The sequence below is a fragment of the Mercenaria mercenaria genome, chromosome 5 (genome assembly GCF_021730395.1).
Source record: "Mercenaria mercenaria strain notata chromosome 5, MADL_Memer_1, whole genome shotgun sequence".
NCBI classification, from domain to species: domain Eukaryota; kingdom Metazoa; phylum Mollusca; class Bivalvia; order Venerida; family Veneridae; genus Mercenaria; species Mercenaria mercenaria.
The window spans coordinates 29414805-29486893 of NC_069365.1; the positions used below are offsets into that span (position 1 = coordinate 29414805).

Below are 72089 nucleotides of genomic sequence, written 5' to 3' on the forward strand. Positions count from 1 at the left end.
TAAAAATAATAAATAAAAAAACCTTTAATTGATTTTTTTCTCATGTATTCTAATCAAACTTGATTTGTACCATCTTTATTAGGCCCGCAGCCAACTTTGTTCAGCTGGGACATTTGACCCCTTTTAGGGGCTGCTAGAGCTAAAACTAGAAATGCCTTTATACAGCGTCTCATTAACAGCTTGGTGGATCTTTGTCATACTTGGTCTGGAGCATCATTATAAGGTCCTCTTCCAAATTTATTTATATAGGAACTTGGACCCTATTAGGGACCACTATAGCTAAAAGTAGATATGCCTTTCTTCGCATTAACCACTAAAATGTAATGGATTTTTATCAAACTCGATGTATAACAATATCGTAAGGTCTCCTGCTATTTTGTTACAAATGGGGATAGGGACCAATTTAGCTAAAAATATAAACACGTTTAATGACCTCTTCTCATGAACCGCTTCATGAATTACGAAAGACCCGTGGTGACATTTCAACTTCATTATTTCACGATTTCTGCTTCATGATTTCACGATTTCCACTTCATGAATTCACGATTTCTGCTTCCTGATTTCACGATTTCCACTTCATGAATTCACGATTTCACAATTTCCACTTCATGAATTCACGATTTCACGAATTCACGATTTCACGAAAAAACTTCACCATTTCTTGATTTCACGATTTAAGGATTTCACGATTTCTTGATTTCACGATTTCCACTTCATGAATTCACGATTTCACGATTTCTGCTTCCTGAATTCACGATTTCCACTTCTTGAATTCACGATTTCACGATTTCCACTTCATGAATTCACGATTTCACGATTTCACGAAAAAACTTCACGATTTCTTGATTTCACGATTTCCACTTCATGAATTCACGATTTCACGATTTCTGCTTCCTGAATTCACGATTTCCACTTCACGAATTCACAATTTCACGATTTTCACTTCATGAATTCACGATTTCCACTTCACGAATTCACGATTTCCACTTCATGAATTCACGATTTCGACTTCACGAATTCACGATTTCACAATTTCCACTTCATGAATTCATGATTTCACGATTTCCACTTCACGAATTCACGATTTCCACCTCACGAGTTCACGACTTCACAATTTCAACTTCATGAATTCACGATTTCATCATTGTGAATTCGTGAAGTGGAAATCATGAAATCGTGAATTCATGAAGTGGAAATTGTGAAATCGAGAATTCGTGAAGTGGAAATCGTGAAATCATGAAGTGGAAATCGTGAATTCAGGAAGCAGAAATCGTGAAATTGTGAATTCATGAAGTGGAAATCGTGAAATCATGAAATCGTGAAATCAAGAAATCGTGAAGTTTTTTCGTGAAATCGTGAATTCATGAAGTGGAAATCGTGAAATCGTGAATTCACGAAGTGGAAATCGTGAAATCAAGAAATCATGAAATCGTGAAATCAAGAAATCGTGAAGTTTTTTCGTGAAATCGTGAATTCGTGAAATCGTGAATTCATGAAGTGGAAATCGTGAAATCGTGAATTCACGAAGTGGAAGTCGTGAAATCAGGAAGCAGAAATCGTGAATTCGTGAATTCATGAAGTGGAAATCGTGGAATCAGGAAGCAGAAATCGTGAAATAATGAAGTTGAAATGTCACCACGAGTCTTTCGTATGAATCTTCATCAAACTACTGCTGTAATTATTCGTCTAAGGAAAAACGAAACAAAATTGCAACCCTACGAAACCTTTGCGAAAAATTAAAAGAGACCCATTTAAATTGTTAAAGTGCGGTGTTTAGTTTTGCAATTTGAAAAATGTTAGATGAAAGATGAATGTTACATGAAAAATTCATAAACTTCTTCCTTATTACAATTCGCCGATCATCATTTTTAAAGATATTTCTTGTTAATCCTATATTAACTTGGGTTTATTTTTTTAGGCAAGTAAAATTCTACAATAGTTTACAAATAAATTTTGTCATAGCAACTGAAATTCCAAAGCACCCATGCACCATGTGAATATAGAGGTGTATAGATTAAAGGCCTGTGAGGAAACTTAAAATGCAGGGTTAACTTATTTCTCAGTAAAGTCATTTTAAACTGTTTCTAAATATTCAAATATATGATGTTTAGTTTGTGATACGCATAATTTGTCGCATAAATGACAAAAAAAATACACGCAATGCAGGACGACGTCATATTGCTTTCATGGCGTTCTTAACATAACGTCTCCAAATGCCTCCGATGACTTAGTTTAAAGCAGTGTGCGTCTTGAAATAGTGAAGAGAATATCTTCAAATATGAGATTTGAAAGGTAAAAGAGTGTTCTTTATGAAAAGAGTTTTACCACAGTTTTGATTTTTGTCACTAATACAGGTTTTGTCATGGAACGGCCCATATATTTTACAAGAAATCTGCAGACTGCTGTATGTAATGCGAAATAAATACATAAAAAGTGTATGAAAATTAAGTCATGTTCTGAACTAATGCATATATTGACTAGATGCAACACCTTTTACATCACAAACATATTTCTGAATTATTCAATTTAGGTAAAATTAAAGATCAAAGTTACTGTAGAATCAGAAGAATTTTGCAGATTCATCCATTATTAAAAATGAACCTCCTTTAAAACTATAATATAACTTCTAGACGTGAGGAAAGTCTCTTAGGAATATACTTTCCACTGCATATCGAGCTAATTAGATTTCTTCCTCAAAACAGACAAAGTATATCTGATAGGCCATTCATGTACTGCCGGGACTAGAAAACTTGCATGAAACTGTATATAAATCTGAACTCGTCTTACGCTGACACTTCGTGCGAACACTTGCTTTAAAGCAAGCTTGGGGTGTAGAATTGCTATCCCGCCGACTTACGGAAAGTCGATGGTTCTACCAAGACGCCTCCCATGCCTGACACAATAGCAGGTGTAGTACCAAGGGAATTCCTTATCTTTCAAGTATTTGAAAAGTTGTATTACTAATGTAATAAACTTTCAAGATTGCAAAGTTTAACTTCTTGTAAAAATCTAAATCTACACCAAGACAAAATATTTTTTGATCTACATACTTATAAATATATAATAAATACTTAATTGACATTAGTATACACGCTAACAGGCCTTAAATGTCTAACGTTAAACTGTTTAGATTATTTTTCTTATCCTTTTTAACACAGAGATTGCAAATTAAGTTCCAGCTCTACTGTGACTCAGAATATATATTTGCCTTGACCATTAGACATAATGCAAATATGCAATAATTACAAAAAAACATTGCTACGCTCTGTATCTGTTTAAACGAAAATGCATCAATTCTAGTTTGCATGAAAATACAAGAAATGGTTAAATATTCAAAAGAAATACAATACCAAAGGACTGTTTTTATCTAACAAGGCATAATAAGAGGGTTATTTCATTAATTTATCGTTCATTTTAACATTGAATGAAACGTAAAAATACAGATTTTCATTAATATATTTTCATATAACTGGAACGAAATTCTCTCTACAAGGGATTAATTTCACACGACCAAACTAAAATCCTGAATATTTTACAGAATACATCCACGCATTCGTGCCAAATTCATTTAAGTCTCAGATGCTACGGGGAACTGTAATTTTAAACTTGAACATTCATATTATCTTCATACTGCTATATCTGTGCACATAGCAATAAAAAGGCCAATATTATGTTTTCATAGGTTTTCGGAAGTTTACATGAAAATATACAAAAATATTTGTTCAAATAATTGTAAGTCATGTCATACCAAAGATGTGAAAATGGTACTAGTAGCTACCTATATTAGCACTCTCTACTTAAAGGGTTGCACCAAGAGGTAAAATAAGCATGGTAAGGATCTGCTACTGGATACCTGGTTTGTTACACAAAAGCTTTGTATCTCGTGTTGCCTGTTGATTATATACGACAGTTAAGCACACAGACTGGAAAAGTAAAGTTTTATATATAGAAAATACTAACATGCACTATTTCAATTTTATATTTCAATAACGGCATGAGTAGTCGTAACACTTAAATATGGAAGCGTCCTGGTGCCAGCAGAGAGATTTAAATTTGTCTTACGTACGACTTACTATCTCCTACGTAGGAGTTAGTATCTCCTACGTAGGACATAGTATCTCCTACGTAGGACTTAATATCTCCTACGTAGGACATAGTATCTCCTACGTAGGACTTAGTATCTCCTACGTAGGACATAGTATCTCCTACGTAGGACTTAGTATCTCCTACGTAGGACTTAGTATCTCCTACGTAGGACATAGTATCTCCTACGTAGTACTTAATATCTCCTACGTAGGACATAGTATCTCCTACGTAGGACATATTAAGTACTACGTAGGACATAGTATCTCCTACGTAGGACTTAGTATCTCCTACGTAGGACTTAGTATCTCCTACGTAGGAGTTAGTAACTCGTACGTATGTCACTGACTAAAAGACTCTCAAGCATGCGCAGTGGAACAATATACTCGTGTGTACTATTATTTAGTAAGGATTATCTGGTTATCTGATACCGGTAGATTACATATTTGTAAATAATTAAACATCTTCCTTCTTTCAATGTCTCGCACAAACTTCGTAAGTATGAATTAAAGACACATTCGACCAAGTTCTGAATTTGACAGATGAAGTAGTCAATAAATTTGTTTTAATAGATATTTTTGAACATTTTATTTTGTTGTTGTTGTTTCTTGGGGGTTTTTTTTTTGGGGGGGGGGGTTGTTGTTTTTTTGTAGTTTTGGGGGGACTATGTAGTTTTGGTATAGTCACACTGCGCTACCCACAAGGTGCACTTCTAGGCATTGCTCCAGGCATGGGCAGACATCAGGTTACAACCGCCGACATTGCATAAGCCAACCGTGCAGTATATGAGCATGAAGAATTGAAACATGTCATGTGAGGTTTCGAACCTTTACCATTCGGCTATGGAGGCCTCTCTTGAAATTATGTAGAGAGTTCAAAAGTATGATTAAAGTATATCATGAAAGTTATAAAATATAATTACCGCCAGTTATTGTTTCGACCGATTGTGTGATTTGATTAATAAACTTTCTCTCAATAAAGGCACTGACCTACAAATTTTGGCTAAAACTGGTCTTTCTTTAAAATTGAAGTTCGATCATACATACTATGGACATTAAAATTCGAGTTTTTGTTTCTAAACTATCCTTAATCTACTCAATCAAGGAAAAAAGATGCCAGAGCCGGGAATCGAACCCGGGCCGCCACGGCAATGAAAATTTTCCTGCTGTCTTTAACAATATACACCACGGAGGAATATGTATACAATGACCCTTGAATGTAGATATTTAATAATTAGGCAGTTTACCTCAGTAAAACGTTACAAACGCTTTTTAATTTCCAGTGTAAAAGATAGTTAAGACAACTAGTTCTCATGTGTTTCAATAACATATAATCTGTCAGTAATTAATTCAAAGCTTTCTTAAGCGGTATTAGCATTAATTTCTTGATACTGGTACCTAAAATTTCTTTTTTGTTCTGTTGTCGTATGATCTCAAGGACAGTGCCTTTAATAATCAATATTTATTAGGGGTTATCATCATTTGAGCCGTGCCATGAGAAAACCAACATAGTGGCTTTGCGACCAGCATGGATCCAGACCAGCCTGAGCATCCGCGCAGTCTGGTCAGGATCCACGCTGTTCGCTTTTAAAGCCTATTGCAATTAGAGAGACCATTAGTGAACAGCATGGATCCTGACCAGACTGTGCGGATGCACAGGCTGGTCTGGATCCATGCTGGTCACAAAGCCACTATGTTGGTTTTCTCATGGCACGGCTCAATTTTCTTTTTCTACATTCAGGTCAAGCATTAACTAGTTACAGGAAATTACTGTAACTGCATCTAAAGCATGATTTAACATGATAATAAACTATTGATACTTTTTTGTTTCAAACACTCATTCCCATTTTATTTGCATATTAAAGATGATACATTTGTGAAGTTTATTAAGGTATAAAGTTCATTAACACCTCTCCCATTCATCTGGTAATAAAAGATACTCATTGGCAAGCACTTCATTATACAGACTGTGAAGGTCATAAAGGATATTCTATGATCCAGGGCACTGGAGTCAATCAAGGGTTATGTTACATCATGAACACATTTGCAATGATCTCTAATGAGATGGTGATTATTATAGCTGGGATGAAAACTGCCTAGCTCAGATCGCATTTGTCCCGTCGTTAAAGTCAGGGGTAAGAGGTATTGATTTTTTTTCAGAAAGTGGTATCAGAGAGGAAAGTGCTTTACATTTAATGACTCTAACGACTGATGCGAGTCTATAGTGTTCCGAAAAACTAATGTCAAATCAACTTGTGGTCCGACGGTTTTGCTTTCTTTTACATGGTGTGTGTATCTTCTATATAATGTATATGTTGTGAAAAAGAGGAAGAATAGAATAGTATCTAAATAAAGTGAAGCATTTTTTGACAGTAAAATCTTTTAATTACCGAATATCACGGAATTTGTAGGTTTCAGTCTTTAAATCTGGTTATCCTTTGTTTTGTTAAGTGTATGTCTAGAGAGAAGAAATTAAGGACGAGTAACTTGGTAAACATGATTTATTCCCCTTTATCGCTCTTCACAGTAGAGGCTATTTTTTTTTTTGATATAAGAGCTAATTTCATGCGAAATAACATTTACAATTTTGTTTGATCAGAGTGACTAGATAAAAGAATAATTGACTAGTTGAAACTAACGAAATGTTATAGAACATTGATAATCATGTCATACAATCAGGTCTATATAAATTCATTCTTTGTTATTGGTTAGAAACAGTGGTTAAGAGATAATTTCACTGATTGCAATGAAAAGTTATTTATTTAAGCTCCTTCTCAAGACAACACATAAAATACAAGAATGTAAATAGTTTAGAAAATAAATCAAATATTGCAATAAATGCCATTTATCAGCACGCAATTAAAAGGTCAACCAGCAATGTTCAATTAACACATGTACCGGAAACGCGAGTAGGACCACAGAACGCTGTAGCTCCCCAAAATAGGAACCCTTACGTATGAGTTACTAAGTCCTACGTAGGAGATACTATGTCCTACGTAGGAGATACTAAGTCCTACGTAGGAGATACTAAGTCCTACGTAGGAGATACTATGTCCTACGTAGGAGATATTAAGTACTACGTAGGAGATACTAAGTCCTACGTAGGAGATAATAACTCCTACGTAGTACTTAATATCTCCTACGTAGGAGATACTATGTCCTACGTAGGAGATACTAAGTCCTACGTAGGAGATACTATGTCCTACGTAGGAGATATTAAGTCCTACGTAGGAGATACTATGTCCTACGTAGGAGATACTAAGTCCTACGTTGGAGATACTAAGTCCTACGTAGGAGATATTAAGTACTACGTAGGAGATACTAAGTCCTACGTAGGAGATAATAACTCCTACGTAGTACTTAATATCTCCTACGTAGGAGATACTATGTCCTACGTAGGAGATACTAAGTCCTACGTATGAGATACTATGTCCTACGTAGGAGATATTAAGTCCTACGTAGGAGATACTAACTCCTACGTAGGAGATAGTAAGTCGTACGTAAGACAAATTTAAATCTCTCTGCAGGCACCAGGACGCTTCCATACTTAAACGAATGTACGAGGGGCGTTCAATATGTAATGTTACTCCGTATGTAGTGCCTTAACCGCTGATTATTTTTAGATGCGGTTTTCGGCACATTATAGAGCAATTTATTGGCAACACAATGCTATAAAAATTATAAAATCGGTAGATTCAAAGTAAAAATATAATCATTTGAGTGAGGTGTACTCGGGTATACTGGACACTTTTATGTCCAAAATATTGAGATTGTAATATGCAATTCCTTGATTCTACTATTCAACAACTAGAACTATGGTTCAATTTTCAGTTTAAACAGATAAAACAAATCATGATCTTCACAAAAATCATATGAAAACTAAGATAAAAAAGTTTATATCAGTTTTAAATTGAGTGCGTATATTTTTACTCGAAAACTGATAAGGTGAGTACAATAAGCCTCTGCAATTTTGTCAGGCGCGATAATCATCGTTTGAAAAATAATTGCATTTTAAGTTGATACTAGCATCTTAATTCTCGATTGCGAAACTAGTTCTTACAACTTTGATTAATCGCTCTCAACACCCATTCCAGAGGGAATCAACCTCGAGTTTAGATTTTTTTGGTTGTGTTGTAAAATGCAATAAATAGTTTAAAACAAACGCAAACTCATCACAAGTTGCTGTACCTCGTTGAAAAATGATAGAATTTTGTGATTTTATAAGTTATTCTGAGACTCCGGATGCCCAGGACAAACCTATATTATAATTATGCTCTAGTATACTTGAGTACACCTCACTAAAATTATTATATTTTTACTTTGAACCTGCCGATTTTTATAATTTATACAGCATTGTGTTTCCAATAAATTGCGCTATAATGTGCCAAAAACCGCATCTAAAAATAACCAACGGTTACGGAACTACGTACGGAGTAACATTACATATTGAACGCCCCTCGTACATTATATTAGAGCTTATACGAGATGTTACATGAGGTGTACAATAATACAAGAGCCGACCTATGCAAGAACAGTTAACCGCAATCATCAACAGCCTACATGTACACATCAAACTTAACGAATTGAAATCCCAACATATCGATCAAATAACTGCATAAGCACTTACAGAACGAATACAAAGTACAACTATCAACCTACTTGCATAGTTTTGACTCAAGTTATCTTTAGTTTAAAAATCTACTACGTTAGAACACTGAAAAGGAAAATGTCACAAAAAGCTATTAAGTTTTTAAATTTTACGTTCTGGATATTACTTATAAAGTTTTCTTTTTACACTGTGGTAAAAGAAAAGGAATTAAATTTGGAAATGTTCCGTTTCGAAAGAAAATGCAATTAAGATATCTGCTTGTGTCTTTTAATAACAAATTAAAATGTAATACCTTTGATATGTCATTCATTAATTTAAAAACAAAATAGTTACGTTAATTGAGAAAACATTTGCAATAGTAAACGTTAATTATTTGGCATGTAAGTAAATAAGAGCATTCTTTTCTAACAGTAAATTTAAGAGATACGACCTATGAAGTTGTGATCAGGTTTGTGAAGCTCTTAGGTTTCTATTAGATAACATATTTCTCAAATTTGGCAAAAAACCTACAGACAAGTAATTAGTATCCCGATGGGAACTAACTGCGCCCCACTCATTACTGATTTACTCTTATACTGTTATGAACGAGATTTCATGCTTAGTTTGGTTAGCGTATCGTTTTACACGTTCTTTGATGGTTAGCATCTCGGTTTACACGTTCTATGATGGTTAGCATCTCGTTTTACACGTTCTATTATGGTTAGCATCTCGGTTTACACGTTCTGTGATGGTTAGCATCTCGGTTTACGAGTTCTATTATGGTTAGCATCTCGGTTTACACGTTCTAATATGGTTAGCATCTCGGTTTACACGTTCTATTATGGTTAGCATCTCGGTTTACACGTTCTATGATGGTTAGCAACTCGGTTTACACGTTCTATGATGGTTAGCATCTCTTTTAAACGTTCTATTATAGTTAGCATATCGTTTTACACGTTCTATTATGGTTAGCATATCGTTTTACATATTCTATTATGGTAATCATATCGATTTACACGTTCTTGGACCGTGGCTATTGCTACTGGAACCTTGCCTTTGCTTTTTACTACAGTATCCGACATTATAATTTGAACAAAAAAAGAACATGTTGCTTTTGTCTTGCCATATCAAAACATACTAGCTATTGACGTATCAATTTAGAAACAGCTTAAGAACAGTGTCAAAATCTAAAATATTTCCTACAGTAAAATGTATGTAGGGAAAATAAAACAAATTACGATAAATAGAAATTAGATAATAAAAAATGTCATTTAAGTAAACGACGTATGAGAAAGGCCAACTCACTGATCCCTGAAAATGATATGTACAGAATAATTAAGGCGATGTATTTTGCCAAAATAACATTTTTAATATCCGGAGAAACATTAAGATTTCATGTTGATACATCCATCTCTGTTCCAGGTTAACGGCACACGAACTAAATAGAGTATTGAAAAGTACAAGGTCTCGAAAGAGATAATGAATATTTAATACGTACAAAAGACACCTAAGTGTGGAATTGCGTAAGTTACATGTATTTTCGTAACAAAAACTCAATACCAACATATTTTATTTTACAACACATCTAATCTGGTAGGAAAGGAATTGCATAAACACATTTGAACGGTCGTCAGTCTTTCAAGATGTATAATAAAAATGATATATATGCATCTTAGTCTACATAAAGTGATGAATGCTTATAGTAAAACTCTGTTTGTAAAAGTCATTTGAATTTAGGTAAAAGATATAATCTGTTTGGTTGTGATTTACTACATTAATGACTTTTGTACTTGAGATATTAAATGAATGGAAAAAAAACAACAAAAACAGATTATTTTGTTGTTTTTTTTTGCATTCTTATTATCTAACACATGACACTGATTAAAATTTCCATTTCGGTAAAATGTTCAGAAACTTTAAGACAGACTATTAGAACCTAAGGTAATGTCATTTCAAACTTAAAAGCTTCCGATAAAGCTTTAAAATCGAAATAAAGTAGCTGATAATGGGAATCATTTATTCTACACTCAGAAAATGATATGTCCCTATCAACAATAAATTGATGCTCAGTACTCTGTGATAATAGACTCATTTACTTTTTGAATTGTATTCTCGTATTACGTCAAAATTACCAGATGTCTGGGTGAATTGAAGTTATTCTAAGTCTTGATAGATAAGACACAATAACTGTCATTGTAGTGTAGAAAATGTATGAAAACGAAACAGATTTCTACATTTTGGCGGGTCTATTAGAATATTTACAAATTAAAATACCGCAAAGTATATTTGACAAGAGAAAGGTTTTGCCATTCTTCCTTACTGTAGACAAGCAAATTTAGCGATGTAGTAAATAGAGGTCTTGACCTGGCAGATATTCAACAAGACTATTGCTTAACAATAAACTCATACAATATAGTACTAGTTATTATGCGAAAAATAGCAGGCACAATTGTAGAATTAGCAATTAAACAAGAGGGTCATGATGACCCTGGATCGCTCACCAGATTAATATGTTTCAAATGTCAAACTGATGATTTTTAGAAATTTTTTGGAAAATTTTCCGATGTACAATCAAGTAACCACTGGGGCGGGGCCAATTTTACCCCGGGGATCATGATTTGAACAAAGTTTGTAGAAGTCGACTAGGCAATGTTACATATCGAATATCTAAGATCTAGGCCTTCTGGTTTATTTTAAGCAAAATTTATGAAGATTTCCTATGTACAATAAAGTAACCCCTGGGGCTGGGTCAATTTGACCCTGAGGGGGTCAATATTTGAACAAATTTTGTAGAGGTCCACTAAGCAATGCTACATGTTGAATATCTAGCTCTAGGCCTTCTGGTTTATTTTTAGAAAAATATTGAAGATTTTTCTATGTACAGTCAAGTAACCCCATGGGGCGGGGCCAATTTGACCCCGGGGTCATGATTTGAAGAAATTTTGTAGAGGGTCTACTAGGCAATACTACATGTCAAATATCTAAGTCCTAGGCCTTCTGGTTTATTTTTAGATTTTTTTTGAAGATTTTCCTATGTACAATCAAGTGACCCCTGGGGCGGGGTCAATTTTGACCCTGGGGTCATGATTTGAACAAATGTTGTAGAGGTCCACTATGCAATGCTTCATGTGAAATATCTAAGCTCTAGGCCTTCTGGTTTATTTTAAGAAAATTTTTGAAGATTTTCATATGTAAAATCAAGCGACCCCTAGGGCGGGGTCAATTTTGACCCCGGGGGTCATGATTTGAACAACTTTAGTAAAGGTCCACTAGGCAATGCTACATGTCAAATATCTAAGCTCTAGAGCTTCTGCTTTTTGAGAAGAAGATTTTTTAAGGTTTTCCTATGTAAAATCAAGTGACCCCTGGGACGGGGTCAATTTTGACCCCGGGGGTCTGATTTGAATAAATTTTGTAGAGCTCTACTAGGCAATGCTACACGTGAAATATCTAAGACCTAGGCCTTCTGCTTTATTTTTAGAAATTTTTTGAAGATTTTCCTTCTCTTTTAATTTTTCACAAAGGTTTCGCAGGGTTGCAATTTTGTTTCGTTTATATTTAGACGAATAATTACAGCAGTAGTTTGATGAAGATTCATCAAGCGGTTCATGAGAAGAGGTCATTAAAAGTGTTTATATTTTTAGCTAAATTGGTCCCTATTGCCGTTTGTAACAAAATAGCAGGAGACCTTACGATATTGTTACACACCAAGTTTGATAAAAATCCATTACATTTTAGTGGTTAATGAGAAGAAAAGCATATCTACTTTTAGCTATAGTGGTCCCTAATAGGGCCCAAGTTCCTATATAAATAAATTTGGAAGAGGACCTTATAATAATGCTCCAGACCAAGTAAGACAAAGATCCATCAAGCTGTTAATGAGACGCTGTCTAAAGGCATTTCTAGTTTTAGCTCTAGCAGCCCCTAAAAGAGGTCAAATGTCCCAACTGAACAAAGTTGGCTGTGGGCCTAATAAAGATGCCACAAATCGAGTTTAATGAGAATACATGAGAAACAAGAAATATCTTTAAAAATGATGGTCGGCGAATTGTAATAAGGAAAGAAGTTTATGAATTTTTCATCTAACATTCATCTTTCATCTAACATTTTTCAAATTGCAAAACTAAGCACCGCACTTTAACAATTTAAATGGTTCCCTTTAAATTTTCGCAAAGGTTTCGTAGGGTTGCAATTTTGTTTCGTTTATCCTTAGACGAATAATTACAACAGTAGTTTGATGAAGATTCATGAAGCGGTTCATGAGAAGAGGTCATTAAACGTGTTTATATTTTTAGCTAAATTGGTCCCTATCCCCATTTGTAACAAAATAGCAGGAGACCTTACGATATTGTAACACATCGAGTTTGATAAAAATTCATTACATTTTAGTGGTTAATGCGAAGAAAAGCATATCTACTTTTAGCTGTAGTGGTCCCTAATAGGGCCGAAGTTCCTAAATAAATTTGGAAGAGGACCTTATAATGATGCTCCAGACCAAGTATGACAAAGATCCACCAAGCTGTTCATGAGGCGCTGTATAAAGGCATTTCTAGTTTTAGCTCTAGCAGCCCCTAAAAGGGGTCAAATGTCCCCGCTGAACAAAGTTGGCTGCGGGCCTAATAAAGATGCTACAAATCAAGTTTGATTAGAATATATGAGAAAAAAATCAATTAAAGGATTTTTTTATTTATTATTTTTATTTATTTCTAAAATAGGCCAACTGATCCCGCTTTAACAAATGCATGTTCGCTATTCATGAATCTTTGGACAATGACGTTACACCTATGAAAAAAAGTGAAGGTCAAGCAAAACATACAAGTGTCATTATTTCTGTTTCATAAGCAAAGTTTGACTAGAGTCATATACATAGATAAACTGTATGCAGCGTACCTTCATTTCAGTGTAATGAGATTCAGTCATTATATAGCATATATATAATAAAACAGATTTCAACTGAGTTCAATATTTGCATACCATACTAAAGAAAAATATTCATATATAATAAATCAGTTAAATAATTTATAACAAATATATCAAAGCAAACAAGTACTCATTTTAATATGCAATCTGAATAAGTCACAAAAGCAAGAAACCTTTTCATATATAGACGACAATTGTAACAAGGAAAATCTTTTAAAAAGCGTTTCTCTACATAAAAGACTCTTATCACACCCTTATTCATGTGATACGCAGACCGTATTCAGCTCTTTCTTTAATTTGATATATGTTGGTATTTGAACAGGTTTTTATCATATTTATTAAACTTACTTATCATTTTGAGATACATCAATATTCTTGCTAAATATACTGAGCCAAAGTTAGCTTTAAAACTGTGAACAGCGTCGTTTAGGATAAACGCTTTGTCTACATTTCACTCAGCGTAGCACAATCAACGGAGTGAAAGAAATTGACACTCTCGTCCAATCAGGCAGAGTGTTGCATAAATCTTCCATTTTGATAAACTATCTATAATGCGTTATCAAGTAGTTTGATTTGCAAACTGAAGTCACGTGGCATAGGTAACGAAAACGAATTTAGACGGCGTCGCCGAAAAATCAATTAAAGGATTTTTTAGCTTTAGTGGCCCCTAAAATAGGCCAACTGATCCCGCTTTAACAAATGCATATTCGCTATTCATGAATCTTTGGACAATGACGTCACACCTATAAAATAGTGAAGGTCAAGGGACACATACAACTGTAATTATTTCAATATTACTGTTTTATAAGTAAAGTTTGACCGTAGTCATATCACGTAGATACACTATATGCAGTTTACCTTCGTTTCAGTCTAATGAGATTCAGTCATTATATAGCATATACATAATAAAACAGATTTCAACTGAGTTCAATATTTGCATACCATACTAAAGAAAAATATTCATATACTTATAATAAATCAGTTATTTAATTTATAACAAATATATCAAAGCAAACAAGTACTCATTTTAATATGCAATCTGAATAAGTCTCAAAAGCAAGAAACCTTTTCATATACAGACGACAATTGTAACAAGGAAAATCTTTTAAAAGCACTTCTCTACATTGAAGACTCTTATCACACCCTTATTCATGTGATACGCAGACCGTATTCAGCTCTTTCTTTAATTTGATATATGTTGGTATTTGAACAGGTTTTTATCATATTTATTAAACTTGAACAGCGTCGTTTAGGATGAACACTTTGTCTACATTTCACTCAGCGTAGCACAATCAGCAGAGTGAAACAAATTGACACTCTCGTCCAATCAGGCAGAGTGTTGCATAAATCTTTCATTTTGATAAATTATCTATAATGCGTTATCAAGTAGTTTGATTTGCAAACTGAAGTCACGTGGCATGGGTCGGTCAAGGTCGCGAATTCGTTCTTATAACGGCATTCGCCGAAAAAAATCGCATAAAAGGACTATAACTTAACAGATATGACGAAAACTGACAAGTACAATAAAATGTATTTGATTGTTGAAATGGAGTAATGAAGTCCAAACCATGTAGCTTTTCACAATTAAAGGAAAAACCACGAAAATCAGACAATAAGAAACATGCTATCAAGGAATTCGAAGCCTTTAAGGCAATTTTGACTCGGTGAATGAAACGGAGTTCAATATTACAATTTCTGAAGAACATTCCCCTTTCAGCTGTAGTGCAAACCCTAAACGAAATAGTTAATAAACATCTATTCACGCAAGTCAACAGATATGTTCTTAACAAACCTGATATAAGAAAATTGCGTACCGTCTATACAAGTAAACAGCTCTATCATCTACACTTATTCCATCCATCTATTATTAGTAAGTAATTGAGGCAGCCGGCGCTGCTTAGATGAAAAAGCTCATTACGCAAACACGCATGGAATTAAGTTAGAGGTATTGGAATGATCCAACTGTTGTGAGTATATAAACACATATGTTACCACATATTTGTCATATATAAACATACTTTATTCTTGTGTATTCACTATTTGAGACAGTGATCATTAAGATCATTAACACAGTTAGGCTGTTGCCATGTATTACCGCTGGAAAAAAAATTCGGCCATTTAATATAAAAATACTTCGTGTTCAGCGTTTTAATCAATCCAGATCGCTCTTACATCTAGACCAACATGATTTATTTACAAGATTTTAACAGAAATCGAAATAATGTACGTTAACGATATTAAACAGTTAATTTCTAAATGCAGTCAGCAGTCTGAAAAACGACTCCATAGAAACTTACGCTTGCACTGAAATGACCGTAAATGTTATGTTTTGATGTAATCGTCTGGTTTATCTTAATATATAATCAGAATGTATATATTTAACTAGAAATCTACAGACTGCGACTTATGTAATGCGAAATAAATTTCCGACATTGCGTGAAAATTAAGCCACGTTCTACACAAATGCATTTATTGCCTAGATGAAACTCCTTTTACATCATAATTTATACAAATTTCTGCATAATTTCATTAAAGTAAAACAAAAGGTCAAAGATACTGTGAAAATCAGAAGAATTTTAAAGTTTCATCCATTATTCAAACTGAACCTCTCATTAAAACGATAATATAACTTCTAGACGTGAAAGAAAGCCTCAGAGGAATAGTGAAAAGTATACTCTCCACTGCATATAAAACTAATTAGATTTCTTCCTCTGATAAACGAAGTATATTTGATAGACCATTCGTGTTTTACCGGATCTAGAACACTTGGCGCATGAAAGTGTATATAAAACAGAACTCGTCACATGCTGATACCTCAGGTATGAAACTGTTCTTGTGGTATAAGATTGTTCATTAAGAAAGCTATCCTGCTGACTTACGTAAGGTCGATGGTAATGCCGAGATGCCTGGCCGTGCCTGACACAACAGCAGAAGTGGCACAAAGGGAATTCCTCCGCTATTTATCAAAACCTGGGAATGTGATAATATGGCCAAAAAATATGTCAGTATGACTGATTTCCACAGAAAACTGTAGTCATGCAGTAACAACATGTTGACACATACATGTATCGATGTTGTAACGGTATGCACATTACTATTTTATTGACGATTTTTTAAACTAATGATCGCTCACACTGCAAACATCAGCGAACTAAGGCTGTCTGAATGTATTTGAATTGTACTACTAATGTAATAAACTGTCAACATTGCTAAGTTTAATTTATTGTAAAAACTAAATCTACACCAATACAAAACAATCTGTTGATCTATTTACTTATAAACATATAAACATTACTGAAATGCTGATTAGAACATACGCTCACAGGCTATTCGTTAATTGCAAAAGTCTTTGCTCCCCTCAAATTGCTCTATCAATTTAAACGAAATTGCATCAAACTTATTTTGCACCAAAAAACAAGAAATGGTTAAATATTCAAACGACATATACAGTGCACAAAGTCAAAACTGTTTTTCATCTAACATGGCATTTTATGAGGATCATTTCATTAGTATGTCGTTCATTTCAACATTGGATGAAACTACTAAAGTACAGATTTTCATTAACACATATTTACATAACCTGAAGGATTTTCTCTCTATAAGGGTTAAATTCAACATGACCCAACTAAAATCCTACATATTCTACAGAAGACAATTATGCATTCTTGCCAAGTTTCTTTTATATCGCATGTGTTATATGAAACATTCATTTTACTGTTTCCGTACTGCTGTATCTGTGTACTTACCAAAACAAAAGTCAGTATCATGTGTTATAATAGGCTTTCAGGTGTTTACATGTAAACATACTCATTATGTAGAATTAATATTTGTCGTTGTCATAATATGTTATTCCCAGTCATTTGATAACAATACGTAGAATACAATGATAAAAATGATAAGAAATAAGGTTGCTTTATATAATTGTAACACAGTGACATCGTGATATTTTAACATGCACTTGTTTTATTTTATTTATTTTTATTTGGATTTCACGTCGTAATAGTTATTAATAAAACGTTGTGCTATATACACTATGTTCTTTCAAAATAAGTAGATAATTGCAAAGATTTCTGCGATATTTGCGTCAGTAAGAAACTTTTGATACGTACGTGTAGAAGCTAAATCATTGCTGACAAAAGTAACATCACGTCAAGAAACAATCAAGGACTGTTGAAATTTATGTCACTTTATTCAAATTAGACCAAAATTTAATCTAAAGTTCTATCTTTCTGAAAGCCATGAAATGAAACTAATTCAAGCAATTGCTCTTAACAGAAAATGAAAATATGTATTATTGCTTTCTTTTTTGTCAGGTTATCCTGACATCAATCGACTTGACAACCAGACTTCGACTGTCTTGAAATATTGAAGTGTTTCTTAGGAATTGTCACAGCCGTTACATATATAACCGCTAAAGTTTTGACAATAGTTGGAATAGAAGGTGCATTTATATTGAAATTACAACAATAACACAGTTTACATCTTTATATAAATGGGTAAATATTATTATGTCAAAAAAAAATATTTATTTTCAAAAAGAACAAATTCATTCCGAAATTCTAAAAACAAAAAATTAAAATTTTTTTATTCATAAATGAATGCTTTAAAAATCTAAAACACGCCCAAGATTTTAGTATTGAAGTTAAATTTTTAATACAAGACAAACTCAACAGCACAAGTGAATGCTTTTAACACTCCTTGAAAATTCTAAGCAATACTGAAAACACGATTAATTAGTTACTTAATGATTACTTAATTAAAAAATTAATAACTGAAATAAGATAGCGTACATGTATATCAGTTTAATGCAGTATGACACTGTCAGTTTCTGTCTGTGGCTATTTTCAGCATCGTCTTATTAGTGTTTGATTTTATTAATTAGGCAAACATGTCCTAATTGATCCTAGTTAATTTTAACTTCATATATCAGAGGTATTTCATGTATTGTATTTCTTTAAGTTCTTAATTACCTGACTGGTTAGTTTCAGGAATGTTTCATTCACCATTTATATGATGTATCATGTTTAATTAATTTGATTTCAAACACAAGTTTTCTAAACATTATATACTAAGTGACAACAGTAAAATACAAAGCGAGCCTACCAAGACGACGTCAGCAAATGTCCTTATTGGCGGAGGTGTTCCGTATCGTATTTGTTCACTAAATTCATCATTGTGGACGCTTGAATGTTCCGCATTGTTCCTGCGAAAAGAGCCAGAAGCACTACTTGTACCTGACTTAACAGATCGCCTAGACTTCCTTGATCCCCTTGCTGAACCCCTGCTTTTTCTTACTACGGTACCTTTTCTTGTCAACATTGACATTGCTTAAGTTTGAAGAAGTCCTCCTTGTCATATAATCGTATAATGATATAATAAGATATTGATATAATAAGATATTAACATATGTCCAAGCCTTGAATCGTGTCAATATGATTTTCTTTCATTTTAAAAAAATACGGTAAAATTCTGATGTTAGTAACTAAGAATCTATATTCCATTAAACTTCCATTTTAATCAAATATCATCAGTCGGAGGAGAATTTTTCAGTTAGCTTCTTCAGATCTTCTAGACTGCTAAACAGATATTACCGAAACAAAACTGATATTGTTTTCGGTTTAGACTATACAGAGAAGATATTTCCGGGAAGAACCAATGGGACGAAATAAAGATCTCACGTATTTAAGCAACCATATTTAGATGATGCATCTTATAAGCATTCTTCTGTCTCGGAGCTACAGATTTTTATTAGGCACTTAATGAAATAAACCAAATCATGAGCAATGTCAGTGCGTTTGAAATTACAAGTTGATGTACCGGTGCGGGTTAATGCAATATAGCCAAAATAACATTTTTTTTCAGCGTATGAGAGATAGAAAGACTCATTATTGTGGATGCAACCGACATATATCTGAAACTTCGGAAACAATCTTCAGGAAGTTTTCACTTTACGAAAATAAACAAGTTAGGAGGCTGCTTTTGTCAAATATTCTGTGAATGGAATAATCAAAGTTCACTTACGACATATTAGAAATACGTGGTCAATAATCCATAACAGATTGTATTTTGTTTAAATTTATGTTTTCATATTTATTCTAACTTCGGGTTTGTGACTTTCGAGTATGAAATTCAGTGTCAAATTAGAAAACAATGATTTACAGAAATGCATTTGCACTTTTCACAAATGAACGATAGCACTTTATGTTTTATGGTACAAAACAAGTAAAGGGTGTGTAGTAAATTTGTTCCTATTCGTTTTGTTACCCTAATAAACTGAATAGTGTTGAATGGATTTGTTGCACATCTTGCATTGTTAGTGTAAAACATGTTAAGTATACAAGAATGTCATCAAATGCAATTTGGCATGTAGACCGTCAGCTAGATTTCACATTTAAAAAGCAATTTCGGATAAAATCAAGCTGTTGAATATTTTACAGGCTAGCTTTTCCATTTCCTAACTAATATTGATTAATGTTTTCATTTTCTGATGAACATACCTATAAGCTACTTTAGCCAGACCATGAATTTATTTATGTGACCAGTACATGTAAGCTGTATAATTAAGTGGATGGGAGCAGTGAAAATATTTGCCTTTTCGAAATTGAGTGATTTCAATATATATATATATATATATATATATGTCTATAAAACAAAACATATAAATCGGCCATAAAGCACAAACTACGGGCCGGTGATTCCGATAAGACTTCCTGTAATATAACACTTCTTCTAGACAGGTGGTCTTTATCTGAAGTCAAGCAAAGCTTTTTAAAAACTGTTAAAATAAAAGAGAACTATATAAGACTCATCCATACAAATGTTCCATGAATTTCCACCATGAATGTTAATTAATAGATGTCCTTATAAGAAAACATGAACAGACATAAAACAGACGGACGATTGACAAACGACAATTTATACCTCAAAAGCTGAAACGTAGAAGAATATAGAACAGTAACAAATTAATGAACAAAACAATTGTAATACAGGAAAAGATTTTAGTAATGCAGAGAATCAATAAAGGTTATAAATCAATGCTTCTTTTCTTAATCGTCTACATAAACGTTGATATAACGGATGACATCGTTTTATCCACAGCAGATGATGATAGCTAACAAACACAACATCGCTTTATTTGTCATTATTTCAAAATAAGTTAGGGCCTAATACCAATAGAAATACAATAGACTGAACAAAATCATAAATGTGAATGTTGCAATAATTGGAAGAAATGGGAATTTATTGATAATGTTTTCTTGCTTCCAAAGGATCTTCGCATATTATTTATTAGTTGCTAACAAGTAGGAGAAGAACTATATAAGACTTGTGTTTCCATCAACTGTACTTGTAACGTTAGTAGATCAATATAATTATGTGTATTGTTGAGAATAAATATGTTTAAACCAGAACAACAGATCCTCTCTATATGTTTCTGTATTAAGCAGGATAAATCTGGATAAAGCTATAAAACAAGAACTATCACTTCAGAGAATTGAAACCCCACAGGCACCCCTTCGATACAGTGAAAGTAAAATGGGTTTTTATGACCTTTGACCTTCAAGTATGACTTGACCTTGAACATACAGACATGTGTACTCAATATGTCCTCTCAATTGATGCTTGTTTCATTAATTTCCTTGTTATTAAACAGATATAGAGTGGACAGAACATAAGATATTAGACATTTGACCTCAGAACCTGACCTTGACTTGGGTCATAGTGAGCTGAATTGTATGCTATGCACGTCGAATTGATGAGGTTAATGCCAGTTGTATGGTCTATAAAATATGAAGCGGACATGGAGTTAAGCTATTAGACATTTACACTTGGTTTTGCGTTCTTCGCTTCATCTTGATGAGGTAAACCAATAAAGCTAGTGTTATGAAATTTTTCCAAACGGACGGGTCTACGAAAGTGCATGACTCCAATTGAGTCCCAATGTGCCTCGTATTTTTGATATACAAGTGTATTCCACTGAAACATTGCGGATATTTGAATTTGTAAACATATCCCTGATGTGCATTTTTAAACTACAGCCTTACAATATTGGAGAAAATAACGAATCACCACGACATACCATTTAAACGAGCAATGGAAAGTTTTTCATACGGAGTGTCATTGATTTTTTTTTTATTTAAAATATGTCTTTTTCAGTTTGATTCAAGCTGTAGTACTCAACGCACTATATAAATTATAGTATATTATAGAAACTTTAAATTTATATATTCAAAAATATATATTCAAGATATCGATTTTCGAAGAAAACTATTCACAAAGTTTTGAACAGCATCGCAAAATTTGATTGAAATGTGTTGATAAACTGATATATTTGAAGGACTTGAATTTAGAACTAGCTCCAATTGAACTATGTTGTAATAAGGCAGGAGAATTTTGTAACAGCAGGTTGGTCGTTTGTTCAAAGGTTCGTAAAAATGATATCTCTACTTGCATAAACTGAAAGAATTATGACATACTTTTTAATTAAGGATACAACCTTTGCACATTTTAGAAAAATGGTCAAAGGCATTTGTATAGCCGAACTGCCAGTGAACGAAATCAACTTTTGTTCGACTGATGTTTAAACGCACGTTTACTATTTGTATGTATTAATTTGCTTAGTTTTCAAAGTTAACATCATGTTTTTAAACAGAGAAGAAAATCCCTTCAAAGATTCCTAAAGCGTACCGTCCACATGTTGCAATATTTCATTCTTGCAACTTTATGCAAATACTTTAATATAATTTACTATTTTTAATTAATTAAAGATCTACTACACCCATATTTTATGTTTTAAAAAAAATGAAACTTTACTGGATATAGTTTGCGTGTACATAAAATTAACAAGTGTGGACTATTAATTAGGGTTTAGACAGTACACTTATAAATGTACAGCTAGACACAGTAAAAATGTGTACTACCACAAAAAACTGGAAGTTTTTATAGCACTTGACTGTTACTGCATAATATTTAATAATGTATGTAGCTCTCCATATTACAATTAATTCAATATATATTAAGAAAACTTAAACGAATTTGATGAGGATATTCTACACTTGAAGCATCCATTTGAAGACACAAGAATTAGTGGAAGATGGACATTGTATATTCTTTAACTTGATCCAGTGGTTTCCTTGGTGATAACTGAAAAACATTATTACTAGTGCACGTGAAGTTAGTGTTATAACTAATTTCATACAAAATTCACAGTGCACATTTACAGAAATGAAATGTCGTAGCATAATGAAGTCGACTGCAACTTTAAAAAAAAAACAGTTTTCCCAGACATTTTAATCAATTTAACGTCTTATTATCTAAATCATTTTCGACTTTTATTTTTGTTCAAAGTATACATGTAGCCAGTTTCTTTACTTAAGCACTATATTGTGACAATAGTTATTCCAACTCAGGAAAATCACATAGATCATACTGGACTGGATGCGATATAGGGTTCCACGTTTGATACGTTTGTTAATATTTTTGCGTTTTGAAACGAAGAAGTCATTGTTACTTTTTAGCTATGGAGATATTGGTATAAATTGTAAAGACTTGACTGGATTTCGACGACCGAATATCTGTTTGTCCTGATAGTTACGATCCAAATATGAGCTTCAATAGGGTAGCAATGTTCATGTAGCATAAAATACCACTTTAACATCATTATTTCTTACGCATATTGCACAACTATCTACATTATGAAAATTGTCTTTCATCATTTTTTTTCAAATGTTTAGATGTTTAGATATGACTCAAGGCGTTCTTGAAGTACTGGAGTGTATAAAGTACTTTACACTTTGCGAATGAATTTGCTATAGATATTTTCATTCAGACTGATTTCGTTTCCAACCATTCCAAAGGCTTAAACTCAAATAATGCTAACCAATATTTTTCTTTCATGTATATGCACTTCTACAGGTTTTGAAAAGCTCTGTCATCTTGAAATTCCAAAGTAAGTCATCGTTTGGTTAAGTGCAACGACTCTGATTTTCTTAAAATATACTTGCAGTCAAGTAAAAAGATGGCTCATTCACCTAATTTCTTCCTTATAATGTCTCTTTACATTCTTTAGTATGTTTGAAATAGAATTAAAATATAACAAAGTTTTGATATTTTAAAGAGATGTTTTCAGTCCGTATTAATAAATGTTCAATATCAATTGTCAAGGAATCAATTCTCCTTAAGATACCACTGGAACCTATGTCATATCAAAAGATTTATAAAAGAAATACAGACAACATACCTGCTCTAAAATAACGACATCAATGTCATGTATTAGCAGTCATTTAATTAATTTTACTTTACTTAAATGTAAATGTAAATCATGCCTACCAAGACTACGTCTGCAAAGGTTTTCAAAGGGGGTCTGTTTCCAGGCTCTCGTCGAGAACTATCACCACGATATTTTCTGAAAGAACCCGATGCCGACGTTGATGTACTGCTTGTGCTGGACCTTGACCGTCGGGCTCTTCTTCTCCCAGTTACCGAACCCCTTTTCTTTACCACTAAAGTACCTTTTCTCGTTAACATTGACATGTCGGCTGCAACAAATTCCCGCGTCTGTCATTAAACATGTATAAGGAGTTATCCATTTGTCTTAGAAAATGATGTCAAGTATCCAATGATATTTTCAGTCTTACATAACTTCGTTCAAATTAATATTTAGAAAATGAGAAGAAAGAAACAAATTGACCATTTGTATACACAATAAAGTCCTACTAAATAATGTAGACAATGCCATTATCATTTGCGATAAAATTTCAAGATTATACATTTATCGGAGAATTTCTCATTTTCATGGCAAACCAACTGTATAGTAGCGATTTCCTTATAATTTCCAAATCAATGTGGTCTTTATTTTGTGGAAAGACAAGACGCCTATGTTACGTATTTGATTTCTCGATCCAATGGCAGAGTAAATATGAACATAGATAATTGACATTGTTGGAGAAGAGACGATGTGGAAATAAATATCTCCTTAGAGTGGAATTGATGTCCATCGAAACGTGATGAAACTCCAGTTTGTGCCTTAGGTATGATGTCTATATTGCAGCATACCATGCATTCGTAAGTAATTGATATACATATATCAAAATAAAACTGATCTTATACAGACGAGAACAATTAATTTTAGAAACTTGTTGTGCGAAATGTCATAAATGAGGTAAATGAAATTGCTTTTCTGCCTCTGTTATTGTGGTAGTAATATATTGAAAATTAGTAATTCTCTTTTTTTATGTGGTTGAATGAACTTTTTATCTGTTTCTTTCCAAACTTACTGAACGTTATTTCTTTTACAGCAGTATATTTTGCAAATGAAATCTCGTACTAAACAAACGTTTTATAAGGTACATATTTAGAAATGCTTCAGTCTTTAACACGATATAATGCATGACATTGAGTGGAATCCCGTTGCAATTCAAGAGTCCATTTTTACGTTATAAAACATATATGGAGATGGTGCTCGTATGGTTTAATTCCACTGAAGCCGGTGATAAGGAGCGTGAGCGGTGCTGCATAATTCATTACATGAACGGACTCATTCAAACAGACTCAATCAAATCTACCCTTACATATCTTCCATGCGTTCTAGCGTTCTTTTTCTTAGATTTTATTACACGTTAATTAGCCTACATTGGTATAAATGGGCACATCTATGAGCCACGGCAAGATCTCTACACTGAATGCAAATTTGTAGTCGATGTTAACAGAAATTAGATATATACGATATTTTTGACATCATTTCCGGTGTATCATCAGGGGACGTTACACTTTTTTCTATATTTATAAACTGTTTTACACTTGATCTAATTTTTATATAAATTTGTACTGCATCTGTTTATTTTGTACCTGTCACCATAATAAATTATAAATATTGACACTCCTGCTCTACCGAATACGTAAACACTTTTCGGCAAAACGCAGTATCGTGATAGCATCAGGTTAATCTGATTTGACTTCACTTTCTCCTCCACCTTTTGCCTCTTTTTCTCATAACGCTGCATCTAAATTTATTACGCTGGCAAAATGTGTATATTTATAATCACCTGTATATAACTATAGTTAAAGATAAGTTATTTTTCAGTAGCCCCGAGAAGTAGACCTCTTATGGCGAAGGAAACTAAACACAAGTACAGACAGAAATTGAAGAAAATCAGAAACGACAGGAATTAACAGAAATACAAACAAACTAGCAGCTACATAATGAAATTCGTTTTCAGGTGAAATATATAGCTTTTACCTATACATTATAAGTTTTAGTTTATACTAATCAGTTTCAACTGGATATTTGAAACACTCTTGAGTCCACCTCCTGGAAAAACCAGAACTACTGTCATTGGAGAAGTTGGAGCCGTGACCCAAGTAGGTCTCGATCCTACATCTCCCGAGTTGAGTGGCCAACAACTTAATCAAAAGACCAATGCTCCCCTCAAAGTTTTCAGAATTGTAAAATCGTGGTCTTGATTACGGATTTTGTTGCCAATATATATTAAGATATAAGTGAAATATATATGTTCAAACAATGTCAGTGATGTAGTTTTTGGCTTAGTTCCTAACGATGTTTTTAGATTTTATTACCACATTATCACAAAAGAAATCTTTAAATGTCATGTGGCGGCCGAATCAAGACTTCGCGTACTTGAAATTTGTGGTTGATATAATTTCAGATCCTTGAGTCTATTCCATGTTCATCTATAACAGAATTCTGCTAAAGCCGGTGTTCTTTGGTGCTGTAAAATTCATTATTCCTCATGTGATTACTTAATCAAACAAAATTTGCATCAGGTTTGCTGGGTTGTGTTCCATGTTTGCAAAGGACCTTTATATTGATTTTACGTATAATGCTTTATTTATAATTAAGGTGCCCGCTCGTGATGAAATAAATGCACGGAGGGGCACCTAGGGTCTTCCTCCACCATTAAAGCTGGAAAGTCGCCATATGACCTATCATGTGTCGGTGCGACGTTAAATCAAAAAAAAAAAAAAGGACTTAAGATACTCTCAACTACAAGACCATATAATTACAAGAGGGTCATGATGACCCTGAATCGCTCACCTGAGTAATATGAGCCACATGTTTCGAATGTCAAGATGATGCTAAATTATTAAGAAAGTAGGTCACATTCATAGTCACTGAAAATCAGTGTTAAGTTCAGTGTGCAAAACTGTATATGTCATTCAAATTTCAAGGCTGTATCTTAAAAACATACAAGAAAGTAGGTCAGTGGTCAGTAGGTCAAGGTCACAGTCAAGTGACCCCTAATTACTTAGGGTCATTGGGTAATTATAATTAAACAGTCCTGGAAATATGATCAGATATTTTTATATATAAGTATTTTTTCCTATATAACTCATATAGAGCGGGGCCTCTTTTCACCCCAGGGACATAATTTGATTAATCTTGGTAGAGGACCACTAGGCAATGCAACATACCAAATATCAAAAGCCTAGGCCAATCAGTTTCAGGCTAGAAGATTATTAAAATATTTCTTATATAAGTCTATGTAAAACTTGGGACCCCCTGGGCGGGGCCTCTTTTCACCTCGGGGACATTATTTGAATAATCTTGGTAGAGGACTACAAGGCAATGCAACATATCAAATATCAAAAGCCTTGGTTTTTTGGTTTTAGACGAGAAGATTTTTAAAGTTGTTTCCTATATCAGTCTATGCAAAATTAATATCCCCGGAGCGGGGCAACTTTTCACCCCAGGGTAATAATTTGAACAATCTTGGTAGAGGACCACAAAGCAGTGATACATACCAAATCTCAAAGGCCTAGGTCTTGTGGTTTCAGACAAAAATCTTTTCTTATATAAGTTATATAACTTGGGACCCCCAGTAGGTCAGTGGTCATTAGGTCAAGGTCACAGTCAAGTGACCCCTAATTACTTGGGGTCATTAGGTAATTATAATTAAACAGTCTAGGAAATATGATAAGATATTTTTAAGTATTTTTTTCCTATTTAACTCATATAGAGCGGGACGTCTTTTCACCTCAGAGGCAAAATTTGAACAATCTTCATAGAGGACCATTAGATGATGTCACAAGCCAAATATCAAGGCTCTATGCCTTGCAATTCTGGACAAAAATAGTTTTAAAGTTTTTCCTTTCGGTTGCCATGGCAACCAGAGTTCTGTGCGGAAATCTATTCTTTGAACAAGTTTTGAAGGAGACCACCCAAGGAACATCCAGGCCATTATCAACTTCCACCAAATGGTTTCAGAGGAGATGTTGTTTAAAAGAAAGTGTGGTCGGACGGACGGACGCCGGACGGTGAGCGATTACAATAGATCACTCCGAGCACTTTGTGCTAAGGTGAGCTAAAAACACAAGCTTGTTAATATTTATAAACTTATGACTTTTTCAGGCATGCCACTTCATACGTGCCTGAACTTGTCATTCTTTAGATATTTAACAGGGGAAAATAGGATGTGCAGAGATAGCAAGAAGCGAAGCTGTACATTAACAAAATCACATCTTTCATTTCCGGAGAGATAATCAGTTTGACTGTAATGACCTATAGTCTGGTTTATAAATAAAATTACATCTTTACTGCGTTTAAGACTCCAACTATAATTATGGTGTAGCTCTTATTTACCGCATTTAATTCTGAACTAAATATAATTATGCATTTACAATAGCTTAAAATTGTAAGTTTGTTAAATTTTCCATGCATTTATCATATAGATCATTTAAAAACCATGATCAAGTTCAGATGTTTTAAGACATAAGGATTCAAATAATTATATACCAGCAAAATAATACTTGATCTTAAATTTACAGAATGAATCATATTCAAAGCATAATTGTAATATATTCTGCCAACATAGATTCGGTGAATACACATTGAATTATTTCGATCATGCCATGTTAATACTCGCAGGATATATGATTATATTTTCTGACTTATGTCCGCCAAATCGTCTACGATTTATTGAAACTGCATTCACTTTATGGTCACTGCTAGCAGTCTTTCTGTTTTTATTGTACGACTTAGTCGTTTTAAGGAAAGGAAATAACGCTGTAAAAAAAACCCTAAAGTTACTTCAGTATCAAAATACCTTAATAAAAACGTCCAAATGTTGAAGCTTAACATAATTATGCGAGGAAAGATACTTCTTATTTTACCATGTATTGAGAAAATGGTAAATTTGACAGAAACATCAGACGGACGTGTGATCAGGAACGTGGGGCACTGGCTTGCAAATTTGTAATAACACACACGCGAAACGCATGCACGCATGCGTGCGCTATCATAAACAGAGGAAGGAAAAGAGAAAAAACTGCAATAACAAGAGCTGTCTCCGTAGGATGACACATGCCCCCGATTGCACTTTGAATGAATAGTTATGGCCGATGTTAGAGTGTAGGACCTTTGACCTACGGAGCTGGGTCTTGCGTGCGACACATCGTCTTACTGTGTCACACATTCATGCATAGTTATTTTAAAATCCATGCATGAATGACAAAGATATGGACCGGATATGCCCATCAATGCACTATCATGTAAAATGATCTTTACCGTCTAAGTGTGACCTTGACCTTTGAGCTACGGACCTGGGTCTTGCGTGTGACACGTCGTCGTACTGTGGTGCACATTCATGCCAAGTTATTTGAAAATCCATCCATCGATGACAAAGATATGGACCGGACACGCCCATCAATGCACTATCCTTTAACGTCTAAGTGTGACCTTGACCTTTGAGCTACGGACCTGGGTCTTGCGCACTGCAAGTTGTCTTACTGTGGTACACATTCATGCCAAGTTATTTGAAAATTCATCCATCGATGACAAAGATATGAATCGGACACGCCCATCAATGCACTATCCTTTAACGTCTAAGTGTGACCTTGACCTTTGAGCTACGGACCTGGGTCTTGCGCACTGCACGTCGTCTTACTGTGGTACACATTCATGCCAAGTTATTTGAAAATCCATCCATCGATGACAAAGATATGGACCGGACACGAAAATTGCGGACAGACCGACAGACTGACAGACGGTTCAAAAACTATATGCCTCCCTTCGGGGGCATAAAAAAACGCCTTAATACAATGCTTATAACGTCAAAGCAACATGTCGTTTCTACGGACGTGTGTTTCATGTAAAAAAAAATCACCAATGGTTCTTTCACTTTTAAGACCAAGAAGGTCTTTATAAAATCACTCTTCTTATCCGTCAAAGGGCATGGTCTTTGGACTTGATTATAGTCCTGAAGCGTAACTCAGTACAAACATTAGATAAGCGAGCAAAACAATTTGATAATGGTCATCTATTTATTTCAGAATTTGATATTTACAATTGTAGATTTTGTAAGGTTTGCAGACCCACTGTGCCCCACTGTGTTCCTTTGTTTGTTTGTTTTGTCCTTGTGTGTTTGCTTTGTGTGTGTTGATCGTGTGCGCGCTTGGGGAGGGTGCGTTTCTAGAACGTGGATTTCCCTGTTGGATATTCTTCCTTGTTTTTGTTTTTTTGACATTAAGACCTCAAAATATGCTAATAATTACTGCGGAATTACATTGGGTACCAGCTGCAAAGCTGCAAAAAACGATTACGATATAGATTGGTTTATGATGGAGATTAATTCTAAAGTTATTATTAATAAGCAAAAGATATGGAAGATAGATGGTAATACGAGTCGATTTCTCTGGTAACTTATGCTGAAAATAATAAACAGCTAGTATTAACATAAGATGATTTCGTTTTTCTGACATGTGATTAAATGTCGCCCAGTTGTAAAAAAAACCCCATAGGGTTTCGCACTACAAAAAGATCAAAGCTCACGACAAAGAGCTGATATTCCAGATGCAGTCAAAAATGCAAATTAATAGTGTACGCAGATGGAGTAACCATATCACAAGACGATGACAGAAAACATCTACACTACACACAGGCAATGATAAATCCCTGACAAAGCTAAATGGATTTTCTAGACTTCAATAAAAGCCTTCCGCTATCTTTGCGTAATGTATCGTAATGTCATTTAGTTGTATACCATCCGGAAATTACCTAAATTTCTTCATGCAGCGTAAACCTTATTTACCTCGAGTCTTTGTATAAATAAAGCAAGCTAGTGCAATATATACTAAGCTATTTGACAAGGAAAAGCTTTTACGAAGACATTTTATTTATTTTATCTGCAATTTCTTTATATATAATAAACGGTATTAATCATTAACAATTGTCAGGGGTGGAATAATAGCTAGGTATTAAGACATATTTTATGGACTATCCACATCACGGCGTGTTTTTTCTAGTAGATTATACTTGTGGCGATGATTATGGTCAGTTTTTAGTGGATAAATTATTATTTATAGGTGTTTTATTTACGTGTTGCGGCAGGTACTACATTCTTTAGCCTTGCACATATTTTCTTGTCATGGTTGCAATGTTGCAAGTTTTTTTCGAAAAGGATGATCCAAAAGTATCATAAAATAACAACAAAAACATGAAGGATCAACATACATGTATATCTGTCGTTAGTCATACAATAATGTCTGGGAAAAGTGTGTAATTTCTTTCACTAAAGACCAGGGAAATTGATATGTTATGAATATTCTTTTTTAAAAATGCAAGTTAAGTATGGGAAGATGGAAAATATGTTTATACATTTTATAATTTTTGTATAAAGCCAATTTTTATCACTACATTGAAATAAATGTATTTGACCAATGTATTCCAGTTGGTGAATATTTTCATTCTGACTAATAAAAGTAAGAACAATCGAAAATTTGAAAATCAAATATCACCAATGTCTACATTACTTGAAGCTGATGCGAACACTCACCTTGCAGATTTAACTCGCCTATCCGTAATTATATTCTTATGGTCTCCAATAATAAAAGTGCCTTTGAAAACCATTGTAAACGCTTCACGTTTTCACAGTTCATTAAATAAATTTGTAGATAGCTGATTATTCATTTTGTGCATGTATCATGCTTGGAGATGACTTATTGCACTGAACTAAATATAACTATATGTACCACGCTATCGATTCAGGTATGACTGCCTTTTTACAGTACATGTAACAAACAACTGCAACTATTAACTAATATTGATGTATGTTGCATTATTGATGTAACTGTATAGTAAACATAATGGCATGAAATGTAAGTATTTAAAAAACAAATTGTTATCAGTCAAGTTCTCTCTTATATACTAACAATTATAAATATACCAACAATTAAAATAAGCAATGCCAGTCGCTTACACTACTACCTAAAATTTGAAAAAAATAAAAGCAGACGCGAATAAATAGTTTGCAGTTGTCACTGCACTCCTAAGGTTTCTGTTCATTGTTGACAAACTGAAGCAAGCAATGTTATATGAATCAAACGTACATACGATCGAGGTTATCAACTTTGATGAATGTGGCATTCGCATTTTATTTATTTCTCATAAAATCTTTAGGAAGATCCTTTGGAGGCACAGAACGCAACCAAGCAGAACATTATAGCAAATCTGACCTTATGAAAGGTAACACCCCTCATACACCTAGAACAGGTTAAAGCGGAACTGTGAATGGATTCCATGATCCCGAAGGAGCAGAACATATAACAACACTCGGTCCATGTAAGGGGAGACATTATACACCGCAACACAACACTAAACGACATCTGTTGCGATAGTTAATAAGATGTATAGGAAGGTGACTTGTAAGCATCGACCGCAACCATGCAAACTTAATAACAGATTCGGTTTCATTTAGTCTGTTCACGGGAGGTAATGAAATGTGCAAAATACCTCACGCCACCTAGTAATTTACAATGTACATTGAAATGTGTTTGCTAACGTAGTTAGGTCTTAAGTAAATCTAATCATTATTACAGCAATAAATTTACACAGTATATCCCTGTCTCTTCTTAGGTCACATTAATAAGTTTTACAAACTTCGTAAGATCTTGGGTCACGCTAATTTTACAAATGTATTTGGAACGATTATCAAACGTTTTATTAAAAGAGGTTACGACCCAACTGTTTTGAGACATACCGCATGTTTAGTGTTCAACCCGTTTACAGTTGGACACTACGTTTCCCTCTTTGATTGCGTCTGACGGAAGAGGGGGAGGACTCTATGATAAGCAGTTTTTAAATCCTACCAGGACTGAACTGTTTTGATATTTGTCTTCTGGCCTGTTTCGTCGGGCCCTTAAGGGTGTTTCTTTTGTTGCTCTGTCCTCTGAAAAGGCATTGAGTACATACGTTTTTGGTTCTTAAGGTTTGTTTTTTATATATTTATACACGAGCATTTTTGTGTTTTACATGCCATGCCTTTTTGTTTCCATTACGTGTGTAAGAGATTCTCCTGGAGGGGATTACTTTTATTTACACTGTCCCATGTCTTTGGAACATGGTGGGGGTAAGAGTGAGGTTGGGTGCACCATAAACCGGTTTAAGCTCCCCAGTGGTGTTTTTGCCACTGACCGTTCCAAGGCTGTGCCCCACTGTGTTCCTTTGTTTGTTCGTTTCGTCTTATGTGTTGGCTTTGTGTGCGTGTGTGTTGTTCGTTTTGTCCTTATGTGTTGGCTTTGGGTGTGTGTGTGTGTGTGTGTGTGTGTGTGGTGCACGCGTCTGCGTGCTGGGGGTTTCGTTTTGAGGAGGCTACGTTTTTGGTGCGTGGCATTCCCTGTTTGATATTTTTCTTTGTTTTTTAAGTATATTTATAAATAAAAAGTAGTATTTCACTCTGGACGTTTGCAAACAATCTCATTTCTGTTCCCGATTTACCTATAAAATCTTTTTTAAATACATATATTTTACAAAGACACTTTAGCTTAAAGTTCAAAGTCTATTCCATATCAAGGCTCTTTGCAAGCATGTGATAAGAATAAGATAAACACAGATTGAAAAGCAGTAGCGAGACATGTGTGACAAAATGAAACAAAACGAAACAGCACAATGTATTATTCCAGGAATGCGCAAGACTAAATACGAATTGAATAAACCCACATAGTAGTTGCACAAAATGCCCAGATTGAAACAAAGTACCAGAACATATCTGTTAAAATTTACAACTTTGTCAGTGGAGATCTCGAGTGAGTCTAATTAAAACAAGCTAAACATTCTTACAATATAAAGCCAGTTTAACAACTTTAGATTTATTACTATCATTCAGGGGCTGACTTAACTTTAAAGTATTTAGATGTTTCATATAGTAATTGGGAATGTATTTTATCTCAAATTTGTGAATGATGGACATTCTAACAAATAATGAAATTCGCCACCTAAGCAATTATAATTTCAAAGGTTACAAGTACGTTGACCTCTTTCAATGCCAAAAACTCTACCTTTTTCAATAGAAAGTTTATAGCAAGAAAATTCGCTATTCACTAAAGGCACCAAAAACACCATTGCGTTAATATTGCAACATTTCCTTAGGAATTGTCCATAACCGTAGGTAAGGCTTGATGTTCGCCCATGATAACTAAGATAAAACATTCTTTTTACAGTACTGTTTATCTTGCACTTTTATTTGTCACTGTGATCATTGCTTGTCTTGTATTACGTAGCATAGATCTGGGGAAAATGGTATAGCTCAGTTTGTGCAATATTAGGTTAATTTACATTAATTTTGTATTTTTAATAAGGAGATACATTTGGACGAGTACTAGGCTGAAAACTCATAGTGCATGTTCCGTACAGAAACAATGTTAAATAACTTTTGATTTTTGTTTTCTTTGTACATTTTAAGCAATCTTGACTCGTGCGACCACAGACGAGAAGGTAGGCGAAACATCAAATAATTTAGAAGTACCAGGGACGTGTTTCTGTGTTTTGCACTCCACAATACAAATTTGTTGTAATTTGACATTTGCCTTTGTTGCAGCAATATTACGGACATTCAAATATCATTCAGTGTAGCTTAATACGAATCAAACATTTGATGTGAAAACGATAATACAGGAACATTATTTCATGGTGGTTACCGTTATTGCACGAAATTGTCATATAAAGATCAAATTATTTTAGATATGCGTTACAATTTTGTAAGGATGTTTGAAACGTTGTACTAAAGATAGAACTACAGAAACATAGACAATGAAAAAATTTATCAATTGAAGCTTTATGATATGTGAATAGACTGACTATTGCATATTTTTTCTGTAATGTATCGCACTATATCATATATGGCAATATGATTCTACTTTGCATTGCTTACTTGCATAATTAAGTGTTTGTTATAGACAAAGAAACGCTCTTGTCTGCAAAATGTGACCTATGAGGCAATATATTTTTTGTCGTATTACATTATGCTATGCGACATTGTGAATTATTCACAAGTAATGGGCAGTGGTATATCTATTCCATACGCATCGATGACACACAAATCCGTTACAGACGACGAAATTGCACAAGGTCAAATACGTGTATGAGATAACACACTACGTGCCAAAACAGAGTTTTACAAAAAAAACTGTTGTAATAGGTATTAATGTGTCACTTTCTAAATACAAATGTAAATCTATAACGTTAAAACTGTTGATAATATTCTTTAAACTCATGCTCAATATAGATCTTGTATTATCTTGAAATATTTCTATTTTACAAGTAATTTTGCTCCTTTGGTATCAATACCCTATTATATTTCATTACCTCTCATGAACAGACTCTGCTTTATTTTTTTCATCTCAATGGGCCTTCCTATAGATTTTATAATCATTTGGAAAAAAGCACAACATGAATATGTTACTTTTTCTTATCGTACCGCATTTCTGTGCTGACATGTTGGTTTAGTTTAGTCATGATAAATGAGGAATGAGTCTTGCTTTATTTTATTACTCAAAATAAAGACTAAACAATCGTTATTCAGTATACTCTTTTTATTTGAGAATAAAAACAAGTTCTCAATAGTATAAATAGTTGAAAATATTTATATGACATGAACCCTATCGTATTCAATAAAGTGTTGGTGGAGTTTTCTGGCCGCTCGTGACTAAACAGGTTTCGCCGTGTTAAGTCATTTAAAAGGACAAAATCCGGTCGACCGAAAGGAGAACGAACCCCGCCATCAATCATTCCAATCTAACAACGCAAAAGTCATAAGTCCGATCCCCACGGGTCACTCCGTTAAGGGGTCGAACCCACAACCCACGTCGATTAAAAGGCTAGGCAATGCAAGGCAAGGCAAGGTAGTACCATACAGCTAACAGCAAGGCAAGCAACGTATAAATCGATTTGCAAAGTGACCACTGTTTGCTAAGAGGTGAAATACATATGTAACTGCGAAATATCGGTCAATATTCCAGCATCAAATCGCCGACCCATCTACTCTGGTTGACTCCAAGCAGTAGGTGGTATCGGCAACCCGATCCAGAATGTAAGGAACGCTATGGCTATGCAACGCAGATCAACACCTTTCTAAGCAAGGAAGCAAAGCTAAGTAGGTATTGCCAAGTACTAGGGCAAAAACCTTTCCACACACGGTCACAATAGAGCGAGTGCTAAGTGGCAACATATCTCTCGAAGCAAATAAATAGGCGACATTTTAAACTTGAGTCCGTTCACCTCCGGTCGACAGAATTTTCCGCCACAATAAATTTCTAAAAATTTATCCGCCAAAATTCTCCCGATCTTAAAGACCTGCTCCGGTCCTACCTTTTAACCTTAAATTGTCACTTTAAAGGCATAAATAGTGCGCCTATCAAAATAAAGTCAGCCAGTTTATATAAAATTCTACTTAATTATCTTTGGTTTAGCGTGCGCGGCCATCAACTGTTACCTATTGTAATTATCAGTTGCATACACACCCTAGAATTAGAATAGCCGCAGAGCTGGGCTTTAAGAAGTATTCCTTAATATGGCATCTCTTTAAATAGTCAAGATAGAATTCTAAGCCTACATCATTAAGGTGGACACCGTCCCCTCGAAAAAATTTGTTTCTGTATCAATATCTGGTTTCACAATGTCTGCCTTTCCAGAAGAGAGGACCAGCTGCCGCCCTAACCTGTTTAATCTGAGTAGTTTTTTCTCAATGGTTTTAAGATTTGTAGCCCCCCTCCATGTGCGCCTAGGTAATATATCTACCCATATAAGTGTTGCTTCAGGGAAGGCTTCACGTAAATAGGTTATTTCCTCACGTATGATAATTTTGATTTGTACGGTGGTAGACGACGTAATGTCGTTCCCCCCTAAATGTAAAATAATAATAGACGGGGGAGAAGAAAACAGAACCTTTGCTTCTATTTGGTTTCTCAATTCGCTCCAGTGAAGGCCTCTCACACCTAGCCACTCTACCGTCAGTCCATTGAGACGAAGGTGTTCTTTTCCCGTTTCCCTCGCTCGGACACCAGCCCAGTAGGGGATTGAGTCCCCAAGGACCCATACATCTATACAGTGAAAATCAACATTATTTCAGTAAATAAGTCGACATATACATGTAACTATGTTGTCCATTGTTTCTCTATAACGTTCGCGCCAGTGAGCTATTTTTAGAAATCTTTTCTTTATTTAGACAGGAAAGTTTAATTGCGAATATATAAATTAACACAATTGGAAGACCATCGACCCAGCCTCATAATTGTCTCTGATGGTATGCCCTGTGTTGCTAGATCAGTAGCCCTACCAATTCTAAAGCTGTGTGTTTTATAACGGGATCCGTCGCACATACCAGATCCTATAATACATTTATCAAATACAGCTACAAATTGTGACCTTGTGACAAATCTGCCGTCACGATGAATGAATAGCGGACCTCCTACAGTGGGTCTGACTTTTAGAAATTCTGATAGCGCTCGGACTGGGCATGTGATGCCTGTGTCCGTTGGCAGTTTTAATGTGATCTGATTTCCTGTTTGATTAGTTTTAGTAAAATAAAGATGAATGATTACATACTTTGTTTCAATTAATGTTACATCCGACCGCTGAATAACTCTTTGTGTATACGTTTTAGAAGTGGGAACGAGTTCGCTCACCCGAAACAAACCAAAATAAGCTGTAGTAAATAAAGCAAGAAATAATTTGGTCTCGTAATCATTATAGCATATTGTCGGTAAAACATTACCCACAGTAATCAATTTGTCTTTAGTCAAGGGGGCCCTATTGTCCCGTGTAGGGCGATTTCTACGACATCCTTCTAATAATTTACTTATTATGAAAACACTCAGTAGAGACTTACCCTAAGCCTTCTTTACGCAAGGGAAACAATCTAATTATATAGTGAAATTGTTGAGTGAACACCGTTTCTTAATCCTAATCCAGCCCATGTTATATCAGTGCAAAGGAAAAGTAACCTATCTATGATAAATGCCATGTATGATTACACAGTTATACATCTAACAGTCTCGAAATTGATTTCTTCGATTTTCTCATATTTCTAGATATTTTTCCCCTACTTTGACGCATATGTATGGGTAGTTCAGATTGTTCTCTTTCCAGTAGTAGCCTTTTCAACATATTTCACCTTGTGAAATTCTGTGGGTTTTGACTTTTTTAGAAAAATCGTCTGTTTGTTTACAAATTTCACCACAAAATATGTCCTACATTCCCCAGGGCAATCAATTATTTGATCTTTACATAGTTTTGTATTCAGGTTGCTAATCCATGTGGCAAGTATCCATGCTTTTTTCATGATTAGAGGTAAAAAGTGGGTAGTTTGCATGAGGTACTAGGTCAATTGTCACCTAAGCCTATCATAAAGTCTTTGCGGAGTTGTCTCCATTTTTTCCAAATATTTCACCCGGGATCATTTTTTTTCAGCTCAAATAACTCTTTTTCAGTAAATGATTTTTTAATAATTTTTTCAGTCCTTGTATTCTGATGCAGTTAACTTCACATACATTTAATATAGATAGCTCCTACTTAAAGTTTGTATTTTCAGTTACAATGCCTACACTCAGTAAATCATAAAAACCGTGAAGTTTATGAAAATAATTTAAACCAGCCACGTATGTAGAAATCGTCTTGGTTGACTGCCCCTTTTCAAAAGAATATGCTATAAATAAAACAACGTCTTGTACAGGTGCAGGCCATTGAGAGCATAAATGATATACACTTCTAAACTTTTCGAAGGCATTGATGGCATTACTATATGTTAAATGTGAATTTGGTGCTATAGCCGTCTGTAACAGTGTTCGAGCTCTAGATCGAAGACACTCTATAGGAATTCCGGAACCGGATGGGGTTCCCAGTCCGCATTTGGGGCTAGTTTTCTGAATCTGGTTGTCTGAAATCGAGATATTGAATCACAGATATCATTACATCGGCCTGGAAGATGGGCAGCTTTAATAAGGATGTTTAACCTCATACACTGTAAAGTTAAAAGTCTGACCAGGCGCATGACTAATTCGGACTTAGATGAAAGTTTATTAAGTATACTGACAACCGCCATATTGTCACAGTGGAATTTGATTTTCTTATTAACCAGCTCTGGTCCCCAAATAAAAACTGCTACAAGAATTGGGAATAATTCTAACAGTGTAATATCTGAAGTAAACCCCCGTGCATGCCATGACTCGGGCCATTTCGCTTGAGACCAGTGACCCTGAAAATATATGCCGAAGCCCAAATTTTCTGCCCCTGCACTATCTGTGAACAGTTGTACATTCTCATTTGTGACCCAATATCGGTCATGGAAGACTGAAACGCCATTGTAGTTATTTAAAAATAACAACCACATTGACAAATCTAATCTTATTTCTTTTTTAACTCTTATGTGTTGATATGGTTTTGTAAGACCGCAGGTTGAATTTATCAAGCGGCGACAAAACGGGCGTCCCACTACTATCACCCTGCAGCAAAAATTCAGTGATCCAATCAAAGACTGGACTTTTTTAAGTGTCGATTTCGGATGGGCCAATAATTCTTTTATTTTCTGAACAACTTCCGCTAATTTCGAGGCTGGAATTCGTACGACCATTTTATTAGAATCTAGTTCAAGACCTAAAAACACTAAGACTTCCGTGGGTCCTTCAGTCTTTTCGGTCGCCAGCGGGACGCCTAGATCTGACATGGTGTTTTTAAATATACTAAGGGCCTGACTGCATGACTCCAAATTTCTATCCCCGCCCAGAAAATCGTCAAGATAATGTATTAATTTTGCCGACGTCAATTTTGATTTTATACAAAATTCCAAAAACCTAGAGAACCTTTCAAAAGTAATGCAGTTAATTGAAGCGCCAAACGGTAATGCTTTGTCAAAATAATAATTTCCATCAAAAGAAAAACCAAGAAGTTCGAAGTCTGCTGGCTTTATAGGAATCAGGCGGTATGCGCTCTTAATGTCTGCTTTAAATAATTTACAGTTACGTCCTAAATCTTGAACCATTTTAACTGCCTGATCAAAACTCGTGTACTGAACCGTGCAAATAGCTGGATCAATAAAATCATTGACCGACTGTCCTGGCAGGTATGACAAATGGTGTATCATTCTAAACTCACCAGGAGTCTTTTTGGGGACTAGACCTATTGGTGAAACAATAAGATTCGGTAGAGGGCGCTCTTTAAAAGGGCCGGCGACTCGGCCTGCTTTCATTTCCTTATTTATTTGCTGACGTATCAACTCAGGGTTTAAATCAGTAGAGCGGAGATTATTAGAATCCCGGGCAGCACGCGGTCCTGTGTATTGAACGGGAAACCCAAACAAAAACCCGTTAAGTAAGAATTCCGCCTCTTTTTTATCATAAAATTTTAAATAGCGTTTAAGAACTGAAATGTTAATTGGTGATTTTGCCATATCCATAAATTCTGTGCGAGATGAAATTTTGGGGGATTCATTGTTTAAACTGACCTCTACCTCGTCCAAGACCCCCAAACCCTGGTCGAGAAAATCTGCCACGAAAGGAGGACCGAAGTGAAAGTGGCCCTTGACCGTTTGATGCATTTTTCTAGTACAGTAAATTTCAGGGTGAGGACCCGAACATTTAGAACATGCGTGAGAGAATTTACAACTCGGCCACGTGCATCTGCCGATGTTGAATTCATTACAGGTGTACCTGTACGTATTTGACTGATTCCCAAGCGCTGGTTTAACCTGAATACAGCGCCACCAAAGATCATTATTAATTTTCGACCATGACATAGGGGAGATGGCCTGATGTAGACGGAACTGCTCGTCATATGACTTCCAAGCTAGACCTCCCTGACGTAATGCACAGTCTCGTATGTTATACATGTAATGAAGCAGTTCGTAAATTCTATCTGAATGATTGGAGAGGTAAACCGAAGCGTAAATAATAAAGGCATTGGTCCATTTTTCTATGCACTGAATCTGTTCTCTGCATTCTTTTTGTGCCGACTCAATGTGTCCGTCACTATTAAGTTTAAACACTGAACCCTTGCAAAACTCAGACAGCTCAACGGCTCCTTTTATATATTCCCCACGACAAATTTTTTGTTTAAGAGAAGCGGGCACGTGTGCCGCCAAGTCATCGTCGGCCAAGCGTAATATGGGTAATGTGTTTGTGGTACCTGAAGTTTCAGTAAAATTAGAATTCAAATTCACACCACACCCCGCAAGATTACTAGCAGTATTCTGTGTACTAGTATTCATACTCGGCCTATCATTTGGAACAATTTGAGCATCTTGAATAATTTGTTCAAAGTCAATAAAATTACCAAAATTAGACCTACCAGAGTTCGACTGCCTGACTCTGTCATCCAAAGCGTCCTCCTCTAACGTCTCATGTGTCCGCTTCTGGCCACGGCCTGTACTCCGTCTGTCCCCCTGGGCTCTTGGGCTTCCCTCAAGCGCCTCCTGTCGTTGTGGTTCTTCCTGCTGTGGTGCGGCTGGCTCCTGCACCTGCGGCCCCTGTATACGAGGGTTCCGGCGTTCCTGCCGTTGTGGTGCGGCTGGCTCCAGCACCTGTGGCCCCTGTCCACGTAGATTCCGGCGTTCGTGCCGCTGCGGTGCGGCTGGCTCCTGCACCTGCGGCCTCCTATTCCTAAGCACCCTTGGGGGTGTAGCTTCCCGCCTACGACGTCCGCGTGGCATTTTACTCAAAATTCGTACGTCAAAGTTAGTGTGTAGCTAGCAAAAGTGAAGGAGAACACGAGTTTTCCTGTTTTTATATGCACTGTAGGCAGGTGTACCAATACGTTCAGTAGGAACCAGCCGGGCTCATTCAGGTATAACTAAACCCGTATAATAGTCATGAATAGGTAAAGCAGACGACTGAAACGCAGACGACAATATTGAGAAAAAATAAATGAAATTATTTTAATTCTAAATTAATTTGTACTATTTAAATGTATCTTATTCATATTTAGAAATCGATAATTTCTTAAAAATACTAAATTAATGCTTAATGTACTTCGATAATAACATTATTTTAGCTTTGCACAGTGATTCTAGCTCTCACAATGTGTTTACCATCTGGAAACAGCCATAGTTCTTTGACAAACAATGATTGTTGCATGGTCCTTTTTATTATAGTTAAGTAGAATATCTAGAAAAGAGTGTACACAAAATACAACCAAACCGGGACCAAATAGTCAACAAATAGAATATCATTCTCATTTGCCAATTTAGTATAAGTAATTGTGTAGGTTTACCTGCCAGTTCTTTGATAAATAAACTGATTTCAACATACAAGTACAGTTTTGATGTGCTCTGGTACGGTTTGAATAAGAAATTAAGGACATGTCATGGTTGAGATATGTTATTAATGTTGTAATACACTAAAGGTATTAATATCTTCCTTTCAAAATATAATATTCTAAAATAAAACTTCTGTTCTTGTCACTTTTCAGTGGTGTTTTAACAGGAGAGAAAGTTAACGTGTGTTAACAGAGATTCTCGAGCTCACGTGATGTTAAAATACCTTTTTATATAAGCACGTTCCGTGGCAACGCGTAAACGGATAATTCAAAAGGAAATGACGTCAAAGTGAAAAAACAGCGCAGACATTCCCACGCATTTCATTGAAATTTAATGACGTTGGGGGATAACATATTCATTTATTAGTCTCTACGCGTTTTATGCTGGAATAGCGTTAGCGCATGTTCATTTCGTGATATAACATCTTCAGAATCCCTCGGGCATCGTTGATTGACACTACCGGACTCGGGCACCAACCAGTTCCTCGGGATTCTGCAGATATTATATCACAAAAAAGCATGCGTTATCCCTACCTTTGGATTTATCTATTTCCAATATTATGAGTGGCCATAATTTGTGTTAGGTAGTTAGAACAATAGAAATTCTTACGGGACCTAGATAGAAGAAACGACAGTAAAGTCAACAGTTATTTTTTTTTTTATTGTTTTAATTAGGAGTTGTAAGCTACATCAAAAAATACCTTTTTTAGCAAAATCGCACCAGAAGGTAGAAATAACAGCAAACTTTTGTCATAAGTCATCTTCCATTTGTCAAATTATGTCATTAGTTTTCACGATATGTCAAACATTTCATCTCTCCATTCCTCAAATGCATTGCTTTTATAATCTTATTGTTTTGTTTTGTTGAGCTTATTGAAATCGAGTAAGAATTTCGATTAGTTTAGTCTATTATTGGTAATAATGGTACCAAAATCTATCTTAAAGCATAACAATGGTCTCTTTCTGATTTGCAAAGAAAAACTCTAGTTTGAATCATAACGTTATCATTTTTGAAAACAACTGAGTATTTCCTTATTTTTTGTCATTCATCGGAAATTCTAAACGTGGTACCACCTTGAAACATTTCCGATAAATAAATATGAGGATCTGCGGGATAACGCACGTTTCGCTGAATTACTCGTATGGAGAACACTTACCAAATTTTAGCAGCGTTTAGTTTTGTTCTTTCCATTTCAATTCCTTAAAAAGCAAGTGCTCGGTAATATATTTCTAAACATGCGCCATAATTGGAATTAACCAAGTGGTGTTATTCAAAGACAAATAACCCTGGAGAGCATTCACATCGCCAAATTACAAATGTTTCAGCTACTTCAATTGCATTCTTGTGTTCCATATTTAGCAAACTATTACGTTGCTTTATTTTCTCATGCATGTTTACAGCTAGATGTACAATCACGAGGAAATCATATTGTTTCACGTTTATGTGGAGTATTTCCTGCTGCTATTACTTGTATAAATACATGTATATAATTGTAAATATCGGAAAATCCCTTTTTTCAATGCATCGACCTTTCTAGAGAACACACTTGTTCTGAACAAGTGGGTCTTATAAATATCGTGCAAATCACGCTTCAAACTCTGTCTTAATTGGCGGTTACGCATCACGCGCATAATCCATGATAACCATGATAACAAAAGTTTTATATTGGTAGTAGCCCACAGCTTCATGATGCATAAAAATTCAACGGTTCATAATAACTTTTGCATTTAACAATGACAGAACAAAATAAACATTTAGCTTTTCTAAGTCTTAACTTTAGAAATGACTCTTTGAAGAACACGGGCCCAGAAATTCGTATCTTATCACCATCTATTTAAGCATATCTTCAAAAGTATAAACGCACCAATAAGTGTATATATTCGTTTTCCAAAGTTACAACTGCATCTGTATCGAATAACACACTATCAGTATTTATAGTCCAGTAAAATAAAAATCATAATTTCACACGACACTTTGCTGCCATTTTCACTGTACATTAGGTACTTTCATTCAATTTTTTTGATAGTTATATTTCAGTGATAATTTCACAGAGGCCAACAGCTTTAAATAAGCCAGCAGTGTTCAGTTTTACCAATTTAAGCTTACAAGATAGTTTTATCAGGTCTTAAATGAATATTAAGTTGCTGACACTGAGTAAATACAAAGGTCAACCGTCGCAGAGTAATGGCTTTGTACTGTACTGTAAGACCAACAGTGGGACCGAAATAAAACAATATAACCTGAAGAGATTCTTTTTTGCCTCATTATTTTGTTCCGTTGCAGTTGAATATCTTGGCAATTAGGTATAAATTCAAATTGCCACAAGCGCACTGAAAATCAAGACATTTGAAAAAAGAACATTCTAATTGAACAGATGTGCTCAGGTTTGATTTCAATTAGGGAAACATGTGGTGAATACAAACCAGGTCAAATTTTGTCCGCTAATTTTCACGAACATTTCACGAAATACCTACTTCTTGCTACAATATCTGAACAAGCAAGTCGTATACAATTACAACAATAACTATCATAAAAAGAGAATAAACGTGATAAAATTACATTGAAGAATGATGTTTGAAATAATGATGTTGATAATTATCATTTGCTTTTGGTAAATAAAAGACCTCCATACCTGCTCGATGACAAAAGTGTGCTCGTATTAAATTCTGCAGTCCAGATCGTGATTTTGCTTTTGCAGTTCCAAAGCGGTGCTATAACGTAAAGTTTTTGGTTTTGTTTCAAGTTTACTTTATTAAAGTGTTTGTGTATACAAAAGTTGTGTATACAAAAGCGTTGTGCACACATTCAGGCCCAAGTATAGTATAAGTAAAAAGTAGTTTCGTGATTTAGTTTTTGAAATAATACGCTTTAAAGTATTAATACGTGTTTACTAAATAATAAATAATATATTACTACATTTCTAGTGATGAGAGCGAAACTATTTTATCTTGTTCTTTATTTAGAACTCAGCCCATGTATAAATTATATATTTCTACATTTCTACTGATGACAACGAAACTATTTTATCTTGTTCTTTATTTAGAATTCATCCCATTGATTTATAATAATAAATAATAATTATCAACATAGAAATAAGACAGGTTGACATTAATGACCTGTCAACCTGTCGACCTGTCATCCTGTCAACCTGTCGACCTGTTTGAACGCCATTATATTCATAGATCAATGTCTATAGATTTTATTAATTCCTTCCGAATTACTTTTTTACTTGAAACAATAACTATTAGGAATTAGGGCTATAAGATTTATTTGTATTCTGAAGCATATAGCCTTATAATAAAATTCAGTAATGTAATTTGGTTTGTCATCCTATCAACCTGTAGACCTGTCAACCAGTTGATCTGTCAACCTGTCAACCTTTGAACGCCATTATATTCACAGATTAATGTCTTTAGATTTTATTCATTACTCCCGAATTCCTTTTTTACTTGAAACAATAAGTATTAGGAATTAGGGCTATAAGATTTATTAATTTTGTATTCTGAAGTATATAGCCTTATAATACAATTCAGTAACCAAATTACTCATTTATTACTGTAACACCAGAATTATTTTTTGCTTGTATAGTATAAGCAAAAAGTAGTTTCGTGATTTAGTTTTTGAAATAATACGTATTAATACGTGTTTACTAAATAATAAACATAGTCCATCTGATATATGGAACTAATTCAAGGAGACCACTTTCTTGTAATTTGGCTAACAATCTTGTCTTTGATTATATTCTTCCCACCGCACTTGTACCTCATCTATGAAAATCAAACCTTCCAGTATTCATCTTGCAACCTGCATTCCTCATTCTGGCTTTATGTTACTTTGTATACCAATATCAGCTATCATTATGATGTAAAGATCAGTTTCAATGGACATGTTGTAAACCACCGGACAAAATAGTTCTGTTTGTATAGCTCAATAAAATACATTTTTTACACAATAATTTCACTCTAATTGCACATACATATGGTATACCCTCCATACATATAAAATGACGCAATGCTGTAGCCTTCGCATTGTTTGATAATTTAATGTATATTCAAAAATATATAAAAAAAAGTTAAGAACGTTGCTACAGCAACGAAAAATACAAACCTGCAACGAATCTATACTGTGGTGTACAAATACAACTGGACGTCTGTTTTGCAAAATATTTACAGCAGCACCATTCTTATTACTAAGATAGCAGAATTATAAATGCATGCTAGAAAAAAAGTCTGTGATAATGTTGTTAATATCCCTAAAGGCATATCATCAGATTGTTATAAAATAGAAGTGGCAGTCTTACGAATAAACGAGCTCTCGAATTTTTTTAATTTGTTTTTTAATTTTTAGATTTAAAATTTTGTTTTTCAGTGAAGTAACTACACTACGTTAAAAATAAATATTTAGGTTAGCACTACCGTCTGGTGTAAATCAAAATGAGTCTTTTGCATAGGTATTACATGTAATAATAGTATTTTCTAAAACTAGTTAATCAAGTTTATCATGTAATCAACGCGAAAACTAAAAAAGGTAGGATGACACGAATAGCTTCAAAAGCATCATTATACTGTCTGTTCTCACCACTCAACCTCTTGACAAGAATATATTGTAGTAGCCAGCAGGAATGCAAATGGGAAAGGAGACAAACAAGACCTGATGATCAATAGGAAAAAAAGAAACACTCGGAAATTTTCCCGTTAATCAGAACTATTTTGTTTTAATGAAGGTTGTAAGAACGCGCCGAAGAATACAAATCAGGTCTCTCTCAATGGCAAACTATTCCTCCAGACAAAAGTGACCTAATCTATTTCTCAAGTCCGGATTGGAATACGTTTATTTTATTGAACCATTACCTGGTACAAATCTGCCAGACAGAAGCTATTTTGATTCAGATGTTTAAAAGAATAAAAACACAGTGCTGTGTTTTTTTCTCGACGTGTGTCTTCTTCAGAAGTAATGTTTAATACACTGCCTCTGAAGCAAAACAGAAATTATGTTAAAAACAGATACAGATAAATTATATTACATTGATCCATGTAAGTGATGACGAACTGTTCATAAAAACAAGAAACAACATGTACATGAACGTGTACGCATAAGTGACGTGTTGAACAATACCTTGTGCAGATATAACATTTAATTGATGAATCCAGTATCTGAAGATAACCATGTCATATAACAAACCATTTGAAACAATTTTAAAGACATGTATCAAAGCCGCTTGAACAACGATTTTTCTATGAAAATGCAAAGCAACTTCATTTAAAATTATTTTACGTAAACTTTTTTGATGTTTTGCATTTATTTTATCCAATGCATGAGGTGCTTAGTACAAACACGAAGCCAATATACTTATATTGTGTCGTTAGTATGTTATATAGACATTGTGCATACCATTATTCTGATGTAAAACAATGTAAGTTACAACTACCAATGTAATAGGAATATGTTATATTCTCACTTTTATCGTTACTGTTCTTATTATGTAAAATATCGACCTCAGCATCAATCCCTTAGAAATTCCCTTAACCATTAATTGTTTACTTGCGTAATTATTTCAAACACGAAATAATCTATCACGACAAGGGATCTTTATTATCAACGCTTCATGGACGAAAAGCTCATTGGTTTGCACACTGGCCTTCCAATCCTGAGGTCGGGGGTTCGATCCCCGGCAGCTACTCGGGAATTTTCAGAAACGCTTTTCAGTGTTTCCCACTTAACTAGAGGTGTACTGGTCAGGAACCCAGGCAATCCTTGCGTGTATCAGTGCTGTACACTGGGCATGTTAAAGAACCAGACTGTCTATTCGCAACGAGCTAGGCTAAGTTAGCCGGACAAGCCTGTATCTGATTTCTGATCTCTCTGTCGTGGGGGCTTTGTCTCACTCTGTCCCTCTGGTCAGATCGCTCTGTGTCTTTACTAGTAGAGGATGAATTTATGCGCTCTGTGTGGCTGCATTTGAACTATGTAAAGCGCCTTTGAACGTGAAATTGATCATGAAAAGGGCGCTATAGAAATCTGGTATAATAATAATAATAATAATAATAATAATAATAATCATTCATCTTCAAAGATATGGTAAAGTCCCTTCTGATTAGTAATTAGATCTTTTGGCACTCTCATTAAAGTCATCTGGAGAATTTAATACCAAGTATATGAACTTGCTAAAGATCGTTTAAAATACACTGATATTAAATATCAAAAGTTTATTTGAAGAGCTTCACTGGGAATAACATTTGATGGACTAATTGCGACACGTAGTATCAGGTCTTAATGTCACTCTTTTCTCATAAAGAACTGTTCATGTGTGTACCTAAATTATTGTTAGCCTAGGAATTCAGTATTTTAATGTTCTTTTGACCTCGACGCCATTTCATATTTTAGATATTAGGTACCATTTTATAATACGTAAGATAGTAACATGTAATTCACGTCAAGCCCACGAATGTCAAAGACAACTGCACAGATGCCAACACTAGAATAATTATAATAATTAAAATAATGATAATAGTAATGATAATAATTATAATAATAATAGCTACAACAACAACAGTAATATGAATAATAATTATAATGATAACAATAACAGCAATAATAATTATGATAACGACCATAATTATAAGTAAAAAGCTTTCGCGATTAGTTATATGGATCTTATACCATTCCGGTATTATTAATGAGATAGGATAATGAACTGTGATGCACTGATCGTTATCAAAATTTCTCATTACTGGATGTCATCGTCTTTTGTTGTGTCAGCTCTTTCAAGTTTTCTTCACGACATTATCTTATACTGCTTTATACAAAAAGCAATAATTATTTCTCTTTTTTTTTCTTTCGATTCAAAACACAACTTTATCACAGACTTCTGTTCAACGATCATTGTGCAAAACATTCTTATGGTATATTTTTTTTATGATTTAAGAGCATTGATCTCACGTGAACGTTTCACTGAGTTATTAATGTGTTTGTGTAATGCGTAAATTTGAAAGTAGGAAAGTGGTAAGAAATAATTAGTCAAATTGAATGCAAAACAGGGAAAAACAGCATCGGCAATTGCAATTTGACTTGTTTTTTTTTAATTATTACTTTTCCAAAGAGAAATTCTCAATATCAATTTAACTTAACCTTATCTGCATTTCATAACAAAATTTTTTGATGAATAATGAAGTAATGTGACTTCCTTTACAGGTATTTATTGAGCACAGTAGTACTAGCCTACTATCAGTGCGTGCCATTGTCAACATGTAAACGTTGTGGTCAATATGTTTGCTAATGCTAGAAGAAGAAGAACAGAGTTGAATCAGACCAAACTGATAAAGAGATTGTATAGTCTTCCTGTCACAAGTTTTTTTAGTGCAACAATTGCATGAAATTATCACCTTTTAAGTATATCGTGTTATAATTATATGTAAGCGCACCTATATTAACAATGGCATTGAAATTTCTAATATGGTTTAAGACAACTGAAAAAGGAAATCAAAGAATTTCATTCTAAATATATCTTAGTTTCAGCAGACAAGGCTGCCAACAATATTATCACTATTTGGCGCCTACATTATATTAATGTGTTACAAAACGAACTAAATAGCACTAAAGTTTGTACATTGAGTACTTCTGTTGAACACAATTTGGTCACTGGTCACATCACAGAAGTTTCTAATTTGAAAGTTCGTAAAGATGATCAATAAATTAAACTTCCAACCATGTATTGGATTCCTTAATTGTATAAACAACCTTACAAGTAAAATTTTGATGCATAGCATCAATTCGCCGGAGAACTGAATATACAGCAAAGCAAAGAGTTTTAAAAATATTATTTTTTTTACTTCTTTGAATTAAGTAAAAACAAATCACGAAATTCATCACGTGATCAGAAACAGGTAAACAGAGAATTTCCCAGCCAGTATGTTTAAATACATACCATATGTACACATTGCAAAGATTATTTAATATTATATCTTGAATAAAAATCACACAAAACTTAAGTTTCAAGTACACATTTTTTTACTTATCCAGCATGTAGTGCATTGGCCTTCAAGAACGTTTGATTTTTTTAGCTCACCAAAGCACAAAGTGCTCAAGGTGAGCTATTGTTATCGGTCATTGTCCAGCGTCCGTCGTGCGTCGTCCATTGTCCGTCGTCCGTTGCGCGTAAACATTTGCCTTGTGAACATTCTAGAGGCCACATTTGTGGCCCAATCTTTATGAAACTTTGTCAGAATGTTAGTCTTGATAATCACTAGGTCAAGTTCGAAACTGGGTTATGTTGGGTCAAAAACTAGGTCAGTTAGATCAAAGGAAAAGCTTGTGAACACTCTAGAGGCCACATTTGTGACCAAGTCTTAATGAAACTTGGTCAAAATGTTTGTCTTGATGATCTCTACGTCAAGTTTGAAACTGGGTCATGTTGGGTCAAAATCTAGGTCAGTAGGCCAGATCAAAGGAAAAGCTTGTGAACACTCCAGAGGCCACATTTGTGACCCAATCTTTATGAAACTTGGTCAGAATGTTTGTCTTGATGATATCTAGGTCAAGTTTGAAACTGGGTTATGTGGGGTCAAAAACTAGGTCAATAGGTCAGATCAAAGGAAAAGCTTGTGAACAATCCAGAGGCCACATTTGTGATCCAGTATTTATGAAACTTGGTCAGAATGTTTATCTTGATTATCTCTAGGTCAAATTCTAAAATGGGTCATGTGGGGTCAAAAACTAGGTCAGTAGGCCAGATCAGAGGAAAAGCTTGTGACCATTCTAGAGACCACATTTGTGACCCAATCTTTATGAAACTTGGTCAAAATGTTTGTCTTGTTGATCTCTAGATCAAGTTTTAAACTGAGTTATGTTGGGTCAAAAACTATGTCAATAGGCTAGGCCAGATCAAAGAAAAATCTTGTCAACACTCTTAGAGACCACATTTCAAGTTTGAAACTCATTAGAATTAGTCAGAATGTTTTTCTTGATTATCTATAGGTTATGTTTGAATCTGGGTCATGTGGGGTCAAAAACTAGGTCACGTGGTCAAATCTAAGGAAAAGCTTGTGAACACCTAAAGACTAGAGTTGTGACACAATATCTATGAAACTTGGTTAGAATGTTTGTCTTGATGATTTTAAGGTCAGTTTCGAAACTGAGTCATGTGGGGTCAAAAACTAGGCCAATAGGCCAGATGAAAGGAAAAGCTTGTGAACACTCTGGAGGCCACAGTTGTGACTCAAACTTTATGAAACCTAGTTGATGATCTCTAGGTCCAGTTCTGATCTGGGTCATTTGGGGTCAAGAACTAGGTCACATGGTCAAATCAAAGGAAAAGTTTGTGAACACTCTAAAGGCAACAGTTGTGACTCAATCTATATGAAACTTGGTCAGAATGTTTGTCTTGATAATCTTTAGGTTGATTTCAAAACTGGGTCATTTGGGGTCAAAAAATAGGTCAGTAGGCCAGATAAACTCTGGTGAGCGATATAGGGCCATCATGGCCCTCTTGTTTTCTACATAGCTCTGCAGATAATGTAATTCATTTTTCCTGTGACTTCGACAACATCTTGCTTTTAGAATGAATTTATTGTCTGTTTTACAAACAAAAACATCGTGTACATAACTTTCAATAAAAGCAAAGTGTATCTTTTTTCAAAGACCTTGTTTAATTTCCTCTTTCTTTTATGTAATCAGCATCATTTCATAATTCCATTTATTTTTTTACTCCAATGCAAAGGACAGAGGCCATTTCTGAAATTTTAAGTAGAATGTTGTAAAGACTGAGATTAAATTAGGATTCTGTGTAGGTTGAAGGTCTAATTATTTATCTGTTAGCAAGTGATAAGAAATAGTTTAACTGTGGTTATTAATCTGACATGATTGTAACCGATTGTAAAGGCATTCTCTCTGCAGTGCTGTGAGACTGTTTACATGTTTCAGAACACGTGATAGGGCTATTGATACGGAGTATAGGGATAAGTTCTTACACATTTTTCTTATTTTCCTAAAAAGCTATCATTTGAAATAATAAAAATCTTATGTAATTTTCAGCTCCTTATTCCTTTATGTAAGCCGTTCATTAACTGTCTTATATCTATTTTATTAACAATATCATTTTTTTATTCTCACATTTTAATAACTTCTCCTACCAGTTGCAGAAGCCTAAAGCGTATCAAATATAGTCACCGGTTTCTACCGGCGACTAATAAAGCTCGTTTCATCGCTAATTCAAGCTCTTGTACTACTACAAACATTTCAAAGCTATTAACATCATGTTTAACTGCTGTAAAAGCCTACGTGAAAATATATTGCGATAAATTATACGAAAACTCTGGTAAACACTTATTTTGGTCGAATAAAAATTCTGCCGAAATCCTGGATAAGTTTAAAATCAATAATTACAAGGCATATTCAGTCAGTACAATTTCATACTATTTTTCTTATTTGTATACTACTTTACCACATGATTTAATTATTGACAAACCAACTGCCTTAAGGTATTAGGCCCATAATAGAGTACCTCCTTTTCGAAGAGTATTCAATTCCTACTATAAACCTACTTTGACTGCAATTTTCAGGGGGGGGGGGGGGGGGGGAACTGGGCATAGTTTCAAGCCCCACTGGGACCAAAAATTTTTTTCCCTTAATTTCCTTTTTTTCTAGTAAGTTTTTACTTCTTTCAAGACTTGTTATTGATTTATTGTACAAAAGTGGGAAAAAAATTCATTTGATAAGCGATTTATTGCTGTTCAAAGTGAATTCACCTCTGAAACAGAAGGGGTAGAGTTAGACATCTTTAAAAATACTGAGATACATGCGGTAAAAGTTCTCTATTTTGCCTTCATTCTTTAGAATACATATTGTGGAAGAAATGTAGGTAGGTTTTACTTCTGCCCCAAGGCCCATAATAGAGTACCTCCTTTTCGAAGAGTATTCAATTCCTACTATAAACCTACTTTGACTGCAATTTTCAGGGGGCCTTAGGTTCAAGCCCCACTGGGACCAAAATTTTCTTTCCTTAATTTCCTTTTTTCTAGTAAGGGTTTACTTCTTTCAAGACTTCTTATTGATTTATTGTACAAAAGTGGAAAAAAACATTCATTTGATAAGCGATTTATTGCTGTTCAAAGTGAATTCACCTCTGAAACAGAAGGGGTAGAGTTACACATCTTTAAAAATACTGAGTTACATGCGGTAAAAGTTCTCTATTTTGCCTTCGTTCTTTAGATTACATATTGTGGAAGAAATGTAGGTAGGTTTTACTTCTGCCCCAAGGCCCATAATAGAGTACCTCCTTTTCGAAGAGTATTCAATTCCTACTATAAACCTACTTTGACTGCAATTTTCAGGGGGCCTTAGGTTCAAGCCCCACTGGGACCAAAATTTTCTTTCCTTAATTTCCTTTTTTCTAGTAAGGGTTTACTTCTTTCAAGACTTGTTATTGATTTATTGTACAAAAGTGGGAAAAAACATTCATTTGATAAGCGATTTATTGCTGTTCAAAGTGAATTCACCTCTGAAACAGAAGGGGTAGAGTTACACATCTTTAAAAATACTGAGTTACATGCGGTAAAAGTTCTCTATTTTGCCTTCGTTCTTTAGATTACATATTGTGGAAGAAATGTAGGTAGGTTTTACTTCTGCCCCAAGGCCCATAATAGAGTACCTTATTTTCGAAGAGTATTCAATTTCTACTATAAACCTACTTTGACTGCAATTTTCAGGGGGCCTTAGGTTCAAGCCCCACTGGGACCAAAATTTTCTTTCCTTAATTTCCTTTTTTCTAGTAAGGGTTTACTTCTTTCAAGACTTGTTATTGATTTATTGTACAAAAGTGGAAAAAAAATTCATTTGATAAGCGATTTATTGCTGTTCAAAGTGAATTCACCTCTGAAACAGAAGGGGTAGAGTTAGACATCTTTAAAAATACTGAGTTACATGTGATAAAAGTTCTCTATTTTGCCTTCATTCTTTAGATTACATATTGTGGAAGAAATGTAGGTAGGTTTTACTTCTGCCCCAAGTTTATTTTTGAATGAAGTGAGCAAAATTTAAAACAGACCCGCAGGATTCGACCTTAATTTTTCAAAAGTTGGAGTTAGAATTCTGTCTCATTAAATCCGTTTACTTGAGGCACACTAGAAAAAAATGATATTGACAGTATTATTTAAAGTTTTATAATTGTTTACCAATAATTTGGTGTTTCTTTCATAAAAAGTAAGTGTAAAATGAATTCTCTGCAAACGTTTTGGATAAAGGCCACCACTTTGAAATTTGTCTCTATTGGAGCTTGAGGAATTACCATAAATTACACAAAATTTATAAAAAACGGCACGGTAAAATTTTTTGAAAATTTGCAACAAAGTGGGAAACACGGTCAACTGTAAGAATATACCAAGCAAATGCCATTTTTTAAACATTACTATTAGGGGCCTAATACCTTAATTCAAAAGACTCTTGCCATGGATAATGCTACATTTCTCGCTTGCAATCTCGATAAAGATTTTTTACGTTTTACTAGCTGCATTATTTAAGAAATAATAAATCTGTTCCTATATTTTATCAGTTGATAAAATTATTGGAACATATTTATTATTTCGATTCTAACAACGCTAATAATTCGTATTTTACAGTACTATATTTCAGCGTAATACGTCATTCTGAGCATATGCACTTACAATTTACCCCCATGGTTAGAAAGTGTTGCATAGCAAATAGAACGTATAGATATTTATTCCTTTGTTATTACAATTTTAAGAAGTATTCATAAACTTGTTATCTGACAGCTCGCAAATTACTTATGAACAGAATAATCAAATTAGGTATGTTGACCTTGTGTTACAAGCATAACTTTTATATGACGTCACATCATTATGACGTCATACTTTATGTCATACATTTATGACGTCACCGCTGAATCATAATTGAGCTAATTGAATACGCTCGTAGGGATCAAAACGTGATTTACGGTCCTACATGTATATTTATTTATTTATTTAGGTTTTACGGCGCACCAACACAGTATAGGTTATATGGCGCCAAACAGGACTACAAATTTTGGTTCCACATCTCATTTACATCGAAATAAAAACATGAGGTATGGAATCGAAATTTGCATACCTGCTGGAATCACAGAGTTACTGCAAAACCAAGTGTTAGACCCTATTAGTCGCCTCTTACGATCATGCTAGGGTAAGGCAGTGGTTCCAATGCTTTTCATACACAGATTGTCCCAGAACCACATGGGGCGTCCTACATGTAAGTACGGTGTTCCGTTTGGACAATCGTGACTTTTTATTGAATCCTAAAAAAACAAAGACAAATATCAAACAGGTAATGCTACGCACCAAAAACGCAGCCTCCTCAAAACGAAACCCACAGCACGCAGATGTGTGCACCACACACACACACACACACACACACACACACACACACACACACAGCCAACACATTAGGACAAAACGAACAAACAGAAGGAACACACACACACACACACACACACACACACACACACACACACACACACAAAGCCAACACATCAGGACAAAACGAACAAACAAAGGAACACAGTGGGGCACCGCCTTGGAACGGTCAGTGGCAAAAACACCACTGAGGAGCTTAATCCGGTTCATGGTGCGCACCCAACCTCACTCTTACCCCCATCATGTTCCAAAGACACGGGACAGTGTAAATAAAAGTAATTCCCTCCAGGTAAATCTCTTACACACGTAATGGAAACAAAAAGGCATGGCATGTAAAACACAAAAATGCTCGTGTATAAATATATAAAAAGCAAACCTTAAGAACCAAATACGTATGTACGCAATGCCTTTTCAGAAGACAGAGCAACAAGAGAAACACCCTTAAGGGCCCGACGAAACAGGCCAGAAGACAAATATCAAAACAGTTCAGTCCTAGTAGGATTTATAAACTGCTTATCATAGAGTCCTCCCCCTCTTCCGTCAGACACAATCAAAGAGGGAAGCGTAGTGTCCAACTGTAAACTGGTTGAACACTAAACATGCGGTATGTCTCAAAACAGTTGGGTCGTTACCTCTTTTAATAAAACGTTTTATAATTTTACCAAATACATTTGGAAAATTACCATGACCCAATATCTTACGAAGTTTGTAAACCACATCCGCATAAAAAACGGGTTTAGAAATACCTTCTGGCAGAAGTGTCTTTAAATTACTATTGAATTTTAAAACTAAATCAGAATTACGATAGTAAAATTTAGCAAAATATTTACGCAATTTGTAATAACGGTAACCTTGCTGAAGAAGTTTACTTGTAATATATTCCTAAACCGCGATGTACGAAGGTACGATGACGAAAACGCGATGGTGCGATGGCGCGATGATGAAACAACGATGGTACGATGGTGAAAACGCGATGGCACGATGACGAAATCGCGATGATGCAATGGAACAATGGTGAAATGTCCATGTAATATCGCGTTTTCATCATCGTACCATCGCGTTTTCATCATCGTACCATCGCGTTTTCATCATCGTACCATCGCGTTTTCACCATCGTGCCATCGCGTTTTCCTCATCGTACCATCGCATTATCACCATCGTACCATCGCGTTTTCACCATCGTACCATCGCGTTTTCACCATCGTGTAATCGCGTTTTCACCGTCGAACCATCGAGTTAACACCATCGTACCATCGCATTTTCACCATCGTACCATCGCCTTCCGGTGGTCATGCGCAGTGGTACGGTATATGTGTCAGTAAAATACAGGCTTGATACAATCTCATTTTCACATTGCACTATGTACCTTCTACATCATAACAAGAATAAGCGTTTGAATAATATCATGTGACTATTACACCCAGCTTTTTATTTACTTTCATGCATACATAAAATACAAAAGACGTGGCCTTGAAGATTTTACACAGTTTTAATGAACTGAGCACTGAACATTTTGTAAAACATTTTGCAAAACAGCTGAATCTAAATGGTAAATTTCTTCTCACAAAATACATTGAGATACATTCATCTATTGCTGACGAAAATACAAGTGCACGGAACTACGCATTTCTAACCGGAAGGCGATGCTACGATGGTGAAAACGCGACGGTACGATGGTGAAACCGCGATGGTACGATGGTGATAACGCAATGGCACGATGGTGAAAACGCGATGGTACGATGGTGATAACCTGATGGCACGATGGTGAAAACGCGATGGTACGATGGTGAAAACGCGATGGTACGATGATGAAAACGCGATGGCATGATGATGAAAACGCGATATCACATCGACATTACACCATCGCACCATCGCGATTTTGTCATCGTGCCATCGCGTTTTCACCATCGTACCATCGTTGTTTCATCATTGTGCCAACGCACCATCGCATTTTCGTCATCGTACCATCGTGCATCGCGGTTTAGAATTAAATAAAAAGTCACGATTGTCCAAACGGAACACCGTATGTAAGTGGGTATGTCTTTTTATCATAATTATGTTTTTGAAATGTTGTTTTCAACGGTATGGCCCTAAAATAATTCGTATGTAATGGAACAGAAGTAGAATTTCTTATGTCATAATCATACGGGGTGAAATGTAATAGCCAACGATATTTTATCGTAGATTCATGTATAGGCGATTTCGCTATATGTTTATATTGCAATTGCTGCGGATCGTGTTAGAATAAACATTATACAATGTAAATCTGTGATGAAGTTTGTAAAACCCTTTCCTTTTTATTATACAACATTTACGCCAGGTTTCAGACAAGTAATTGGTATTCCCATGGGAACAAATTGTGTACCCCTTGTCACAGATTTGCTTTTATATTGTTATGAAACAGACTTTACATTGACCCTTTCTCCAGATACGCAGGCAAACATTATTACTGCATTTAATATAACATCATGCTATCTTGATGATATTCTTAATATTGATAATCTGTTTTTCTTGTCAATAAGTGGATATCATTTATCCCCGGGAGCTCCAGTAACTAATAATTCGGATACTACTGCTTCATTTTTAGATTTACATATCTCTATCTATGAAAATTTTATACATACAAATATCTACGACCAGAGGGATGATTTTTGTTTCAGTATTGTAAACCCCCCCCCCCCCCCCCATTTGGATGGGATACCTAAGGTTACATCTTATGGAGTATATATTTCTCAATTATTTCGGTTTGCCAGAGCATGTAGTCATTGTAGTCATGTTGGGGATTTCAATGAACATAATCAATATATTACAAACAAACTTCTTAAGCAAGTCTACCGTAATTACAAACTGCGTAAATAGTTTGGTAAATTTTACTATCGTAATTCTGATTTGGTTTAAAAATTCAGTACTAATTTAAAGACAATTATGTGAGAAGCTATTTCAAAACCCGATTTTTATGGGAATGTGGATTACAAACTTCGGAAGATTTAGGGTCATGGTAATTTTCAAACTGTATTTGGTAAAATTAAAAAAACAAAATTTTATTAAAAGAGGTTACGACCCAGTTGTTTTGAGATACACTGCATGTTTAGTGTTCAACAAGTTTACAGTCTGACGCTACGCTTCCCTATTTGAAATGTTTGACGGAAGAGGGCGAAGACTCTGTGATAAGCAGATTTTAAATCCCACCAGGACTGTACTGTTTTGATTTCTGTCTTAAGGGTGTTTCTCTTGATGCTCTGTCTTCTGCAAAGGCATTGAGTATATGCGTTTTTTGGTTCTTAAGGTTTGCTTTTTATATAATTATAAAGGGGCATTTTTGTGTTTTACATGCTATGTCTTTTGTTCCATTGCGTGTGTTAGAGATTCGCCTGGCGGGGATTACTTTTATTTACACCTTCCCGTGACTTTGGAACATGGTGGTGGGTAAGAGTGAGGTTCGGTGCTCACCAAAAACCGGTCTAAGCTCCCCGGTGGTTTTGTCACTGGCCGTTTCAATGCGTTGCCCCCACTGTGTTCCTTTTTTTTCCTCGTGTGTGCGTGTGTGTGTGTGCGCGCGCGCGCGTGTGGTTTGCACATCTGCGTGCTGTAAGTTTCGTTTTGTGGATGCTGCTCGGTTTTGGAACGTGGCATTCCCTATATGATATTTATCTTGTCTTTTTTACAGTAAATTTTGCATAGGTGTAGAAAAGCAATGAATTTTTTAACAATGGACAGTTTCCTTTTTTTCATGTAAATTCAAGACCGAAATATTTTTTTTTCTAAACAGAACTATCATACGGCCCTTACGGGTAGCAATGAAGTCGTAAAAAGAAACGACAAAAATGGCTTTATTTTCTAGCTGTCATATATTATTTAAATAGTAAGAACGATTGCATATAAAATAAAAATACAAGTGCAACCTGTTGAACAATAGCCAAAATGAAACATTATAATATGTAGATACTTTCCTTTGAAATGGATTCACTGTGCATTGATGAAGGGAAGGAACGCACTGAAGAAATAAATCAGTTGTCCACCAGTGTAACACTGCTGTAAAAGACAGAGGTTACCTATCTGACTCCGGAAATGAAAATTTGTGTTTTGTATCGAATGATTATAGGTGAACGCTTTCTCGTTCTCAGGACGTAGAAAATTGTGTGGTCTTAATTTCAATCATCATAATCCTTTCTTTTAACATAAACCTACGTTGATGTGTTACGTTTTATTTCATCCATCCATTCGAATTTAGTATAAAGATGAAGTGGCTATAAATAATAATTTGTGAAAAGCTGCTCTAAGATAGAATAACCTATGTAAGCTACTATATGTAAAAGACAATGCAAAAGAATGTACTTAAAATATATTCTCTATTCGTATCGTAACTGTTTTGATTTTATTTGGCCAGGCACTGCCAAATATATCGATCGCAATATCAGTACCTAAAATGTTCGTTCTACCATTTCATTGCTTACTTGCATAATTTAGAACTAGTAATGACCTATCACAGCGTATCGAAATAATCGCGTCTATCAAGCATGTTATATCACGCAAGTTTAGTTATTGCTGTTAGACGTTGTAAATTATTCATACCAATTTAATGACCGGCACTGCTTCTATTTCCTTAGCTTTAATGACAGTATTTATCTGTCGTTTATAGAGACTGTTATCATGCATGCAACGTTTCTTTTCGCATTGTAGCGAATTGACTTACAGGTTACATTTAGTTTCACGAAATAAATTTCCTGGAAGAAACAGTTCTCGTTTGTTCTATTCCATGAAGGACATTACCTAGTATCTATACATCTGTATCCGTATAAAAGATACATGCACGTTTTATAAAAGCATAAGTCGAATGTGTATATATTTTTTAAGTTTAATAAATTAAATTATTTCGTTGAACTATTCTGTTTAGCTGAAATGTTGATTTATTATCAACAAGATATTTTTTTCTAAAATTTGTAAGAAATCTGATTAGCGTACTGTTAGAACTACGAAATATGAAGGGAGCTTTAGAAGTTTCGAATTGCATAAATATCATGTGGCTTGACTTTAACAATATAACACAACACAATGATGCACAAGACACTTTTAACTCCATAAACTGACATACAACAGATGTTTACAATTTCAAGACCATGCCGAATCGTTTATTTGTAACGATGGAAAACTTAAAATGAGCAGCTAAATCCAATTATTACGTTTACCTTTCTATATTCATTATAAAGGGTATAAGGAAAACACGGGAAAGAACGAACATATAGATTTCCGTCATATTAAATGGTAATATGTTGACGTTGTTTGGTTGATTTCAGATTTCCTTACTGGAGAAAAAACATTTTGTTCTATTACTTACTAAGTTCAGAAATTTGCAACTTTTGAATGTAAACAAGTGTTTCGTCTTTTATTGACGCTAACACAAATATTTTATGTCAGATCTGAATTATGATTTGTATAATACAAATTCAACTACTACAGTGTTTAACAAAATTAATAACTTTTAAATATATTGCAACATATGTGAACTGTTAAGTATGGATGGGGCTATCCCCATTTATTCTAGTGAAAATGACATTTTCTACAAAAATATAAGTAAAGGAAAATTTCCACCGAAAATCAAATATTCGTCTCAACTAACCATGCTAATCCAATAATAAAACGCAAAACATGGTCATTGGTAGCCTTTCCTGTTTTCTTTTACATCTCAGTAAAATAACATAGCCGTTTGTTTAATCGGAACGAGCTTTCTTTACACCATTTGCAATCTATATAAAACAAACATAAGCATAAAAAAGAAATTAGTATCATGTCTTTGTAGTATGCATACTTTTAAAACACATATATAAAGCTACATGCATGTCCAGTATAAGGGAGCTGTTTAGGTAATGTCATTTGCATATTCTTATCACAAGTAACGCTGTACAATATATTTATACCAAATTGATGTTATTATTGTGGTACTGTGATGTAAGCAATTTAAACATATTCAAGAAAAACTATTATTCTATTTTCTTGTTCCCTTCTCTATTTCAGTGTTGGAATGACATGAACACGCATCAGCAAAATATAGATTGCAAGAAATTATAGTCTATGCCGTATTTCCCTATGCCATGTGACATTGTATATTATTCATAACTGATTATGATTGGTAGTGAATGTATTATCTTCGTTGTAATGACATTATCAATTTGTTGTGACCAACATGACAGAATAACACTTTATAGTAGAACCAAACATTTGTTTACTGGTTTCAATCGTGTTGTAAGACGCACTGATGCAGTATACAAAACTTAAAATTGAATTAATTGGAGTTATATAATAATAACATAACTATCAAAAATCATATATAATATCCTGAGATACCGTATACCTCAATTTAACATCGAATATCATTAGATTATGACTTAACTATGGGAGACAAAATTGTTCTAGTTATCTAGGAACAGTCTCCCGTATTTATATATATCCGCGGCAATACTTGTCTGTACAATATATTTGCAGAAATTTAACTCGAGTAAATAATTTCATGGTTTACTCAAGCATTATTAAGTTAAAATTTAGTACATAAGGACGTACACATCAATACTGCCATCTTTCCATGTACCAAGTTTCATGACAAACATCCTAATTATTTTATCGCAGGAACCCTCTTTTATTGACGGATGAACAGACGGATGGACTGATGGACGGAATTATGTCCGGTATGACGGAGGCAACCCAGAAGTCCCCTCTGTCAAAACACCGCCAGGGGACTATTTAGAGTTACTCTGACAGATTTGACAACACGGTTAAATCATTAATGAGTAATTCACTGTTACCATTATTAAAGCTTCGAAATTTTGCCATACAGCATTGAAAAAGTCCGCCTGATAGACATTTAAATGGGTATGTTTATAGTATTAACATGTCCGACGATTTTTTCCTAAATTGATAGTTGTATTCCGAGAGAATCCCTTGTTATATATGGTTTCTAAGTTATTTTTGTAACACTTCTTAATTAATTCATCAATAATGTATCTGACGGAAACGATCAGAACGAAATGACACTACCAGTTTCCGAAATAAAATCTCTTTTTTTGCTTTTGCACGTCTTAACAAAAGATGTTTTAATTAATAGCCAGGGGGAATGAAAATGAGAACAAAAAAAAAACGAGATCAGCTTAACTAAATTAAACTGCTTTGCTTAAATGAAGTGTAAAGAAACGGACTGAAGAAACTTGTTTCTCTGCCAATATCATATTGTTATTACAGGCAGTAGTGACCTTAATTTCATTTACGATTATCGAGAAAGGAATCTGCTCGTTTCATAGCTAATGCGCTTTCTATCTAAGTTATTCTTAAGTAGGCGGTGCCCGACTGTTTTTTCTTTCCTGCTTGTTTGTGTGTGCGTGCGTGCGTGTGTGTATGTGTGTATGTGTGTGTGTGTGTATCAATTCAGGTTTACGGTATCTCATGATATTATATATGAAATTTTATAGTTATGTTATTATTATATAACTCCAATTAATTCCATTTTTAAGTCTTACTTGTGTGTATGTTAGTTGTGTGTGTGTGTGTTTGTCTTTTGTACGCGGATGTCTGTGCTGTTGTGGTTTATGTTGTAGGGTTACTGCGTATAACGAATGTGGCCTTCCCTTTTGAATATTCATCCTTGCTCCACTTTCCCCCAACATCCAACCCTTTTAGCTACGCCTTACCCCCCCCCCCCCCCCCCCCACACACCTCCCTTTTTGGTGTTTTGCATATAATTAAATGTACCTGCTGGGTTTTTGGGGCAACCCGTCTACAATGTTGTTGGCCTACAATGCGATGTATGGCTCTTTGGCTGTGTTTGGGGTGCTCTGTGCTTCCGGGAAATCTACCCTTACCTTTTACCTTTTAATTATACTTTTGATGTTAATCTTTGCTTTTTTGCATTAGACATCAGTATATCTCAAGGAACTACAAATTGAATCGCGTCTTAAGAGATTATACAGGCAATATATAGAACATTATTTTGAAGTAAAGCAACAGTGTACGTCACAACTTATATACTATAAATTAGATATTTCATAATCTCAATTCTTTTATTCTGATATATTTCTCTTATTTCTTTTGGGCAGCAGTATGACCTTATCAACGGCTTTATCTGTTTCTGAAAATGCTTTTACCGTTAACTTCTTGGAAGAATGATCTAAGGAAATGCAAAGAAAGACTTGATGTTGTTTAAAGCAGACTTAGTTTATGTTATGCGACAATGTAAATTACCTATAACCAATTTATGATCGGTAGTATATCTATTTCTTTAGCCTTGGTGACAGTATAAATATGTTATTTCTATAGAAAAGCATCATACATGCACCTACCGTACCGATATCGTTATAAGGCGAAACGGTTTAAGGTGACAGTTCTGCTCTAGATAAAACTACTAGAAAAGACAAAATATAAGACAATAAGAACACAGACTCTACGCACTGGGAGACGCTTTATAACCTCTTTCAAGGCACTTTAAGACTGCATTTCAAAATATGGTAATAAAGGTAACGAAATATGAGAACGTTCTTCAGAAGCAAAGATTGCAACCCACTAGCATCAGACTAGAACGAAATATAAACATTGCACATGTTACACCATACCAATAGGTATACTATAAGAGCCACGATCATGAACGGGAAATATACTAATATACTAACCCATTTCAATAGCGCATTTCTAACCTTCAAATCGCAATTCCGTAAATGAGTATTATGCACATTGAATAAGTAGTTATTTATCTTCGACCGTGCACCTCACGCCACTTGCCCCTCACTCGGGGCGTTGAATTCTTCATAAGAAGAAGCCACCGAGCTGACTTACGGAAGGTCGTGGTTCTAACCAGGTGCCCGCCTTTGATGAAATAATGCTCGACAGGGCACCTGGGGTCTTCCTCCACCATCAAAGCTGGAAAGTCGCCATATGACCTATAATTGTGTCGGTGCAACGTTAAACTCTCTCTCTCTCTCTTCCCCCCCCCCCCCCCCCCCCCCCAAAAAAAAAAACCCACACACACACACCCACAAAATAGACCGTGCACTAATCCCGTTTCCTTAATATTTCTTATTGCAGATACAATCCACGTAGTTTATATTTTCATGAACATTACCGTATAATCCCAAAGGATCAAACAATATAGCTACAATGAGCCGAAGTACTGGCAGATTTTTTAAGACCCCAAATGTCAATTAAAGATTGTTACTGCGATAGTTAATGCTTCAGTAAGCACACTGAATAGAAAAACTGAGAAGAGCTGAGTTATGTTTTTGATATTTGTTTGTACTTTAAATGTGTCAGTGTTCGTTTCCTATTACTACTTTCAGCCAGAAACAGTTTTGCGATATTTGTTTTTATTTTATAGATGAAAATGTTGATTTTCATTTTTGTAAATGCCATTTTGACGCGTGACAGTTCACCATAACACAATTTTGTACAGCTGTTTTGATAATAATCAGCCCTATAGGTTCGGTCATGACGTAAAGATAAATGATCAAACCATTTATTGGTACAGTAACTCCTGAGTGGAGAATATTGAAACAATTGGAATAAAGTAGCTGATAATAGAAATCATTATACACCCAGACAGTGATAAATCTTCAAACAACGCTAAATTGATGTTCAATTTACTTTGATAATAACCTCCTTCTGTCTCCGAACAGGGAATTAGACAGCTCAATACCGCAAATAAGTTTTCATGCCTTTTATAAAAAAAGTTTATTTCATGTTCTCGACCTTAAACGAACACAAAATGTCAAGGGAGTGTACACATGGTCACGTGGAATGCCTCTTCCTAATTTAAGTTATTGTGACATTTTCTAACTTGGGCGGCAGAGGTGAATTTCGCTATCTGAATCACTGTCTTCTTGTGTTTTACATCTAGGCACACGCTCCATCGACGAATTATATACATGTATCTATATCTATACGATGCGTTATCACCGAGTTTAAGAATTCTCGGCATTTAAAACTGATTTAACAATTTTTCAGTTTTTAAGTGTGCTTAAATATTTACAAACTTGCTTAAGGTCGTTGCAATTATATTGCCGTATAATGCTACACATTCTGTTATTAAAAAGACGATTAAGAACAACACAGCAGACAATTTACAAAATGAGCTGTGCCATAAGAAAACCAACATAGTGGGTTTGCGACCAGCATGGATCCAGACCAGCCTGCGCATCCGCGCAGTCTGGTCAGGCTCCATGCTGTTCGCTTTTTAAGCCTATTGGAATTGGAGAAACTGTAAGCGAACAGCATGGATCCTGACCAGACTGCGCGGATGCGCAGGCTGGTCTGGATCCATGCTGGTCGCAAAGCCATTATGTTGGTTTTCTCATGGCACGGCTCAAATTATTATTGTAATAAATACATCAGATTAAAATTTTAATAACTCTGTTTGCTCATTTAACGCGGATCATTTGTCTCATTTTATGCTGTTTGTAATTTGTGTTTGTGTAGGTACATGTTTTGTAGATGTTTTCGGAATGCTAAAGGGGAATACTTAACAACGAACAAATTGACCGCCACGTAAGTGAAACTATGTGCACGATATATTCAAAATGTGCAAACATTCAAGTTGTCAAAATAATGGAGGTAGAAAACTTTAATCGTTGTGCATATAACGTTATTATGCAGTAAATTCACCCAGTAGAATTCAATGTACAATGTACAGGTGCAATACCTTTAACACAGTCGTTTTATTTGTAGATACTATGAATCACACCGCATGTTTGTTGTTCATCCCTTTTAACTTTGAACGTTACACTTTGCTCTTTGATCGTGTCTGACGGTACATGTGGAATACCCCATTGGAATTTAGCTACTTTTAGATTTTTCTTTTGACCCATTTTATTGGGTTCTTATTGCATCTAGCAACAACCTTCTTTAAGTTCAAACGGTCATTCAGGATATGATTGACGATCTCTTCTGTAATGTCTATAGTGTGAGCCATTTGGGAAATAGTATATCGACCATATTCCTCTAGCATGCACTTAACGGCAGTAATGTTTTTGTCGTTGCTGTGACAAAAAAGCCTACTTGTGCGGTTCCAGTCTTGAAGCCTTTTCTAACCTCCTTGAAAAGGTTTGTACCCAACAGAATACTTTTCTTCATATCACTGGAGAACTACCATGGATACGTCACAATTTGGAAAATGTTTCCTTTGGAGCTACCCGCAAAGAAACATGGCTTTGATTTAAGCCCTGATTTCTATTTTTCACGTTTCATTCTCACATTGAAATATAGTCACTGTATGTGAGCGGTGGATAACTTTGTCAATTGTATCTGATCTGCATTAAATAGATATTTCACAGGACTGAAGCATTGAGCAGTCATCCGTTATCAAGTACATGAAACTCTCGCGTTATTATTTCTAGTGGTTTCTATGGAAGACCAATACTGATATAATTTATTTAATCATCCTCGTAAATATCACTAGAAACCTCCAAGTGTAGAGATAGTACCTAAGTTTTTCAAATCATAGGTTTGAAGTTAAAAAGCTTTGAAATGAAGAGAAATGTCCATATATTTCTCAAAAACAGAAATATAGACAATAGTTTAACCAGAAGTGCGGAGTTATGAGCATTTAATATTTTCATGATAACGAAAATTTTGTGATCAAGGAAATGTAACTCTTCTTGAACATGGAGAGCATAAACATCAAAGGGACATAATATAGTCAATATTTTCTAATTGGGTGCATTTGATTTAACATTCAACTTTGATCTGGATTGCTAAATACTGATCCATGATACTGTGTGCTAAAAATTTAGAACATCTGGAACAGTCTATTAACAGCAAAACTATGCTTTAGCAGAATCTAAATAGTTAAGCTCTAACTGGGACTCGAACCCAGGACCTCTCACCCCTAAGGCAGACACTCTACCACTTCCCTATAACAGCAGTAGCTAATAGCTATGCAGTTTAATTGCTGGATTACATTGCGTGAACTGGAACAATAATCGGTGAACTCCGGATTATCGGCGTATTCGCTTTGTTACCTAACGGCAATTTTTGTGTAAAGAAAAAATATAATCTAATGCTGCCAACGTCATAATTGGTCAAATCTGCCCAAATTTCTCTGACGTGTTGTTCAGAGTATGAACTTACTAACTGGCAGTACCAGTGAAATATTACTTACACTGAATCTTTTATATTTGCCCTTTTTGCAGCTGCCGAACGGCAAAGACGATGAGATTTGTCCAAATATAAGTAATTATTTTACCAGTTTTGAGAGGATTTCAATTGATGGGAAATTACAGTTACAAACTAAATACCTTTCTGCAACACATGGAGTCATTAGCATTCACTGTCAATCAGTATTATGACTGAGATCGACTGTCATTCATTCATTTCAAAGTTTTATAGACAGAGTCCGTTGTTTACATTTTTATCGTAACCGGTGCACTTGTAAAAATCACTTTAGTTTGAAAAATCAAAGTATGCGAAGAGCTATGGTACGGTCTCTACCAAGTGTATGTATAATTAGAAACTCCTATTCAAAGTAGACCACAAACTCAGTTACGTGTGACTTTGTTCGCTCGATTACACAATTAAAGCAACATCGGTCACTAAGCCGACTGCTCACAAAGGTTTCAATTAAGATTTTATGCACTGATGTAACCACTGGCTATTTTTAATTTTATTGCTGCGTGTATAATTTTCTTCTTTGTAGGATATGTCCAGTAAGAGGGGTTGCAGTTTGTACATTTGTGTACATTTTTTACTAAAATACTTTTCTTTCAGATGCCGACTTCAATTACAGGAAGACATTTCTGTCCTAAACATTATGTTTAACATGAGAATGGCATTTTCATCAACGTCTTCGCAGCACGTTTTCTAGAAAGTACTTCCAGCGTTTTGGTCACATTTCATATTGCTTACCTAAATATAAATTAACACAACTGTAGTTGGTATCATACATGTCTAAATAGATAACTTTTTTTTCATCCGAACGTCCAAACATTAATAAACTGGCCTTTTATAAAAGAAATACGTCGGAGCGATATTTTTGCTAATATTTATAAATAAATAGGTTGTCTATACCGTTTTAACGTGTTGCTACTTTAAATATATGGAACTGCTTAACTGCTTAGAGATACTTCATTTCCTGGTGTAGAGACTAATGATAGTCAGCAACACTGAATGGCGGAAGTACCCACGTAATAATACGTTGTGAGCAGTTTCTACAGGCACTCGTTAGTGTCTTTAGCTCTCAATAAGAGCCACGAAAGAAAACAATTTACAAGACATAGGCGCACTAAAATATATAAAGACGTACACAGTAAATGCGTACAAGTTGGCATTAGATATATGGAAATATTCATAATAATTAGAATCAGGTGGACAGATGTATTATAACAGGCACTATTAAGATTAGAATGATACAATTCTTTTTTTTTTTTTTAAGAAAATCTGTCGCTTTGGTCTGTCTGTTTATACACAAATTGTAATAATGGGCTAGAATTCATTAATTATTGTACTTCTTTATTTTCATCAGTATTGCTTGAACAATATTCTTTCTTAGATATTCCATACCCTATTATTCGGTGGCTTTCTTCCATTGTGTAGACTTTCTGGTCCTTTGGGCTCTTGAATTTCATTCAATTTTATTAAAAGTGCTCGCGGCGTGAGGGGTGTTAATTACCGCTCAAGAACGAACATGTTTTATCAAACCGAGACTATAACTATTTTACGAGTTTCTTTACAGCAAGCATTAAGTGCCGTATGGCGACTAGAAAAAATATCCCCGTATTTGGAGTCAGTGTTGTTTTAATTTCTTATCCTTAGGGAACATGAAGCTCATTCATTTTATGGTAACATAGTTCCTTTAAGCCGGTGCTAGTGGTGGGGGTGGGCGGCAGGAATGTAGAGGTCGTGGGTTCGATCCCAAATGGGGTCACGACCAAATCTATCAATACAGCACTAGTACTTCTTTTTCATGACTGCGGAGTCGATAATGATTTGCATAAGCTGGAAGCTTTCGTCACTATCGGGCTTTAGTAGAAACTTATCTATTTTCTTTGCTTTATTGGCATTGTCAACAAGTTTAGACAAACAGGATGATTTATGCTATGCCACACAGGATAAAGAGACTTTATAATTATAGTAAAACTGCGCGAACGACTTGACGATGGCGCTTTTAATCGTATAATTTGTACGATCCATTGTACCATTTATCATACACCTGTCATTAACATTTTGCAAATGTAGCAATTTTACTGAATAGGAAACTGATGGGTAAAAGCTCTCAGGATTCATATTATATTTCCATAAAGTCATTTTCCTTATAGAATAGCAGCATACGTATACAACAAAGTGGCAGATTCTACATAAATGTTCAAAACATATTGCCTATATGCTACACAGTGCTTTTGCATATAACTTTTCCTGCATGATAAACAAGATACGCTGTAAATACAGTATATGTTGCACAAATGCTGCATTCATGCTTCTTTGACATGAGAATGAAACGTTATGTTGCATATTTACTAGAAATATACTGCAATGATGTGCTGTATGTCCAAAAGATGTGTTTAAAACCTAGTGAAACCAGACATAATTCTTTAAAGATACTGCATATCTTCCGCTTTCCTGCTATTGCACGAAATGTATATAATTAAGTCAATGCTAAAATAACATGCACGATTAGCTTTGTTTTAGGCTTAATGAACTGCAATCTTGACAGAATAATATACAACAATCGCGCAAAGCCTCGGTGGTATCAACTAATTTCCTTTAAGCATTTTTTTTTTCAGCTTTCTACATTCATTCTGACAATCATTATAGATTCTAGAATTTATACTATTCGGAAACTATCACCGGATATTCATGGCTCAACTTTGTGACTGAATATTTCATAGTTAAATAATTTAATATAATTAGTAAAATAGTGGTTTTGTTAACCTCAGGTGAAACATTTGAGCCGTGCCATGAGAAAACCAACATAGTGGGTTTGCGACCAGCATGGATCCAGACCAGCCTGCGCATCCGCGCAGTCTGGTCAGGATCCATGCTGTTCGCTTTTAAAGCCTATTGGAATTGGAGAAACTGTTAGCGAACAGCATGGAGCCTGACCAGACTGCGCGGATGCGCAGGCTGGTCTGGATCCATGCTGGTCGCAAACCCACTATGTTGGTTTTCTCATGGCACGGCTCATTTTTATTTAAAATATGGTCGCAGTATCTCACTGGAGTTCAATTATGGTCAAATCCGACCAACAGCTCAAACTGTTTAGCTGATTAATCAAAAATGCTAAATTGTATCATGTCCACACTAGTGTCTTTGTTTTCTTTTATTCTTTTTTGTTTTTGTTTTTTTTTTTTAGTTAAAATCCTATTTAGAATGAATGTGTTTGACGTTAAGATCTCGGTGAAGTCTGATTATGAGCCAGATCTGACTTTGAACTTTGAACATAGCTGGGCCGTTGGACTATCAATCAAGATGCTCTTGAGTGTCTCCCACCTAACTAAGAAGCCTGTTCTGGTTCTTCCGATGAAAGACGACTTCGCGTGTACCGGTGCTATACACCGGGCACGTTAAAGAACCAGACTGTCTGTTCGCAAAGGGCTAGGCTAAGTTAGCCGTACAAGCCTGTATCTAAAAAGGATTTCTCTTTATTTTATGTTTTCCAGTGAATTATAGAGTTTTCTCAGTGAAATAAAAGTGATAATCCACAGTTTTGAAACAGTAGATTATCATTTTTATTTTTCACTGTTTTTGCCGAACTAGTTCCGGTCATCCGTCCCGATTGAAGTCAAATTGTATACCGAGCGTTATGAATACTGGGGACCATAATGACGATGACGTCGTTAAAATGACGTCATTTGTGTTATGCTTTCTGTTGATCTTTCCTGCGATTTTCGACATTTTATAAATTACGCAACGAAAGAAGAGATTTACACATGAAATAAAAAGAAAATTTGTTTGTTTCAGTGAAATATCAATTTTATTTCACTCGTGAGCACCAAAAAAAGTCATTTTCACTCGTGGCTACGCCACTCGTGAAAATAGCAGTTTTTGATGCTCACTTGTGAAATAAAATTGATATTTCACTGAAACAAACAAATATCCTCTATCTATCTGGGGGCTTTATCTCACTCTGTCCCTCTGGTCAGATCGCTCTGTGTCTGTACTAGTAGAGGATGAAATTCGCGCCCTATGTGGCTGCGTTTGCTATATGTAAAGCGCATTTGAACGTGTTTATCATGAAAAGGGCGCTATATATATTAACCTGGTATAATAATAATAATATTTGTGAACTATTCAAGAAAAAGTTCATCGACTGTTTCCGGAATATGTTCCTCAGCTGTTCAAAGTACTAAATCTTTGACATTGCAAAACATTCTTGATAAGACATGTTTTAAACTTAAAATTCTGGAACTGTAAAGTAATTAGTTATTGAAAGTATGTTTAATAGATGACTATTTTGACTCACTGTGTATTTCAGCAACGTACTTACAATGTTTGAAACAGATTGTAAGTTAAGCACTGTAACAATGGCCAGTGGCCGAATTGGTGTCTTAGTGGCATTTCCAAGAAACCAGATCCAATAATGCATAAGTTTAACTGTTAAACA

At 34.8% G+C, this 72089-nt stretch overlaps 1 protein-coding gene across 1 annotated transcript; it reads right to left on the bottom strand.

Moving 5' to 3' along the window:
- Positions 1-36424: 36424 nt before the first annotated feature.
- LOC123556739 (uncharacterized) lies at positions 36425-41516 on the bottom strand. Its single transcript, XM_045347679.2, has 2 exons — positions 41156-41516; positions 36425-36915 (listed from the first exon to the last, which is right to left on the bottom strand). The coding sequence occupies exons 1-2, from the start codon at positions 41514-41516 to the stop codon at positions 36425-36427; spliced, it is 852 nt and encodes a 283-aa protein (XP_045203614.2).
- Between the last annotated feature and the right edge of the window lie 30573 nt (positions 41517-72089).

Excerpts from the sequence above, each read along its gene's own strand:
- LOC123556739 (XM_045347679.2), bottom strand. The coding sequence starts at position 41,516 with ATGCCACGCGGACGTCGTAGGCGGGAAGCTACACCCCCAAGGGTGCTT. Across the intron at positions 36,916-41,155 it reads AGTCAGGCAGTCGAACTCTG|ATGTATGGGTCCTTGGGGAC; the intron begins GTAGGTCTAATT and ends TTCACTGTATAG.